The sequence below is a fragment of the Lytechinus pictus genome, chromosome 13, assembly GCF_037042905.1.
Source record: "Lytechinus pictus isolate F3 Inbred chromosome 13, Lp3.0, whole genome shotgun sequence".
NCBI classification, from domain to species: Eukaryota; Metazoa; Echinodermata; class Echinoidea; order Temnopleuroida; family Toxopneustidae; genus Lytechinus; species Lytechinus pictus.
Window position 1 is genome coordinate 4,347,088 of NC_087257.1, and position 65,510 is coordinate 4,412,597.

Here is a 65,510-nt window from a genome sequence, read left to right on the forward strand (position 1 = left end):
CAGCCTCTTCAGCAAACCAGCAATTCTGAAAGAGCATCCACTTAAAGGGGAATCCAACCCAAATAAAAACTTGTTTTTATAAGGAAAAGAAAAATCAGACAAAATGATAGGTGAAAGTTTGAACAATATTGGACAAACAACAAGAAAGTTATGATTTTTTAAAAGTTGTATATGTTGGTAATCACTATACCCATGGAGACTTCAAATTGGTCACATATGGGATGTCATAGTGATGTAAGGCAAGGACTACTCTTCCATGTACTCCAATACATATTTTGGCTAAAATGTAATTTTTCCCAAAAGTTTTATTTCAAATTATATTTTTCTTTCATGAGGACATAAAACATTATACTACCTGGGTTATATTTAGATTACTGCCCCAGGGGAATGTGTACTTAGGAGAAAACCACAAATCCCTGATAATAAAGTACATGGCCTATGGGAAAGTTGTCCTTGCCCCTTGTCATAATTTACTTACCCAGTTGCCAATTTGAAATATACATAGTATTAGAGATCTCAATTTTAAAGCAGCTATAACTTTTTATTGCTTGTCCGATTTCTTTCAAACTTTCACCATTCTATTCAATTTATTTTTCTCCTTCACAACACAGCATTTTATGGCCAAGGCTGGATTCCCCTTTAACACATCTGACCATCGGCCAGTTCTTGTATCACTTCACCCTCCTCAACAATCTGGTATAGTCTTCGCCTCATCATCCTCTGCTCCCATTGCTGAAGGAATTCAACGCATTTCCATCTCTTTTTTTTTTTTATCATATTTTATTTCTTCCTCATATCACATGTAAAAAATAAATATAAACATGACATCATTAACATAATTGCTAGAGGGTATTCATTTGTCTCGCAATCTACTATGGTCAACAAGGAAATTCGTGATCACTCTCGCAAAAAGTGTTCACTGGCTTTCTAGGAAATTCGTGATCACTCTCGCAAAAAGTGTTCACTAGCTTACGAGTTCACGAGCTTGTTGACCATAGTAGATTGCGAGACAAATGAATACCCTCTAGCGATTATTTCAATCCGCAATAATGAACCTATTTAGTATTAACATAATTGTTTCAAGTTTACGCATGAACCTTTTAACATAGTGAGAAAAGGAATATATATGATCTCTTGGCCCTCTGACTCTGCTATCATCCGATATAAATATACCATCCCTCTTGATTCCATGTCCGCCAAGACCTTTCTCAATTTAGACTCTCTGGAGCTTTCCCCCATAGACATTGACTCCATCTTCAATATCCTCCAGAAGAATATGCTTACTCTCTCTCTTGAACTTCTCCACAAAGTTAATTCAAAGAAAAGGTCTGGTAAACAAGAATGGTCACACGCTGTGAGCGAAGCATATGCCATCTCCCTCTCTACCTGGAAAGCGTGGAGGAATGCTGGCAAACCTACAGAAAACAACAACTCACTCAGATCCAAGTACCTTACCGCCAAGAAGAACTTCCGCAAATCCCTTAGGCAGTCCTCTGCTAAGGTTAAACTCAACACAAGATTGGAGATTGAAGGTGCCCAATCTCGTAATGCTCCTATTTTCTATAAGTTAGTCAACAAGCGAAAATCAAGTAATGCTCCAATTCAAAATCTAGCCTACTTAGAATATGACAACACACGCTTCACAGGAGAGCAGGTCATCGAAGGTTGGCAGAGATACTTCTCTATGCTCTCTGCCTGCCCTCTCAACCCAGCTGAAACCCCTGTAGAAGACCCGGATATCAATCATTCCCCCTCTCAGTCCTCTAGTTCCTGCCACTCCAAGGTAGCCTCCTCGTCATACCCACCCCTCCACTCTGGCACCGCCTCCAATCCTCAACAAATTACTCTTACCCTGGGAGATATAGACAATGCAATAGCCTTACTCAGACCAAAGAAAGCCCCTGGATCGGATAACATAACCTCCAATCATGTCAAGCATTCATGACCTATTACCCGCAGACTGCTTCTTCTTCTCATTCAATCTTGCATCAGAATTGGATACATCCCCTCCTCTCTGAAAGATGCCCTCATTATTCCCTTGCACAAAGGCAAAGGTAAACCCATACATCATCCATCTAGTTACCGGGGTATCTCCCTTACCTCGTGCATGTCCAAACTGCTGGAGAATGTTCTGAAGCCCCATATTGAAAAGCCTCTCTCCTCTGTCAATGTTCCGGACAAGCTTCAATTCGGGTTCCAGGCAGGAAAATCGTGTACTCTGACTTCTCTAACCCTCCAACTCTCAATCGAACTCAACATATCTGCTATGAACCCTACCTTTCTTGCCCTTCTGGATGCAAATAAAGCCTTCGACTCTGTTTCTCATAGTGGCCTCTTCTCAAAACTTCAAGACACACCAATTCCATCCTCTGTACAATCTACTTTGAACGCCCTCTACCAAGGTGCTTCAAGCCGTATCACCTGGAAAGGTTCTGTCAGTTCCTTCATCCCTCTAAACAAGGGTGTCAGACAAGGAGGAATACTCTCTCCCACGCTGTACAACGTATTCGTTGATGGCCTCATCAAGACTCTCCGGGACAAGGGGCTTGGCTGCACCTTCCAGAATAGATATGCAGGTGTAATTATCCTTGCTGATGATGTTGCCCTTCTTGCAAGTTCTCCCACTGAACTTCAGCAAATGCTGAATGTCACAGATGATTATGCCACTCATTGGGAATACTCTATCAATCCCTCAAAAAGTGCCATCCTCATCTTCAAGTCAAAGCGCAGCATCCACCCATCCTGCCAATTCTTCATTGACGGTGACAGAATCAGAGAGGTCTCTCATCATCCCCACCTTGGCATCACCAAATCAACCATCCCGTATTACCACACTCAACACATAATCACCAAGGGATACAACACCCTCTTCGCCATCATCGGTAGCAACAGCAGCAATAACCTCTTCCTCCCCCACACCCTTGCGAAGCTCTGGAAAACTTTCTGTCTACCCCGAATGACCTATGGCTCACAGCTCCTGTGTTTCACTCAATCCTCAATCCTCACTCAACAAACTTGATTCTGCCCAACACTCCCTTCTCAAGAAACTCTTGGGTCTACCGAGATCTGCCCCTAATATCTCTATCTTCCTGTTAACTGACCTACTTCACCTCTCCCGCGAGATTGAACTGAACACTTTCCTTCTGATAGGACAGCTCTTCAACATCGACCATAGTAGATTTGAATTTCGCTCATTCCTCCATGCCCTCTCAACCAAGACTCCTACTATCATCTACTGGAATAAACTGCTCTCTAAGTACAACCTTCCCTCACTCACCTCTCTCCTATCTGAAGATTTCTCATACCACCGCTGGAAAACTCTGTGCAGGAGTAAAGTGTATGATGCCCAAATGGAAGAAGCCAGAGTGTGCATTGAGAAATTCTCATCCCTCAGCCTATGGAGTAACCTCTCAATGCTCCCCAAGATATCGTCACTTTACCCCTCTTCACTACCGACCCATCTTCGATCAGCTGTGATCTTACGCGCTCAGCTGCTTACGTCCACTTATCCCACACAACGACGCCTAGTCACCATCGGGAAGAGCACAGACCCAACATGCAAGCTCTGCTCTCTAGAAGAAGAAACCACTACCCATTTTCTTGCCTCATGTCCAGTCCTTTTGACACAGCGTCTGGACCTACTACAGCATGTTGAGAACCTTGACTTGCCTGCACACATCCTAAATGATTTCACTGGAAATGACCCCCTCATCCTTGCATCCTCAATCCTCTTTCCCTCACACTCTCTGCCCTCCTCCTCCGCTTCCTCTTTGACGTGTCACTGCCTAAGATACATCTTAAAACTCCACCTATGTCGACAGCACCATCAAGAAAGGACCTGAACTTTGCGGCTTGCCGCCGATCTCCGAAGACCGGATGAAGAAAATATACAATACAATACAATACAATTAATACCTTGAGCGGATTTTTAATCTATGCATTATGTCTGGTAAAGAAAATGCATGCTGTATTAGATTCATACTGAAGAGGCAACCACAATATATGTTCATGAAGGAGTATGCTATTTTGTCATTTGCAAATGGCCGGGATCAGTCCATGATGCACGAATCCTTAACATGAGCCACCTTGGAGAGTTTCTGCAAAACAGAAGGGAAAGTGGTTACCTCTTGGGAGACAGTGGCTACCCCCTTAGACGATGGATTCAAACCCCGTTTGGTCAAGACAAAGATGACACACCTGCAAAGAAAGCCTATAACAGGTTTGTGGAATGTTATCAAGTAACCAATTTATAATGCACGATCGCCATTTATTTTTTTTTTAATATATTGACGAGTTTCTTGTTCAAGGACATCAACTTCCCAGCTAGATAACCATCCTCACAGTAATTAGTAGAACTACCCTTATAGGCTTGCCTGAATTCAGCTATTCAAATATGTGAGAAATTTTAAAGGGGAATTCAGCCCTGGTCATAAAATGTTATGTTTGAAAGGAAAATGATAAATAAAAGAGTGGTGAATGTTTGAAAGAAATCGGACAAGCAATTAGGAAATTATGGCTGCTTTGAAATTGAGATCCGTTTTGTATATTTCAACTGCCAACCATGGGCAAGTAAATTATGAAAAGGGGAAGGACTTCTTTCACATAGGCCATGTTATCAGGGATTTGTGATTTTCGCCAATCAAGTACCCATTCCCCTGGGGTACGTAGTAATCTAAATAGTATATTAAATTGTATATTGCTTAATGTCTTCACGAAATAAAAAAATATTTTACGTAAAACATTTCGAAAGAAATTACCTCATAACTAATTTACTTATTGGAGTACAGAGGAGAGTATTCATTGCCTTAATGACATCATAATATATGCGGCCAATTTGAAGTCTACATGGGTATAGTGATTACCAATTTTTACAAATTTTATAACTTCCTTATTGTTTGTCTGATATCAACTTGTCTGATTTTTCTTCTAAAAGCAAGTTATTATTTGGATTTGGCTCCCCTTTAAGTGCTGAAATGTCTTCATGAAATGTTAATCTTAATTTTTTTTTAAATGCAGGGCACATGCACGGACACGATGTTTGATTGAAATGACGTTCGGACAGCTGAAAAACAAGTTCATGTGCTTGAAGGGGCATGGAATGCATATGGAACCAAGGAGAGTCTGTGATGTTGTTGTTGCATGTGCAGTCTTGTACAACATAGCTAAGTTATTAAATGAACCACCAGACGAAGAAGAAGAAGCGGATCAACAGCCTGAAAATGAAGAGGGATGAAATGATGAAGTCAATGTGGAAGAAAATGATGCTCATGAGTACCAGGTTGGCCAAATGGTACAAATGGATATTGTTAATGATTTCTTCACATAATCTAGCTAATTTATATATATATTTTTGAAGACCCAGACCTGACCCAAAAGTAAAATTGACAAATCATATACCAATCAAAAGTTTGTGAACTACTGAATACAGCAATGTAAGCCTTTTAACCACTAAGCAGTTGAATATTTTGCATTAGAATAGCTCTAATTATTGTGCTTTTCATCGGCCTCAAAATTGTGAAGTAATGTGTTAAAAACGTTGTGATTTCATAGGTTTGTACACATAAAAACTGAAATATTGTCAGTGCATGTTTCTTCTTCAAATGAAAAGAAAGTGAATATATAAATCTCGAAATTTAAAAAAATCAACATTTTTTTCTGTGTAAGAACCTTTGTAATCGTAACACTCCTGACGTCACGTAATTCAGTCTGTTAAAAAAATCAATCAATCATGACTCCGTAGCTCAAACTCTCAATGCACAAGCTAATCTTGATTCTCTTTCTGATCCTAATGATAATACGTATCAACATACCCCCTCGCTCTATTTTACTGATAAACAGATAGCGTCGAAACAACTTGACAACAGTAACTTTCTAATGCTACATTGCAACATTCGCAGTGCCAACAAAAATTTTGAATCACTTCGTTCCCTTTTATTGAATTCTAAGCTCTTTTGTTCTGTGATAGGTTTGTCAGAAACGTGGTTTTCCCACTCTACTCAACTATCCTTTTATACGCTGCCAGGTTATAATTTGGTCACAAATAATAGAATAGGGAAATCAGGTGGAGGCGTTGCTCTTTTTGTATCCCAACAATTCGATTACAGGTTAAGGCCTGATCTTACTTTAATGAATGATGCTATTGAAACACTTTTTGTTGAAATTCTTATGCCCAACGACAAAAATATTCTGGTTGGAACGATTTACAGGCCGCCTAACTCCTCCCACGATGACTTTTTAAATACATTCCATGGGTTATTGGCACTCCATGAGATGGTCAATAAAACGTGTTTTTTACTCGGCGATTTCAATATTGACTTACTAAAATACGATACTGATACTTTTGTTCAAACTTTTTCGGATGTAATAATGACAGCAGGTTTCCTTCCTTTGATAACCAAGCCAACTCGAATCACAGGTACATCGGCTACTCTCATCGACAATATATTTACAAATACCAGAAGTACTCTCTCTACGGGAATAATTCTTTCTGATTTGTCGGACCATTTTCCCATATTTTCGCATTTTAAACTAGATACCAACGCCACTGAACACAAAGTTGATCATAATACTCGACGTGATTTTTCTGAAAATAATATGAATCTGTTCAATGAAGAGTTAGGAAATGTTGACTGGTCAGGAATTTACAGTATTCAAAATGCCGAGGATGCATTTGACGCTTTTATGAATAAATTGAATCCATTAATGAATAGCTCTTTTCCCGTAGTGCGATTCAAACGCTCTAATTACAAAAAGGTTCCAAGGTCCCCATGGATTACACCTAGCATTTTGCGCTCAATAAACAGAAAGAATAACCTTTACTTAAAAACTATTTCAAAGCCTTGCGACAGTAATAGAAAAAAGTACACTGACTACAAAAATATTCTGACAGGTATACTGAGAAAATGTAAAAAGAATTATTTTCATAATCAATTTGACCTCTATAGAAACGACGTTAAAAATACATGGAAAGTTATAAAAAACGTTATACAAGGTAACTTCAGAATGTCTACGCCCACGAAAATAAATGTTGATGGTGAATTGGTAGAGGATCCCCTTGCCTTGGCAAATGTTTTTAATGACTATTTTGCATCCGTAGGCCAAAATCTTGCCAGCACAATCCCTGCCTCTTCTAAACACTTCACATCTTTTCTTAATGTCCCTAATCCAAATTCGATATATTTCACACCAACAGACGTAAAAGAACTAGCTGATATAATTTCTGGACTAAAGAATAAAATGAGTTCAGGATGTGACGATATAAGTAACATTCTCCTGAAAAGAAACCTGATACACATTATTAAACCTTTGACTTATATCTTTAATTTGTCTCTTTCTACAGGAGTTGTACCTTCTTCATTAAAGCAAGCCCGAGTAATCCCTATTTTAAAAAAAGGCGACAACACCGTGTTGGGAAATTATCGCCCCATATCATTATTGACATGCCTTTCGAAGGTTTTGGAAAAAGTAATTTTTGTACGCACGACAAAGTTTCTTAATATACATAAATTGTTTTATCCCCTGCAGTTTGGTTTTCGCGAAAAACATAGTACTACTCATGCCCTGTTGTCAACGATTAATAAGATTGCCAATGGAATTGACAAGTATGAGCATACTGTTGGGGTGTTCCTGGACTTCTCCAAGGCTTTCGACACAATCAACCATGATATCCTTTTATACAAGCTTAATTATTATGGAATCAGAGGGATAGCCTTGGAGTGGTTCAGGAACTACCTCAGCAGTAGGCAGCAATATGTTTCCATAGCAAATGTAGATTCCCCTCCCAAATCTATCTCATGTGGAGTCCCTCAAGGCTCAATCTTGGGTCCGCTTCTTTTTTTGGTCTACATTAATGATTTTTATAAATCATCAAGTACTTTATCATTCATTCTTTTTGCCGACGACTCAAATATATTTTTTTCTCATAAGGACCCCAAACATTTACTTGACACACTTAATAAAGAATTAAAACTAGTCTCAGAGTGGATCAAAGCCAACAAATTATCGCTTAATCTCACTAAAACAAATTACATGCTCTTCAGCAATATCATTGATGAACTCCCAGGTAACATTATTTTTGATAATATTAATATTCAAAGAGTATTAAGTACGAAATTTCTAGGAGTAACTATCGACGACAGACTGTCATGGAAAGAACATATAGATAACACATGCAAAATAATCTCACGGAATATTGGAATTATAAATAAAGTTAAATTCTATTTTCCGACTCGTATATTATTAAACTTATACTCTACGCTGATACTCCCGCATTTGAACTTTTGTATTATTGCATGGGGGAGTTGTGCTGATTTTCATTTGAATAGACTTTTACTACTTCAGAAAAAAGCTTTGCGCGTTATTTGCCATTCTCATTATCGGGCACATACGAATGTTCTTTTTAAAACTCATGGAATTCTTAAGATACATGATCTTTACCATTATAATCTTGGATCTTTTATGTTCAACCTTAGTAAAGATGAACTACCAGACGTATTTTATTCTATGTTCACACGAAATATCAATGTACATCACTACCCTACAAGATCTGCTGGACTTTTCCATTTACCTAGAACGAGGACATTATTAACAAACAAACTGTTTATATCTTCTGGTATCAAACTTTGGAATTCACTTCCGCAAACTTTACGAAATAAGCCAACTATTCATAGCTTCAATAGAGCACTTAAAAAAAATCTAACCAATAACTATAACACTCCCATCATTCATCCTACTTAGGATATCTTGTGGATCTTCTGTTCTTCTGGATTCCCCCCTCCCCCACCCTGCCTTTATTTCGCTTCTTTTCCCGTCTCCTTTCTTTCGCTCTACCTGTTTTTTTTTTTGGTTTTTTTCTTTCCTTCTTCTTTCTTTCTTTCACTCGTTTTTGTCCTTTGTTTTGTTGTTGTCGTTGTCTTTTTTTTTCAATTTGTCTGTTCTTGTAATACTTCATCTGTCTTGTTTTGGTATAACTTTTTGTCATGTCTTGATCTTGTACCGTTCTGTCACGTCCTGTTTTCGTAACGTTTTGTCTTGTGTGTCCTTTTCACTTTTTCTTCATATCTTGTAAGATAATCCAGCCTTGTTTATTTTTTTACTTGGGAGAATATGTAAAAAAAAAAAAAAATACATTTAACAAGGATTTACATATAATTTTTACATATAATTTTTACAAGAAAGATATGATGACTTGTTTATTCTATCTATTTTGAACCTCAACAAGAACGATATGATTAGTATATTATATATATATATTGTTTTTTGCATTAAGTCTTATTTATTAAAGGAAACCTTCAATAACAAGCTTTGCTTTCCAGAAGGTTCCTATTTCATTTCAAAATGTTATATTATATTTTGCTTTACTTTGTAACTTTGTTGAAATTTTGGAATGAATAAATTCGTTGTCAATCAATCAATCAATCAATAAAGCCTTTTTAAGCAATATACTCAGCTGTCTAGCAGTGAATATCAGACTCACGACTTTGCACTATGTAATTCCCACTTGTAAATTTCACTTCTAGCCTCAATCTTGGTCTTTAAGTTATGTTTTCAGGTACATTGCAGACTCTCTTTGGTACATTTGATTAATGTAGAAAGTTGATAACATAATATGGTGGGTGGGGGAATATAATTAATCTCATTGAATGCATTACCTACTTTTTATCAATAGAGTATCCATATCATAGCATAATATCAATTACTAAGGGTTGGTCATTATTATTACTCCAGTAACACTTTCATTTTCTAGATGTGATTTAATTGCAAATGTCATCCATTGCGTACCGTGAATTATGTAATCCATTACTTTTGCGATAATTATTTGGAACCCTTATGATGTTTAACTGGTAGCTATTTATTGAATAAAAGTAGTCTGAAGAGAGCAAGAGTAGCATTGTGACAGCAACTTTGAATGACAGATTCATGTCACCATATTCAATAAACAGCTTCCCTATTTCAGTATATAATGAACAAAGGGTTTAGAAAAGCAACTCTTCAAAATTAAAGCACTTTATTATTCATGTCAGACTATTTATTGACAATTGAATAATTCCATCAAGGTATAACTATTTCTATTTTAAACACAAATGAACAAATGTATTCTCATAGACATAAAGAAGAATATGTACATTAAATAAATAAAATTACCAAGTAAATGTCATTTTTTTAGATAATTGTATATAACTATATTCTATATACATCATATAAATATGACTTGCCAACAGATTTGATAAATTAAAGGCACTTGAATTCAATGTATCATAAGTAATGAAATTATTGAATATATCTATAATAATTGATCTGTATATAGTTGTATAAACTTCTTCATATATTCTTAGATACATTAGCATTAATAAATACAATGGAATTTAAGAATTTAAATTGCACAGTTTCTCTCTTTTGTTAAAGTGTGTGAATACTTTTTCAAAATTTCATATTTACAGGAATTAATATTCAAAATGCACCTTTTATTCAAAACCTGTTATGACAGAAAAAGATGGAGATATGAATAACAAAAAAGTAGCTCCCCTTCCTCTTTATTCAACTGAAAATTGTTACTTTGAAAAAAAAAATTATCCCACAATGTGTTCTCACTCATGTATGACTTGATTGATCAATTTTTTTTTTCTTCAAAATATTAGCCAAAATGGTACTGCTGCAAAACGATTTGCATGAAATCAATTCATCTAAATGTTTATGTACTTTGAAAAGGGGGAGAGTTACTTTTTTGTTATATGTGAAAAGAGTAAGTCCATGTCAATTCACCTGAAATGTTCATGTTGCATTATGAATGGAACCATTTATAAAGTTGTCATTATTTAACGGCCTTGGAGATTTATCTTAGTGGATACATAAACATTCTTATTTAGACCATATGTGACAAGCCACCCAAAGATCAACGTCATTGAAGGTTCTCTTTGAATAGTATAGTATAAAATAATCATTTGGTCTTCAAAATGAAAAAAAAAGTTAATTAGAAAGGGTAGATCTTCTTCTTCATACTGTCAAAGGCTGAAGCTTTGAAGTTGGCTAGAAAACAAGATACAAAATTTTATCTAACACAATTTTTTGCAGACTGCTTTGAAGTTTCATTTAAATTGCAGAGTGTGCACATCTCATGCTTGAGTGAACCACAAACTTCAAACCTTATTTTCTCCATATTTTTTAAAGCTCTCGCTTAATTTCATCTGCTTTCAATCAAGTACTTGTAAGGGTTATTCTTGATCAATTTTGACAAGTTATATATCATATCAAAGTTTAGGCTATGCTTTTCAATCTCAATGAAAACATCAAAATTTATTCTGGGAGACTTGTTGATTTTTGGTGGCTGGTCACATATAATATTTATAGATCTAGAATTTCAAGTATTTGACCATCCTTCTAGCTGATAAATTTAATGAAATTTAAATGACAATTAGCAATTTTGTTCATTAATGAAACTATATACACCCTATGCTCAAAACACAATTCTTTATTGTTAACTTTTTCTTTGTAAACTGAAGCAAACATAATATTGCCTGGTATATTATGCCTATTGTTAGTTGATTCTTGGGGATTGATAGTTGGAGAAATTGCAAATTTGAATATCCACTGTCTTAAGCTCATTCATTGTCACTTCTTCAAGTTCTAATCCTGAATAAATCTCTGAAGAAACTTGTTTTCGTTTCACCAGGTCATTAGTGGTTCTCATTGTGAGCATAATATATATCGTTCTAATACGATAGGATTTTTAGTGGACTTTGGGCAAAGTTGAGGGATAAAGTGTCATCAGGGCTGGTATGCAATTCAAAACTTAGATTCTACAAAGATTTTATGATGTATTTTACACTGCTAAGAAATATGCTTATTTTTCATTTAGGTCAACATTGGTTTACTTTTGTAACAAAATATATAAACCAAACATGCTGAACAATGTGACATCACCAACTTTGTGCACTTAATACGTTCACCAAAAGCACTACAACCCAATTCTTCACAACTCAGGATGACTGCAAACACACACAAAAAAATTACCTGCCAATACATTCGAAATTATTTTATTTACCCTTTTTTTCAATTAAATTATTCAAAAAGACTTAAGTATTGAATTGAATACAGGCTGAGTTGAAATGACATGGGCTGACCCTAAAAAGGCAGCTTTAAATACTTAAAAATAGTAAAGAGAGAACCTGAATACAGTGGACCATTATTGTTCCTTGCCTCCCCGCTGTCTCATGACAAGATCTATTATTGTATCTAACTGACCGCTGATTCTCAACAGGTCAGCATGGATAACATCGGGGGGACAAGTAACAAGTTGTGTCACTGTGTCCAAGTTCTCAAGAACCTGAATATCCCCAATATCATCTCCCAAGTCCAAGTCTTCTTCATCATTGTCCATGTTCTGGTTCGTGTCTTCGGCTAGGGCAGCAACCTCCAAATCCTGGGAGCTTGTGCATTCCTAGTAATGATAATTTTTTTTTAAATATAAAAATACATCGTAAAATGGGAAGGATTTTTAAAAATCCGATCTTGCAACCCTAACCTAGTACTAACAGATTACAATGCGTATGCTGGTTGAGAAGAAAATATGCCCCTACATATTATTTTCAAATCCTATCAAGAAAAAATCATTTATAAAAACAAAATATAAATCAAATTATTTTTCTCAATAGTAAGATTGAAAAAGAAAATATATGAAGATATTGAAGTCACTTTAACCATCATAAATGGATATTGTCATACTAAACTCTTTGTGAAACACCCCCCCCCTGAACTGTTCCCCAACCAGGTATTAACATGATAATATTGTGTATTCTAGTTGAAAAGAAAATGATGTACTCCTGAATAAGAATTACAAAATTTTATTAAGAAAACAAAAATCATTTATAAACCACAATTACACATCTAGTTATGTTTTCTTAATATTATCCCCAATCACTCACAATGAATACGAAGTTCACACAACAGGAAAAGGTCAGTGAGATAGAGTACCCCCGAATTGTTCCTCGTCAACTTTAAAATGTAGAAAGTAATGCCTTCATGGATGTTATGTCACCTTAACCCCCCATTTTTTTAGGGCAGGGGGTAAAAACATATAATAGTTTCTGCAGACACATTTTAGTTGAAGTGAACAGCCACTTCCAAAAGTCATTATATCATAGAAATTGATATCAAATCATAGTTTTGATATGCTCTTTCACATAACATAAAATGTGTACTAATTAAAATGTGTATTCATGATCTAAAAAAAATAGCATTTTCACAGTTACGTAGCAAGTATATTATACAAATCAAACAAGGATATCTTAGGAATGGCAGACAGTCATTCTCAATATTAAGGTATAGATGTTTTTCTTAGCACACAAAATGATTATATGTAATTTGTATGATTTATATTAATTCAATTTTTTACATTATTCAAGTCTTTTTTGAAAATATTTTGGTTTTGATGAAAGAAAAATTACAATTTCGATTGTCAATCACACACAAAAAATAATAACGTACACCCAACCCAGCTTCATTCTGGGAGCCAGCCCCTCCCTCACTTCGGTTGCTACTGCTTCCAACACCTTTTCAGAAATAAAATCAATAGACTTTGGGGGTCCTCCTCCTGAATATTGAAGCATAAAAACAAATACTCAAATGATAAATAAATCCAATATGATATGATTCGTAATTGATATAAAAAATTTGATTTTCATTCAATTTCATTCAGTGGATTAGTATTCGGCCTTTGAAACAGAAGGTCGTGGGTTCGAATCCCAGCCATGGCGTAATTTCCTTCGGCAAGAAATTTATCCACATTGTGCCGCACTCGACCCAAGTGAGGTGAATGGGTACCCGGTAGGATTTACTCCTTGAACGCTTTTGCGCCTATCAATATGGCGGCTTAGCTACATCCGGGGTAATAATTATGATACCAAGTATCAAAGCGCAGTTGAGTATATGCACATAGTAACTGCGCTATATAAATGGACATTATTATTATCATTAATTTAATAATTCAAACTGACATCAATGAATGATGAAAAATAAATTGATGACCATGTATTTTGATTGATATTTGTCTAATTATAATCAACCATCAGTCTTCTTCTGCATCCTTGCAACAGTGAACAACAAATATATATTCACAGAGATAAGCTCACAGACTCTTCAGCTCCTGCCACTTCTTCTTAAGCTCTCTCCAGTCCCTTTGTGGACCCCACAGCTCCTCAATTTGGTGGCAAGTTCCTGCCAGGTATTCTGCTTTCTCTGCTCAACCTAAAAAGACAAATATCTTTATCCAGTGTGTTTTGCCCCAGAAAAAAAATGTTTTCATTGAAAAACATTCATGTACAAACACATTTTTTTTTCCTTCCAAAGTCTAACAAGCTTGGCTTAAAAATAAGAACAACCTGAGAACTCTCAATATCCCCCAATACTTTCATGTTTATGATTCTATTATAATCTGAGTCGGATCCAATGGGAGGGGGCTCCAGCCTGTGCCCCTCCCTTTTGAGAGTCACAGAATGTATTTTAATGGGTATCATTCATTTACAAGTGAGGACATTTTTTTTTGGGGGGGTCAAATTTTGCTCTGGGAAAATGTGCCCCCCCCCCCCCATTTTGAAAATCCTGGATCCACCCCTGGGCTCCGTGACACAAAGGTTTACACTCAATCGCTAAATACCAATGACCAATCAAGATCATCTTTGCATGCGCACTCTGTTTAAAATACTGACCGGGAGCCAAACTTTCATATTTGCAATTCATTGCAAACCTTTGATTTACTGGGCCCTGATTATAATTATATTGGAAGATGAGGTTCAGCAAAAATTCTCATCAATATATTTCAGGTATTAGACAGGATGTTCAGTGATACTTAATTACTCTTATGTGCATGTCAAAGTTTCATGAATTAGATCCATATACTTTAAAGGTTATGATGACCATAGTTTAAAAAAAAATCATAATGCATTTGAGTTTGACCACAAAACTTTACATTACCTTCACTCCACAATACCCTGCCTTCCCGAACAGGTCCCCTTTTCGTCTCTTTACGAATTCCACCAGCTGCACTGCTCCTCTTTGGTGTAGTTTAGCCTTCTTTTCTTCTGTAATAAAGGTAAGGTAAAAACAAATCAAAAAAGGGCATGAATGAATGAATGAAACTAAATTTATTTCCAACAATAAAACTAAAAGCATTAATATATTTTGTAAAACTTTACCAATGGAGGTATCAACTCAGAAAACATAGCTTGCGATGAGTGCACCGTGACATAGACAATACATACATAAAAAAAAAATTAAGAAAGTACATTACAAAACAATCAGGGATAAAAACAAGGGGAGAACAAAAAACAGGGCATTGAACAGTAAATAAATCGTCACACCAGTCATCCCACAAACAAAGATATAAAGCAATTCACAAAATTTTGATATTGGTCTTGCTCCAGCTTTATTTTGTTTTTGTAACTAGTTTCTATCAAGACAAGCATCTAGTAAACAGCTTTTCAAATTATGTTTAAAAATATGTTGTGATTGGGTTCTTTATGAGGCCGGCTTTAAAAAAGGATCCTCTGGCCTTTCGATAATTATATCTAAAATGTTTTGAGAATTTATGGAGTTTTTTTTCAACAATTTTTTTTCAATTTGCATACAATAGATAAACCCAGTTAAATACATTTATGCTCTTTTCTCTTAGATCTTGAAAGTGAGAACACCATTTGACTGAGATGAAAATATTCACTGCGCAAATATTTTTTTACAATCTAATATCAGGTTTAAATTGACATATTTCTTACAAACGAGAAAATCTAAAATGATCATTGTAACACATCAGGTATATTTACATGTACTTTGCATATTTTCCTATTTGATCAGTGAGCATCGATTTAAATTTGTTTATGATATACTTTGTTACATATATGTCTATATTGAAATTTTCTCCGTAGTACTATAAGTTATTTTTACCTTGTTATTGATGATTTTGTTTGAAATGTAAACTTTTGCAATTCGGCTTTTGCCGCAAAGAAAGTATTTTTGATAAACCATTTTGAATTGAATTGAATTGAATTGAATTGTGTTGTGTGTGTTTTTTGTATATATTGCCATTGTTATCACAGATTCTAACTCAATCTCCTTTTTTCTAATATGTGGTGCTGTATTTCTATTCAGTACCATCGGCATTCTTGCTTCGCTTGTTTATTTCATTCTCACAAAGAAGTTAGTGCAATATTCTTATTATTCAGATTACCTTTCAACCTTAATACCCCTTTCATAAACCCAATTATGCGGCTAATAGCAGCATAATTTGACTTTATGAACGCATTTCCAAAGTAATGCGGATAATTGCCATGGTGCGGTCACAAGGTCACCCTTTTCCAACACAACCGCATCGGAGGGGGTGTGTACGGTTGCCATGACGATTATCCGCCTTTTTCAGGACGGGCGCCCGTAAAAATAGTGCGGATTATTTTCGGAGTTTGTGAACGCAATTTTTATTGAATTATCCGCATTACTCTTAGGCGGCTAATTGGAGGATGGGTTTATGAAAGGGGTATTAGCTACCTGCAAGCACTATAGGAAAATTGTGAAGCGAATGTTGATCGCACTTACTTAGTAAAATTTGTGAACGCAAAGCGCGAGCTGATATTTTTGTAATATGAAGTTAGAACTTTTCTTGTAATCATGAAGAGTATGTGTACTACTAAATAAAGCGAAGATAATTAATATTCGAATCGCGAGCAGAATAATTTGTGCAAATTGACTAGACTTGAAAAATTAATATTTAAGGGCAATTAATATCCTCTTGAACATGTTAAACAAATTAATATCTCGCTCAAGTCAATGCGAGCGCGAAGCGTGAGCAACGTTTTTTACAATATGACTTCAACTCAGTAATCGAACTTATTTTGTTATAGTTACAAACTGATTTTTTTTAAAGTGCTCTGTATAAATTGTCATTTTTATGGTCTGAATATCACTATTTTCTTCTCGCGCTGTGTAAAATTTGATTTGTTAGGTAAGCCTACCTATATCATTTTAGGAAGGAATAGGAAGGTATTCATAATTTTCATAATGACAAAATGTCCTTATAGAATGTCACGGTCCCATGTCAAAACTCAGAGTAATAATAATGAACAATATCAGTTTTTCATTAAGTGCGATCAATATCCACCTCGCAAATTACCTACAAAGTACTTGAAACAGATAACTTAAATTGACCCATTTCAGATCAGATTTTCAAATATTTCTGCTCGCGTTTCGCGCCGCATTATTCACGTTATTAATCTAAAAAGGTCCCCAATTAACTCATCCTTTTCATGGTTTACAAAACATAAATAATGTGTCCCGTTCCCGTCCCCTCCCCACTCAGTGTTATTTAGGGTACGCCTATGCTCGTTCCCTCCCTTTGAAAGCACCCCCCTATCGAAGGTCTGCCAAAATTTCTGAACAACCCTTTCGAGGGCTTTTCGCAGGCTTTTTTGCCTTAGAGACCCCCCTAAATCCGGAACACAGCTCAATGTACCCCCTATCTCAGGCGAGCTCTCATTCCAACAAAAGGTCCGTACTTTACTTTTCAAAATGAAATAATCCTGAATTCAGGATTATTCAGGCTCATTCGAATAAGCTTTCAAAACTAGCCCAAATTTCTGAAATTTGATCCCGGGATTTGATCAATTTTTCAATGTTATTCAAAGTATTTTATAACCCCCTTTTAAAATTTCTCAGAAGTCAAAAGAGAGAGATAAAAAACACCCCCTTCTTAAAGAAATGTCCGGGTGAAAATACAAATGTATCCTCCTTTTTGCAATTCGCGGGCCTGACTTGTCCCGCGAAAAAATACCCCTTTACATTTTGGGAACACGCATGCGGTCCTTCCGACCCCGGATTGAGGGGGCCGGGGTCCCGTTTTAGTCTTTTTTTTTTTTTTTTTACGCTCGCGCTTCGCCCTCGCATCAATTGTTCAGTGATATACATATCCTGTTCACGTTTACAAAAAAGCCTAGAAAATCTCTTCTTTAGGTAGAAATGTACTTCTGTTTGTCTGATTGGTGAAACATCCCAGGTAACAATACAGCGTTGGACCAACGTTGGATCAACGTTGGGAAATTTTTTCCCAACGTTGCCTCAACGTTGGCAGGCCAACGTTGCATCATCGATAGAAGTGCACGCGCATACATCGTCAGACCAACAACATTTCCAACGTCAGTTCAACGTTGTCCAGCAACAATGTTTCAACGTTGTCTGGCAACGTTGATCCAATGTTGGCTAAATAGTCAAATACAACATTGCTACAACGTTGGTAAGCAACGTTGCATCATCGATAGAAGTGCACGTCCATACATCGTCAGACCAACAACATTTCCAACGTCAGTTCAACGTTGTCCACCATCAATGCTCCAACGTTGGTATAATGTCGGCTGAGTCATCAATAACAGCGTTGCTGCAACGTTGATGGGCAACGTTGAAGCAGCGATGGACGTGCACTTGCATACAACGTCAGTCCAACTATGTTTACAACGTTGGTTCAACGCTGTCCAGCAACAATGCTCCAACGTTGTCTGGCAACATTGCTCCAACATTGTTACAACGTTGTCACAACGTTGCTCCAACATTGCTCCAACGTTATTCCAACGTATGGCAGTAATTAACAAAACATTAATTGGTTTCAAGGTGAAGTCCACCATTACAACTCTACACTCAAATCTTTATCATCATGTCTTATCCTATCCTAAAATCCTACTTCCTAATCCTATATCCTATTCCTATCATCCTACACCTATCCACTGTATCCTGTCATTGACTCCTATATATAGAGCAACTTTGCTATACTTGGCAGAATACAGTTAATATCATTTTCCACACTTAACCTTGAATATTTCACTTAGAATAATATGTTTTGATTATAAATGATATGGTAATAGAGCCACATACTTTTCTGAAACTTTTCATGGTGGAAATATTGAATAAACATAAATACTCTAATTATTATAGCAATATTACCTAAAATTTGGGTCATTTACTGATGTAATGAATATTCATGAGTGCATAATCATTGTCCAGATGAGGCAGGTATGGCAGCGTTGGTCCAATGTTGGTCCAACGTTGGGTGACGTTGATCCAACGTTGGTATAATGTTGGTCCAATGTTGATGGAAAGTTGATTCAACTTTAGTCCAATGTTAGTCCAACGTTGGCGTAAACGTTGATTCAATGTTTGTCTGATATCGGTTAAATGTTGTTGTAACGTTGATTCTTTGTTGGTCTAATTCTAAACAAATCCAACGATGCGCCATCTCCATCAAACAATTTCAACACTGTGCCATCATCATCTGTAATCTGTTCATGATTCTATCAAAAAAACATTACAACTATTATTACAGCTATTCATTTCTTTTCATTCTTTCTGTTACAAGTCTCTTCACATAATTAAGAGGAATCAAGAGAATTACGTGTGATATTTATTGAGGCCTTTGTAGCATTCAAACTTTTTTGACATCCTCTTTTTCTCAAACAAGACTAATACCAAAAAAACATATGCATATGCATGTAATAAAAATTAAGATGTATTACATTTTCTTGCGAGTTGCAATCTCTGTTTCTGTCTACAATTGTTTAATGACTCGGTATGCAATGCCAATTGCAACGTCAGTAATCATCACAAAAACTCACATGTGTAATTGCAGTCTCTCAGTATTTACAAAATCAAAAAAGGAGGTCGCGTAACTTGGCCTCACTCAGAGTAACGTAGCTACTGCCTACTGTAACTAAAGAGTGCCTCTTTTTGATTAAGATAGAAGTCAACTGATATCTCAATATGCATGGCCATGGCCTAGTCTCGCTCGTGCCATAACTATTAAATGATATTTCAGTGTCAAGTGTAGCATGCCTCACATAGCAACTACAGGTTTGACTGCAGTTGGAAAACACTCGGTCCAGGCTAGGCCAGGCAGGACCGACCAAGTCAATTCAAGGCAGCGTATAATAAATAAGGCAGGAATGCCAGGTAGCAAGTCATTTGGGTGATTTCAAGTACGGTGTACGGTGTTGAGAGCGTGAAAGGGCTGCTGAACTGAGCTCCAACATCAAGCGTAATATTATTTTTCATTGAAATGTATTAAAACTCTAATGATTTGCTCTCATCTTAAATGTAAAAGATAATTTTACGGAGATGGTTCGTCGTGTTCGCCCCCTGTTCGTAAGCTACAGTTCATCAACACCAACACTGAACTTTAAATCACGATTCTCCCAATCCCTGGGGTACGTCGGTGTTGCTTAATGGGGAAATTGCTTGTAGATCATCAACACCATGCAGCCACAGTGCAGTGTTGGGTTCAGCAGATGACAATCAACACCAGCCTTCAACACAAACTGCCGGAAATACACCATATTTTCCGAGGTCAATCTCAACACCAGCCTGATTCAAGTACGGTGTTGTCACAACACCAACACTAACCCAGGGAGCTCCGGCCCGCTCAGCGGGCCGGAGCCCAGGGGCTTACCGTGTAATTCACCATACCCACGGTAGTAGCGTGAAGTATGGTCTAAATAATTATCCGAATAAATAGTTAAAACAGAAATTAAGCACTTACCACGATTATATGGATGAAGGTCTAACGAGTGGCAGCTTCCTGACATCGAGGCACAGACTGGAACCTCAAAAAACGAAAAGTTATGTCGCGGTAGCTCTCCTTCTTTCAGAATTCATAGCAAAATGGCCGTTCCGAGACCGGTACCGAGGGTGTAGGGCGCATGCGCGAATTTGACAAAGTCTATATGCACTAGTGCTATTAGTCTCGGTCTCAATCGGCCATTTTGTTTTGAATTCTGAAAGAGGAGAGCTACCGCGACAGAACTTTTCGTTTTTTTAGGTTCCAGTCTGTGCCTCGATGTCAGGAAGCTGCCACTCGTTAGACCTTCATCCATATAATCGTGGTAAGTGCTTAATTTCTGTTTTGACTATTTATTCGGATAATTATTTAGACCATACTTCACGCTACTACCATGGGTATGGTGAATTACACGGTAAGCCTCACACGTATTGCGAGGTTAGTATTAGTATACTAACCTCGCACCACGAACCGCGTTTGGCAGTGGATTTCTTACTAGTGGGTCGCACGTGCTGGGATCTCACTTCTTGGGTCCACAACACACGACTTCTATGGCTTGATTTTTCTGTGCGCGGCGGCATGTAATGAACCCTTGGGTGCCTGGGTTACACCAACACCAGATTTCAACACTGTACTTGAAATTTGAAAATCATCCAATGACTGTTGCCTTGCCATTGGTATCGCATACTCGTTCCCACTCACACGTATTGCGAGGTTAGTATTAGTCACTCACACAAGCTAATTACGAGGTTAGTTAGTATGTTATACTGTGCAGTGACTGGTGTTAAGTACTACTTTACTACTACTTACAGTACACGAATATACTAGCGTCGGACTGTACGCGCACAGAAGCTGACTCCGGGATCTTTCGGAGGGGATCAATGGTTGCAGTTACCGATTATCTGCAAGTGCAAAGAAAATTCCACTGTAGATTGTAGGTCCTAAATATGCAGCTTATAAGTACTGTTCCAGATCACTAGATATTCTGGAATTTAATTATCTTTATCCACTATCCAGTCCAAATTCTGCCAGATTCTTCAAGTTCAAAATTGAAGGAAGCAGACTACACAGACATGACAGAAGGAGTCCGACGTCGCGACTAATTCTGCGCATCAGAATAGTATGGTATTTTTAAATAGGCACAGTTGATGCTTGTATTTCCTTCTTCAATTTCTTCTAGTTATGTGACGGTAGGCCTATGACATATCTCGTACTTACTGTGAAAGGCCTTGCCAGCTGCAAAGGACGAGGGCGTTTCTGGAAATTCTGGTCTTGAACTACATTTTTTTTCTTGTTTTTCTCCTTTATTTTCTATATTAATCGACACATTTGCATCCCCCGGTGCATGCAGCCTCTCTATTCTACCCCATCTTTATTTTTGTTTTCCCCTTAGACTTAGTTTTAGTTCCTCTTTCCCTTCCCATTATTTTCCTTCTCTCTCGATTTCTTTTCCCCTTATTGCTGGGGGATACCAAGGGTGACATGGATAGACAAGCAAACTTACTTGATCGACCCCCCCCCCCCCTTGGCCCCATTGGAAATTATGCGAGTAGTCTTGTCTTGTCTTGGGTTAAGTCGGCATATGCAGACTTGCTGTACTCCGCCAACTTTATCAATTATCAATTCTCCAATGAACCAGTTTCTAACGTTCTCAACACTGTGTATATTATGCCGGGATATTATGTTGACTGTCAAACAAATATCCAACAAACTATAGTTTCCAACATTGTGTCAATGTTAACTGTCAACAACTCTCCAATAAACTATTCCAATTACGCTGTCCACGTTGTGCCATTGTCCGTTGTTCAACAACTCTCCATCAAACTAGTTTCCAACTTTGTCAACGTTGTGCCATTGTCGACTGTCCAACAAATCTCCAAGAAAATAGTTTCCAACGTTGTTCCTTTGTCGGTTGTTCAGCAACTCTCCATCGAACTAGTTTCCGACGTAGTCAACGCTGTGCCTTTGTTGGCTGTTCAACACCTATCCAATCAAACACGCGTTTCCAACGTTGTGACGTTGTTGGCTGTCCAACACATCTCCATGCACACTAGTTTCCAATGTTGTGCCATTGTCTGTTGTTCAACAACTTTCCAACGTTGCCAACGTTGTGTCATCGTCGACTATCCTACTGATCTCCAATCTACCAGTTTCCAACGTTGTGCCAGTGTCAGTTGTTCAACAACTTTCCATCTAACTAGTTTCCAGCTTTATCAACGTTGTGTCATTGTATACTATCTAACTAATCTCCAATCTACCAGTTTCCAACGTTGTGCCATCGTCGACTATCCAACAAATCTCCATCGAACTAGTTTCTAGCTTTGACAACGTTGTGCCATAGTTGGTTGTTCAACAACTTTCCATCGAACTAGTTTCCAACGTTGCCAACCTTGTGTCATCGTCGACTATCCAACTAATCTCCAACCTACTAATTTCCATCGTTGTGCCATTGTCGACTGTCCAACAACTCTCCAACTAACAAGTTTCCAACGTTGCCAACGTCGTGTCATTGTTGATTGTTCAACAACTTTCCAGCGAACTAATTTCCAACGTTGCCAACGTTGTGTCTTTGCTGGCTGTCAACAACTATCCAATCAAACGTGTCTCCAACGTTGTGACATTGTCGACTGTCCAACAACTCTCCAACTTACTAGTCTCCAACGTTGTGCCATTGTCGACTGTCCAACAAATCTCCAACAAACTAGTTTCCAACTTTGTCAACGTTGTGCCATTGTCGGTTGTTCAACAACTTTCCAGCGAACTAGTTTCCAACGTTGCCAACGTTGTGCCTTTGCTGGCTGTTCAACAACTATCCAATCAAACGAGTTTCCAACGTTGTGACATTGTCGACTGTCCAACAACTCTCCAACTAACAAGTTTCCAACGTTGCCAACGTCGTGTCATTGTTGATTGTCCATCATCTTTCCATCAAACTAGTTTCCAACGTCGATTCAACGTTAATCCATCAAGTTTTCCCAACGTCCAACGACTTTCAAGTTTCCAACGTGGAGCCAACGTTGGCTTGTTACCTGGGATGCAACGCATTCATGGCTAACTGCAAGACGTCCTTGACAGGTGCAAGTTCCCTTTTCGATCAGATCAAAACGTATATTTATAATTTCTGTTCACGCTTCGCAGTAATTATTTAGTTGCATACACGATTTGTTCAGGTTCACAAACATTGCCCAGAATGTTCAAATTTTAGGACAAAATACATAAAATTTCAAAAACAAAATAAGCTCGCGCTTCGAGCTCGATCTATTTATATAAGGCTTATGAGATTATTAAATTATGTTGATTTATAGGAATAAAGCGAATTGATACCCCTTCAAATAAACATACACAAATCAACTTCGAACGGTCGATTGGGGAAAATATGACTGAACCCCCCCCCCCCCCCCCCCATATCAGCGAAGTGGATCCGCCCCTGTATCCAACAATCATTTGTAAACATGCCTCTATAAAGGAGCTATATACAGTTCTTTACTTGTTTTCTGCTCAGGCTCATTAGAAAGGTGCAAATTGGAAACTTGAAACTGATCATGCATCCAGTGCCATTTGGCCAGGGTATACATGTTATAGATGAACATTTTTTTTCGTAGCAATCATGGTACAAGAACGCTTTATCAGTATAGTTTATGGCAATGTTCAGTCAATATCGAATTGGAATGAATGTGTCAGGCAAGCTCGCCAATTATAGTAAAAAGATTCAATTTTACGTTGTGAGGAAAGTTCGAAAATGGTCACTCGTTTCGTGATAGTTGTCAAGTAAGATTTGTTATTTATTGGAACGTGGAAAATGAACGTGGAACAATAAAAATGTATCATTTTGGATTTTGAAATAAAAATTGGTGGAAATAGCAAAACAGACGGGCCCATATTTTTATGGCAATTTTCGTACATTTAGCTCTATATTGTGCAAGACTCTCTTACACTGGGTAATTGAAACAGAATATATGATAAATGACTACGAATGAATGAATAAATGCATACAATTATTAAAGTAATAAATAAAAATGTAAGTCCATGAGCAATTTTCAAAACATACCTGGGGCGCCCCCAGCCTGGATCCGCAAATTTACATGTGGAAAGAAAAATTATGGGAAAACTGGCGTATACTGTATTCTCGACCGCTGCTCTTTCTCACATTCATAAAATATGTTGTGAATAAGTTTTGACTTTATAAAATAATAAAGTCAGAGATCTTTTCATTACAAGAGATTCGTGCTTTGTTTCGTTGACAAACAACAATTACACGTTTTATCATGCAGCCAAAGGCCAAATACTTGCTCAGTATTAGTCCACCTTCTGCGATTGGTGAGGTACGTGGGGGGGGGGCCTGGGATAGGGATAAGCCATGCAGTTGAACAAATAGGCCTATTCACAAGAAAGTGTGTTATTTTTTAATGAAGAAATAATATAATTTCAATGCACTATGAATTATGATTTAGGCCGATATCGCAACATGTTTGTTTTAGGTTTTTTGCTTTTCTCTCACTCATAACAGTCCGATTGACAATTATATATATCCGGATATTATAATGAGGGACGTGTATATAGTTTGTTTGTTTGTCATGTAAACGTTTGTCAAGTTAGAAACGAAAAATTGCAATAAAGTTTGTCAGACTAAACAAATTCCCATGACCCTCAGTTCTTTCTTTCTTTATATAATTTCTTTCTTTCATTGCATTTTTTCCCTTCCCGTTCTCAATTTCACCTCCTTGTGCTTATAATGACTTAAAAATCAGTGCTTGGCTTTTTTTTTGCACCTCGCCCACAGTTCAATGTTTAATAAAGGTACAAAAAAATGTTGATTTGAATCAATAGAAAAAAATCCAACAAGCATAATTTTGAAAATTTCATCAAAATCGGATGTAAAATGAGAAAATCAGTATGGCATTTCCAAATTTCCTATATTTCTCATATGCACAACGCAGTGTTATGCAAATGAGAGTTGATGACGTCCCTCGATCACCATTTCTTTTGTTTTTTATTGTTTGAATTATATTTCAATTTTAGAGATTTGAAAATAAGGACCATCTTGACTGAACCGTAGAAATAATCCACAGCGGTTATTCCTCATATTCAGGAAAAAAATAAAAATATAGGGAATTATGATCGAGGCCCTAATATCGACGTTACACCCGACCCACATTATTATTATCATTTTTTGGGGAGGCCTATTTAGTAAGTGAGATAGTGGTTATTTGAAATGGCCATCCAATTATGGAAAAATATACGATCAAACTGAATAACATTATTTACATAACTAATTGATTCAATAATTGATAACAAAAAAATTATGTTCATTACTTATTTCATAGGATTGCAAGTTTTCTGAAACTGTCTATCACTCACGCCTTAACCCACACCCACCCTAAAATACATCCTCCACGCACTCATTTGCCTGAACACACGCAAACATATTATACACACATCCAACACAAATTACGTACACCACCCTTTATCCGCGCCCACACACGCACACACACACCCACACACACCTCATTGGCAAACATCCCACGCACACCCACACTCTCTCTGTCTATACCTACACACACGCGCACTCACACACATCCATACATAACAAATACATAATAATGTAGGATTTGCTCAAGGTGCTCCTATATTACCCCTGCTAAGCTAGTTTACCGATTCTGGTGCGCACAGCTTGTTGAGGAAATACTTCCTGCCGGTACCCATTTACCTCACCGGGCTCGAGTGCAGCACAGTGCGGATAAATTTCTTGCTGAAGAAAACACGCCAAGGCTAGGATTCGAACCCACGACCCTCTTTTTGAAAGTCGAGAGTCAGAACCACTAGACCACGATGCACCCACCGATGTACATCCATAACCATGTACATAAAATTTAGAATGGCATAAATCATGAAAATAGAATTCTGTATATATTATATACAAGTACAAAAGTAATTTTAAAGTAAAAAAGCAAAAGGCAATTGCATTGTATGATATCTACACTGTAAGAAATGAAGTGCTGAATTAGCACTTCATTTTTTACAATGTAATGTGTGAAGCTTAGTAATCAAATGTGAAAACGTCTTACAGCTCTCCTGGAGAAAGCTTGGCTTCGAACCTGTTTGATTACAAGAGGGAGATCTTATTCCAAATTTGACTACCTGGATTTCCTTTATGAATTCATGTATTTTTCATTAAGGTAAGCGCAACATCATCTTTTCAGTATTTCAGTGGTTCGTATTGAGTATTCAACAATGAACATAAATCGATCGTACACAATCTCAGGGATTCTTTGTAAATGTATTTATACATTAGGCAGCATGCTGTCTTCCAGAACAGTTTATCAAGAGTGAGACAACTCACTTCATTTAAAACATCCCATGACTGAATGACCCATGGCTCATTTTAGTTTGTTGTAGGTATTGAAATTTCCCATATTTCGACGCAGGCCCGTCGGAAGAAATAATGTGAGATTCATGAACATGATACGAATCTCACTAGATTTGAGCTTTTGACCCAAGAAGGATGCACTTTTTTAGGCATATTTTGTAATAGTAAACATGTAACATTGTCCTGTGGCATATCTTGTAAAAGAAATAAAGCAAGCGTGAAGCGTGAGCTAAAATCTCTTAATATATTCACCTGCTAAGTTGACATTTTAACATGTTTAAGGGCTCATTAAATGAATAATGCGAGCGCAAAGCCGCGAGCCGAATCATATTGATCTATTGACAATGGTAGCGGAGCATTTTGAAATTATGTACATACCTCTTGAACATGTCTCATTAACCCAATTAATACACAGAAGGCCATGAATCTTAACATTAGAAAAAAATATTTACCAATTTTACCAATATTAAAATACAAGATTTTTCTGCACGACTCAAATTACACACTGTCAAACTACTTTTTTTAATCCGATATTACTGTCTTTAGTCATAGTTGTTATATTAGAAATCATATTCACAAAACCGATATACAGTGCGTCCCAGAAAAAACGAAACCGAGATTAATCGATGATTTATCATAACTTAATCACAAATATGATAGACAAATGACCTACCAATGTAAAGCTTAAAGCCTCCTCTTTCATCTGATATTACTTAGATTATTCCTCATTCATGCACGAATGAGCAAAAACAATTTGAAGAAAGGATACCAAAATCTTATTTGGCGGGGGTGTCTGAATTTCAAAAAGAAAATCACATGCCTAAAAGGTTCAATATCTGCTCTTTTATTTGATACCTAAATCACAAAAGATGGTCAAGAAGTAAAAAAGTTATCTTCCCTCGAAACAACGCTTGTATTTCCATAATTTCATTAAATAAACGTGTTTTCACCGGTTTCCCACAGAAGCTATCGCATGGTTAATAAAAGACTTAATGCATTGCCGATCGTCAACAAAACGGAGTGTCGAGTGAGTTTGAACGCTTGCCTGTAAAACCTCTTAATTTTATGAAATTCAAGCCTTATTTCAAATAGTCAGAACTTTGTTTTTTCTTGACCATTTTCTGTAATTGAGGTATCAAATCAAAGAGCAGATATTGAACTTTGTAAAAATGCGGTTTTCTTTTTTGAAACCCAGATACAGCCCGCCAAATGACTTTTTGGTATCCCCTCTTCAAATTGTTTTTGCTTACCCATGTGTGAATGAGAAATTAATTTCAGATGAAAGAGGAGATTCTAAGCTTTACAATGGTAAGTCATTTTCCTATTGTATTTGTGATTAAATTATGATAAATCATCGATAAATCTCGGTTTCGTTTTTTGTGGGACGCACTGTATACCGATATAAAATATACACATGATATTATCATAACATGTGAGACATTATATATGTATATAAGCTTTCGGAACTATTTTAATTCAAATATGTTGTGAAAAAAATAATCGAGCTATGCCTACCATTATTCCCTATATTCATTTCTTTCACAATATATATATATATATAATGTGTTTAATTAGAAGGGGGGAAAAGTACTGTTATGGAAAATACATAATGCCTATCAACATGCAGCTATTTTTATTCAATAAAAACCACAATAATATTTCAATATGCTCTATCATTCATGTTGAATATGGAACTGATTGAAATGTTTTCCTAAGAGCAATCCTAAAATTCGAATTCAAGTCCAGAGTCCGCCATTTGTTTCTTGTACAGTTCATCAAATCGTTTATTTTGGTCATCAGTGAAATAATTCTTCCAGTCTCCTACCACACCTGGTGGACAAATAAAAGGAAAGAAAGAAAAAAGGTTAAGCTAATAAAGAAGATGAGTTATTCTCATTGTTTTCTCCTTCTTTTTTTATAAAGATAATATAATCGAAGTAACAGAACAAGTGCAAGTTTAAAATAATACATACAGTTCAATGACATTTCATAACAAATACTGAAGATAAATTGATTGAACGGAGGGACTTCCCAAGAAAAGCAGTTTGTTTAAAAGGCAAGCTCCTGAGCTAAGTTTCAATACTAATTAACATAACATAATATATTGCACAAGAGAAGAACGGAAAACAAGCTTAAAATAAGTAATCTACAAAATACCAAAATTAAGCGAATAAGCGACAACAAAAGGTAGAAAGTAATTTAGATAACAATTACAATTATAACAATAACAATAATAATGAATTCAAAATAGTAATCATAAAATTATAATAAGAGGGGTAAGGGAGGCAAATGAAAGAGGAAGGGAGAGAAGGGATGTGCAAATAAAACTGAAAATGAAAAGATAGAAAGAGGAACACTGCAGGTGCACAAGTCATTAGGCATTGTAGAGACATTATTTAGAATATATAGTATTTTTCAAATTTATTGAGGGTTAAAGTTTAGATTAAAATATTTTTAGTTACAGTTAAATGTTAGTTTGAATTGTTGGTGTGGAGTATTGACAAATATATATATGACCGTTTTAGCAACACAGTACCCCTATCATTCAATTGAAAGATCACTGTCACCGTTACGTCGTCATGTCCAACCCCACCAACATGACCAAAATACCCTCTAGGCCACCCTGGTGGCTCTTACCTTTCCTCATAAATGATTTGTCTTTTGGTTTCTCCATTCCAGCCTGTTCTATATCCTTCATTAGAATAGTATCTGGGTTTGATGAAGGATTGTTTTTCATTGCTTTAAACGTCGAAGCTTCTGCGATTTTATCTATGACGTCATCGGAAAGGGTCTTCCCCATGAATTCGGCTATCTGTTGTATGGCTCCTGTAAGATCCTAAAATACGTTTGAAATAATGTTTCAATTATCTGATCTGACGTTAGTTAATCAATTAATAAAGTAATTTTAAAAAAAGCGAGCGACCGAAAAATATTCAAAAAGAAATTTAATCAATAGACTTTCCTTGCTAATAGATTTTGACATAATATTCAGAGATTAGAACCATATTTCATACGTTTCCATTTGTTCTTTCTTTTTCGTACTTTTCTTTTTAGTGGTGGAAATTATAAGAGTCCATGGCCTCTATCGTACTGGATATTGTGATTCATGATGATATTGCCAAATACCTCAGGGGTCCAATAACGGACCCTTGAAGTATTCCAATGGGTGCTCATAATAAAAATAATAATAATGATGATAATAATAATAACGGAATATTTACCCAGGGTAGCCACTTCAGTTCCGAAAACTGTTCTCCCAGCGGGCCCTGCTATTATTATTACCCGGCTAAGCTAGGCTACCGATTCAGGTGCACACAGCTTTTTAAGGAATTATTTCCTGCCGGTACCCATTTACCTCACCTGGGTCGAGTGCAGAAGACTGTGGATGAATTCCTTGCTAAAGGAAATTACGCCATGGCTGGAATTTGAACCCACGACCCTCTGCTTCAAAGTCCGGAGACTTATCAACTGGGCCACGACGCCACTAATCCATTGGGCTACTCATCCGATTTTCATTCAGGCACTGAATTACCGGTAAGGTACGACCAAACCATTGCTACGCTGTGCCAGAGACAGACAAAAACGGAGCTCAATCTTTCCAACAGAATATTGTGATCTTACTTAATCAAAAGCTGACTTTAGATCCAACAGGACAGGTACAGCACACTGTTCACTTTGAAATGCTTTATGGTAGACACACTTTAGTGCGCAACAAAGTACTTTAAGTACTATGGTTACACCTATATGCAATTTTGTTTGGCAAATCGAAACCTCTCCTTAAAAAAATCACACATTTCGAATATCAGCTGAATGGGGAACGATCTTTTCACATCTGCGTCACCCACTTCAGTACGATCTGAGAAATCAACACTTCGAGTATGATCATGATGGTTTGGCAATATCTTCCGCCTCTAGAAAGATAGCGGCCCCATGACGTCAATATATCAGTGGCGTACCTCGAAAACCTTGTCAGAGTTATGGTGCAGTCACATTTCCCCGACGGCGGCGTACGGCGAGTCAAAAACAGCCGGTTAAAATTTTGGGGTACCAGCTACATACATGTAGGTGGTTTGATTAAAAATGAATAAACGGCTGTTTTTGACTTGCCGTAGGGGACATGTGACTGCAGCATAATACCTCAGTCATATTTTCTCTTCGACGGGCGTACGGCGGCCGTAAATAGCCACCTTTCGCAAACCTCACCGACGCTAATATTAGGGTCCCCTAACACAAAAGTTAACGCTTAATCATACACTTGATTTTAAGATTGATTGTACATTATAGTCAATAGAATCAAACGTAGAAAACTGCTCTACAATCATTGCTAAGCTTTGTGTTACAGGGGGGTTACAGGCCCTACAGATCTGCTTTTCGTGTGCAAAGTTCTTTCCCGCGACACCCGCACCATACATACATGTACATTACGACTGATTGTCATCATCGTATATGCCCCCTGAGCCGGCGGCGAGCCTCGTCTATGACAGCTGGCTGGAGATATTCGAAATGCAGGGCCTGCAATAGATTATGACATGGATAAGAAAGTGGTTTTTCAAACAAATCGAGTACATATTGAGTGAGGAAAAAGTTACTGAATTAAGCCTTAGATATAGATCATTGCAGTCCATCGAATCGATATTGCATTTAATGTGGATTATTGGTGGATCACTGGCAATTGATTCCATGGGTCAGATCACCTCACCCATGTCTCCAGCCGAAACCATTTCGCATAAGTTCATATGTACACGGTATAGGCAATATCCCTAAACATGCTTACGTCTGAACACAAGCCTAATTTGCGTGTTTTTTTTATTTTGCTTACTCCTCCTACACAAACGATATGCCTGTAATGGGCACTATGTTTTACTTTCCCCAAAAATGGGGGATTAGATTCAAATTCCCGGGGGGGGGGCCACTTCCATTCATAAGTGGATACCAGGTGCGACCATGGGGTTTCGAAAAGCACCCTAAACAAGAGAAGCAAGTCTTTTCCAGATTATAAAAATGCATCTCTTAACAAGCATTTTCCTTGTGAAACCGTACAAGTATTGGAAATAATATTCCCCTTTTCAGTATTTAAACATCGTTTTTTACACCCTTATAACGTTACATAGGCCTATACGTAACGTACTTGCCCACTCTTTCCCTTTTTACGCGTGGTCGCGCCTGGTATCCACTCTCCAATGGAAGTGGACCCCCCGGGCGGCCTCTCGAGCTCTGGGAGGAACCAAATGTGGCTCTGGAAAGTCGTCCTAAATCGGATATATCGCTGTTACCATTGTAGCAACCAGAATTTTGCACACGAAACGCAGATTGAATGTTTCCGTTCCAGATGCGAAACTAAAAAAAAATCTCATGCCACACAATTTGCATTGCAGGACAGAGTTTTACGACCATGACGACGGGCCCAAAAGTCTCTTCCAAAATTAACTACCGTTGCAAATAAGCGTTCGCGTTCTCCAACGAAAGGCGGGAATACCTGAATTCGTGACATTTCAGCGGCGATGTGACTGCAGCATCACAGACCGTAGGGGTGGCCGCAGAATTATAGCGCGGAGTTATATTTATTTTATTTCTACCCTCGCCGTAGAAATCAGACCAGCCGTAGCCATGGCCTAGAATTCCATTTACATTCCATAATGTATTTGTTTTAGTTGCCGGTTTTCTGGGTCAGGCCGGCTGTGTTTAGAATGCGGTAGTGAAGGAATTTAAACTGAATGGTTGTTAGGCGTTTGGGCTGCCTGGGATCTAGAATTAGTATTTTTCGGGGCTCAATGGATTTGGAAGAGTGGAGTTGAATACTGAATTAGAATTGATGGACAGCTTAACTTAAATATTGTTCTATTCTGCTTCTGATTTCCTGTTCTCCGGCTCACTTGCATCTTTAAAGGTCAAGTCCACCATAGAAATATGTTGATTTGAGTAAATAGAGAAAAATCAAACTAACATAATGCTGAAAATTTTCATCAAAATCGGATGTAAAATAAGAAAGTTATGACAGTTTAAAGTTTCGCTTATTTTTCACAAAAAGTGGTATGCACAATTCAAGGTCATGCAAATGAGAGTTTCGATGATGTCCCTCACTATTTCTTTTGTTTTCTATTGTTTGAATTATACAATATTTCATTTTTTACAGATTTGACAATAAGGACCAACTTGACTAAACCTTGTAGTATCAAACAATGCTAATTCCACATGCATGACATGTTCATGGAAGAATTAATTATTGTTTACCTGACAGTGAGGAGAAAATTAAAATATTTCATATTTCATATAATAAAATACAAAAGAAATAGTGAGTGGATGACATCATCAGTCTCCTTCTTTGCATACTGACCAGGTATTTGTGAGGTTCTAGGACAATTACCCCCCGGACAATCAGCCCCCGGAAACTACCCCCCTGATAATTACCCCCCCCCCAAGGAAAATTACCCCCAAGGAAAATTACCCCCGGACAATTACCCCCCGGACAATTACCCCCTGAGGAAACTACCCCCCAAGGACAATTACCCCCAAGGACAAAAGCGAAACTTTAAAATGTCTTAACTTTCTTATTTTACATCCAATTTTGATGAAATTGTCAGTGTTATGCTTGTTGAATTTTTCTCTTTTATTTTAAATAAACTTTTTGTTGAGGTGGACTTGTCCTTTAAGCGACTAGAGGGGGCGAAGAGGATAGAGAGAAAAAGAGAGAGTGGGAGAGAGATAACTGAGCTGTAAGACACGGGAGTCGTAGAACGAGAGAATTGGATAGAGAGTAGATGAGAGAAATGTAGTGGGAGTGTGAGAGTCGCAGAAAGAGAAACAGTTGATCGATAGAGCAGTTGGGGGAGTGGTAAAGAGAGTTACGTAAGAGGGTAGAATAATGGAAAGCCGAGATATTTGAATTCGGAATCAGAATACGCACATTATTTAGTTCCATTTTATACACTAATATTACAGGAGGATTAATTTGGCGCATTGCACCAAAAGTGATAGGACCGATTTGGGGAAGGGTTTTCTCGCCACGTGGTGTTGAGCCAAGTAGGATAAAAAGGGCAAGTGCTATGTCGGGCGGGGTAGTTTTTTTTCGTTCACGATTTGTTTTGCTGCCGTAGGCCATGTCTTGTCGGGCTAGTTATACCCCATTGTCGGTCGTCTAGTCCAGAGATGCGATGTTATTATATGATACTAGCTTATTGATTTGACATTGATTTGAAATAAACATGTACAATGTTACTTCATCTCTTCGTTCAAACTTGTCATTTCTTGACTCCATCTTTCATTGTACGTGGGCAGGGCAAGACGGTGGGTGACCACCGGACGTCTTAATATTGCAAGGCTGTGCCGCTATATTGAAATGTAAAATATCATGATAAGCATGAGTGTGCCAAGCCACTCATTGCATACTCAATGTATAATAGTCCCCCTGCTGCCGCCGTGAGGGAGCCTGGCAGGCACCTAGCGTCTGACGTAGTATTTAAATAAAACCTACGGCAACCGTACGTCATCATTCCAAGGCCAAGGTCAGCCGCAGATTTTCTGTCTCCATAAATAAAAAAGTTTGCTGTGTGGCGACCTAAACATATTATGAGACTGCTACAATCAGTGACCGTTGAAATTATGCGACAATCGTACAATTGCTACTCGCCGTAGAAATTTTAGAATCTATGGCGGCCGAAGCAAATTCAATTCAATTTTAAAGTTACCTTTTCTCAAATTGAGTCGGTTTTTATATAAGATACAGATAATTCCTACCTTCTTCATATCTTCGTACTTGAGAAAGAGAACATTAGGATGATTTCTTCTCTTCCACCATGGTAACACGTTTTCAAACCAAGATCCATGAGGAGCTAAAATGAGAAAAGAACATAGATTTCAAGAATTTTCTCAAGCCCGTAACACTTACACTTTTTGTCCCCCAAGATGATTTTTCCTATAACCCTTCCCCTTTTGTAATTATCAAAAATGGAAATATTCGTAATCATTATAATAATGATTAAGAATATGTTCCATTTATGAATACAACGTTCTTCATAAATTCAAAGCTTGGAGGCCTGTTACACTTGGGGGTGTTTCACAAAGATTTAAGTATGACTTGGAGTCGCACTTAAGTGCAGCGTTGCGTGCATGCATTCGTCAGATCATGCAAAGAGGACGTGCACTATTGTGAATTGATCAAAGAAAGTGTTGATCAATAAGATTGCGCGTTGCAAGCCGTCTTAAATAATATTTCTTTATATCATTTATATGATTCTTAACATCAATAAATTATGAGATGTATAACAATTCCCATGGGTGGCATGAAGAGGGTCGGAAGGGGGCGTGGCCTCCCTTCCCTCCCCCCCCCCCACCATCAGATGTCGAATTGTTCCGCAGTCTATATGGACATAGTCCTCTCGCCCTCCCAACATGACAAGATTTGAAGGACCAAAAGTATTTTGTAATCACCCTCACTAGTAGTTCGTGATGTCAAGCATCTAGTAAGAAAACAAATTTAATGGAAATAAGGAACCACGTCAAAAGTCAGAGCATGGTTTCGGAACAGCCATGTTCCAAACTCAGCTCTTGGTTTTTGGAGATATCGAGATGAACCCTGGCCCAACCACCCATGAGTGGTAGAAGATTAACTTACACTGTTAGCGAACTCATGGACTTAAAATACAGCCCTCTTGCAAACAAGAAACTTCCTGAATCTACCTGGAAGAATGTGAAAGGTTTAGGGATCAACAATATACCTTTGTCACATCGGGGAAAGCGTGGGGGAATCAGAAAGCGACAACAGGTAAAATTATCCCATATTGATGCACCACATGGGTCTTTGGTGAAGGAACACACATGGTTCAAAAGGAGTGGACAAACTAGAGCTAAACAAAGGATGTCTACGACTAGGACTCTTTCAAAAATTACCTTAGATTACAAGGATAGCTAGGCAAGTTGTGAAACTGGCTGTTTGGAATGCCAGATCGATGAAGGCGAGAGGACGTGCTATGGCAATATGCGATTTGTGATTAGTGAGAAGATAGATATTCTTGCTCTAACAAAGACTTGGTTGACAGATTCCTTACATGATGACTGTGTTTTTGCAAATATAGGCGCAACACTTCCTAACTATGTATTCCATCACGTCCCGCGCTCTAAGACCTCTGGCGGTGGCGTTGGCATCCTTGCTCATCGGGGCTTCGATCTTAAGCTTCATCAGTGCTACCAAGTGAATTCCTTTCAATACATGGACATTTGTATTACGTCCCCTAACTCGCCATCTCATGTCATTCGCCTACTGGTCATATACCGCCCTCCATACAGCCGGAAGAGGACGGGAAGTGGACCAGCCGTTTTCCCAGATGATTTTACTTCCTTACTTGAAAGTCTACAAGTAACTTCACAAAAGATACTTTTGGTAGGAGACTTAAATTTCCATATGGATGTTAAAGACAATCCGGACAGTTTAGCGTTTAAAGATGTCTTAGACCTTTTCAACCTCCAGAACCATGTGACTTTCCCAACCCATTTGTCAGGCCATACATTAGACCTTGTTATATCTCATGCAGGTGATCATATCATCTCCGGACTAGAAAAACAGTCATCTGCCTTCAGATCATGAAGCGGTTACATGTACTCTACGCCTAGGTCGGCCTCAAGAGGTTAGGAAACATCTTCTCTCACGCAACATGAAAAACATTAACTTCAATCTACTCCAGCGGGATCTGTCAAAGAGACTTGAGGGGAACTATCCAGATGGTATCGATTTGTTAGTTGACCTGTATAACATGTCTCTGGAGGATGTATTGAATCAACATGCACCAGTGAAAGATAGACATGTCATTCTTCGCCCAAACGCTCCCTACTACAATGATTCTCTTCGGTTTGCAAAGCAGGAGCGACGTCGTTGTGAGCGGCGAATGCTGAAGTCTAAAACTGAGATTGATCGACAGATTTACAGGACTGAGTGTAAACGTTACTACGATAAATTAGCAGTCATGCAATCATCATACTTCCGTGATATGATAGACTCTTGCGATTTACGTAAATTATTTCAGACTGTGGAGAAGCTAATGTTTTGAAATTGATTGAGTCGTCATCATCTGCAACCTCCCCTCTAGATCCCATGCCGACTACTATTACCAAGAAGTGTGCCCTAGTATTACTACCATTGATGAAGAAGATTAATAACTAGTCTTGAAACCGAAGTTTTTCCTTCTTCATTAAAAAGAGCAGTCGTGACACCACTCACCAAGAAATCCAATGTTTCGGCCGATGATCTGTCGAACTATCGTCCAATTTCTAATCTCTGCTTCGAGGGAAAATTAATTGAGAAAGCTGTTGTCAAACAACTCCAGGAATACCTGTCCGAAAACGATCTGCACAACCACTTCAGGCAGCTTATAAGCCACACAACAGTGTTGAAACTGCTCTGCTCAGGGCACAGAATGACATATTGGTCTCTCTGGATGATAGAAATGAAGTTCTGCTGGTGCTCTTAGACTATAGTGCTGCTTTTGATTTGATTAACCATGACATGTTGATAAATCGCTTGAAACATTTGTATAGTATCGATGGGTCTGTACGGAAGTGGATATCATCCTACCTCTCACATCGTACACATATTGTAAAGGTGAAGGAAGCTGTTTCCAAACCAATCACTGACTTCTGCGGGGTGCCTCAGGGATCGATAATTGGTCCATTGCTCTACACGCTATACAGCTCTCCAATATCAGCAATTATCAAATCCCATGGCCTGGAAACAATGCTATATGCTGATGACACTCAAATGTATTTAGCATTCAAACCACATGATCTACAGAATGCTAAAAGCAGGATTAATGTTTGTCTCGCTGAAGTTCTGTCTTGGGCCCGAAGAAATAGTTTGAAAATCAACCCACAGAAGACTGAAGTGATTCATTTTTCATCTAGGTTTAATCCTGCTTTAACACCAGCTTGTATTGAAATAGATGGGGTGGATGTACATGAGACAACCAAAGCACGCAACATTGGCGTTCACATGGAACAACACCTTCAACTAAAAGAACATGTTAGGATTATGATTCAATCTGCAATGTGTTCAATGAGAAGAATTACAAAAATTCGGAATTACTTGTGTAAAAAGACCACTGAAATGTTGATTCACGCTTTTGTTTCTTCCAGAATTGACTTTTGCAATTCACTTTTATATGGCCTGCCTGAATAGGATATAAGAAAGATACAAATAGTGCAAAACAGCGCAGCCAGACTTATCATGCGTGCTAAAGGTAAACATCCCATTACGCCCTTGTTGTCGCACTTGCATTGGTTGCCTGTACAGAAGAGAATTGTTTTCAAGATAATAGCAATATGTCATAAAACATTAGTTAGTAAGTCCCCATTGTACCTGTATGATCTGATTACTGAATATGTCCCACAAAGAAATCTCCGCTCTTCTAGCCAGAATTTATTAACTGTACCAACTTCTAAAACATGTTCGTTTGGTGATCGTGCCTTTCAGTCAGCAGCACCTGTACTGTGGAATAATCTGAGGGCCATCACATGTACTTCCACCTTTCTCAAATCTTTAAAAACGTTCTCATGTTACTTGTTAGATTATTTTGTTTAGGATAGGTATGTTACAATGTTTTGTTAATCTGTCATTTAGTATTTATGTAACTTATTCTAAGTATACCTGTATTAGACTTAATTACCTCTTTTGTAAAGCGCATAGAGATTCTGTCGAATATTATTCGCTATATAAGCATCTATTATTATTATTATTTTGCCGCAGGAATGTTGCGGGCGGCTTTGAATGGCACGATACAGAGTTACAGCTTACTTCAGGTTTACTTCCAACTCATCTAATGCCAATTCGTCCAAATGCCAACTCGTCTACTATCATTCGGTCTACCATTAGTTCGTCCACTATCAACATGGTCTAATTACCAATGCGTCCACTCACCATTTCGTCTTATAACCAGTTGGTCCAATAGCCATTTAGTCCATTTACAATTTGGTCTAATTAGACTAAGTGTTAATTGTGCAAAATGAATGAAACTGAAATGGATGTTTCCAACTGGTTATGAGACAAAATGGTCATAGACAAAATGGTGATTAGAAGAAGTGATGGTATAGGAAATGTAGATGGACGGAATGGCATTAGACTAAATGAAAGTAGACCATGTGGTGAGAGGACGAGTTGGAAGTGGGCGAATAGGCAATTTACGTCGACGTTAACGGGTTAAGACGCCTGTTAGAACGCCCAGGACTCCAGGAGCGACATCCCCGTTAAAAAAGAAAAAAAAACTTACCCCTATTAGCTAAGAACTCCTCAAAAAAAACATCCCAAGATTCATATTTTGGAAGAACCGGCGTATAATGGCAGAAATGGTAGTAGGAGACAGCCGTATCCTTTGGGTTTCGGGCCACGTAAATAACCTGAAATTTAGGTTAGTAGACAGGATTCACTTTTTTTTTCATTCTTATGAGGAAATTAATGAAACACTTCAAAACCTAAAACCTTTGGAGATATTGTGGGTTTTTTTATGATGATGGCTGGATTTTATAGGAAAACTTTTAGAATTATTTCATAGGGATAATTGCTAACCTTTCAATGGCAAAATTTTGAGATGGCTCAGGGGGGGGGGGGGGCTCAGTTTGGGATGCGGCAAGAGGCAGACGAAAATAAATGTCGAAATATTAATTTTCTTGAATATAATTTGAAAGGCATGTGTTGGTGCATATAAATGCCATCACGGATTTAAAAAAAGGATCCACTGATCTGATTTTCAATATTTTGCGTCTTTTGGAAGTAATCGGTATTGTGTCAAAATGTGAATATATACAGTTCAGGCCAGAAGTTTACATACACCCAGGAAATTCAATGAATAACTCCCTGGGTTAACATGGTTAGTGGGCGAGTTGGCAGTAGACGAATGGACAATTACCATGACTCTATCATGGGCATGGTTAATCCTTGTGTGTTTATACGGTATTTAAAATATCCTCCAAACTCAGTGGCGGCACCAGGGTATTTTGCTGGGGCAGTGTGTGGGGGGGGGGGGGGGTGAGGGGGTAAGGTGACCCATTTACACATGATTGGGATGCCATTGGGATTAAAGTATATTTCAGGTGGAATTTTCTTTGAAGAAAAAAGGAATATTCATGCCAAATGTATTCTATTATTTTTTCATTATATTTTCAAACATCGTTTTATAGAAATATGTAAATGTCAAATCTATGATTTCCCTGGGTTAACTCACCACATGGTCTACTTTCATTAATAGTCTAATGCCATTCCGTCAATCAACATTTCGTCAAACAAGCATTTGGTCCAATCATCACTTCGTCTAATCACCATTTCGTCTTTGACCATTTCGTCTCATAACCAACAGTTGGTCTAATATCCATTTCATTTTCATTCATTTTGCACAATTAACTTAGTCTAATTAGCCCAAATGGTAAATGGACTAAATGGCTATTAGACCAACTGCTTATTAGATGAAATAGTGAGTGAACGCATTGGTGGATATTGAATAGATTGTAGACTAAATGATAGTAGACGAGTTGGCAATTGGACGAATTGTCATTAGACGAACTGGAAATAGACCGAGTCGTGTCAGTAGAACCGATGGCGATGGCTTGTCATTGCGAATAATGTGATAGAATGGAACGATCGGGAGTCAGTTTTTGCCGGAGTGACCCTTGCAAATTGAGGGGCTACAAGAATTACCTTTGCTTTCGGATCATCGGTTCGGATATCCAGGGGTAAGAAGGGTGGATGACAGTGAGATTTGAGCGTCCTTGGAGATGGCATCTTCTCGGGCAAATCAACAAATGCTCGTGACGTCTGAAATGTCATAAAATGCGTTGTTAAAAACGAAAACTTGTCAGAATACTTACAATAATGACTTCATACTCACTGTCTTTACTATTAAAAGCGATGGCATGTTTTCCTTCGGCAAGAAATGTATCCACACTGGGCCAAACTCGACCAAGGTGAGGTGAATGGGTACCCGGCAGGATTAATTCCTTATATGCACCGAGCGCCGGTGATGGTAGCTCGATCAAATAAAAGCCGGGGTAATAATAACAGTGCTTTGTATCCTCAGGCAAAAGCAATTTATAAACCCAGCTTATTACTTTTATCAATATTATTATTATTATTGTTATCATTATGATTAAAACGTTAAGGAAAATCTTTTGTTCATAGCCCCAGGCATAAAAAGGTTACAGTCATATTCAATAATGCCAATTGTAATATGAAAAAAAAGATTATTGTTCTGGGAGAATATACCCATGAATATCAGATTCAGATTCCAACTTTACATAACATGAAGTTAAAGGGGAATCCAACCCATATAAACACTTGTTTTTATAAGAAGAAAAAAAATCAGACAAGTTGATAGGTAAGAGTTTGAACAATATTGGACAAACAAGAAAGTTAAAAAATTTTAAAAGTTGTAAATATTGGTAATCACTATACCCATGGAGACTTCAAATTGGCTGCATATGGGATGTCATAGTGATGTATTAAGGCAAGGACTACTCTTCCATGTACTCCAATACATATTATGGCTAAAATGTCATTTTTCCCAAAAGTTTTATTTCAAATTACATATTTCTTTCATGAGGACATAAAACAATATACTACCTGGGTTATATTTAGATTACTGCCCCAGGGGAATGGGTACTTAGGAGAAAACCACAAATCCCTGATAATAAAGTACATGGCCTATGGGAAAGTTGTCCTTGCCTCTTGTCATAATTTACTTCAATACCCAGTTGCCAATTTGAAATCTACATACTATTAATGATCTCAATTTCAAAGCAGCTATAACTTTTTTATTGCTTGTCCGATTTCTTTCAAACTTTCACCATTCTGTTTAATTTATTTTTCTCCTTCCCAACACAACATTTTATGGCCAAGGCTGGATTCCCCTTTAATGACGCACCCTTTAATTTTATCTGAAAATAAATTCGCAATTTGAAAGTTAGAATTTGATATTATCATATTTATGTTTGATACACTACATATACTTACGGAAATGTTATTACGGTCCTGTAACATCTCAAGAAATGGAACCATCAACACAAGATGGACGCCTCCTAACTGGCTGGCATCACCGTCATGTTTAATTAGCATACAAAGTTGCTCCATCCAAGTTGTACCTGATGATCGGAGATATACAAATGTGCGCGAGGTTTTGGTCTCATTAAAAAAAAATTCATAAAAATCAAGTCATATATCATTTAATTTTAGTTCCACGTAAATTCACACGCCTTTGATCATGTTGATGTCTTTATACCTTTTCCTTCTCTATTGATCTTGTTAATACTTTCTAGAAATCTCAAATTAATAATCAAATCTCTTTTGAATTCTTATTTTTATACGTGAACAATACCCACATGTAAACTTAAACTATATTTAGTATATTTGCTTTTGAGGGCCGGGTTCGATCCCCGGCCGAGACATATTTCTGCCTCACCAATGTTTTGAAAAAGGGAGGATAGCTCTTGTAAATTAAAGGGGAATGAAACCTTTGGAACAAGTAGGCTTGTGTCGAAACAGAAAAAGCAAAGAATAAGAACAAAGAAAGTTTGAGAAAAATCGGACAAATAATGAGAAAGTTCATGAAGTAAGGAGCATTTGAATATTGCAATCACTAATGCTATGGAGATCCTCCCATTGGCAATGCGACAAGGATGTGTGACGTCACATGTGAACAACTTTCCCTTTGGTGGACTATGAAATACCCCCAAAATGTCTTTTTTTTGCCTTTTCTTATTGTGAAACAAACTCTTTATCCATGATGTATTCTTTAAATTTCTGTATTACATGCCCTTGTATAGAAAGAACACATGATCTAATGATAGATGTGATATGAGAGGCAGTATAAGTGAAATATATACTAAAGTAATGGGGAGAGTTGTTCACAAGTGACATCACACATCTTTGTCGCATTGCCAATGTGAGGATCTCCATAGCATTAGTGATCGCAATATTCAAATGCTCATAACTTTCTCATTATATGTCTGATTTTTCTCAAACTTTTGTTGATCTGTTTCTTTGATTTTTCTGTTTTCACACAAGCTATCTTAATTGTTCCAAATTAGGTTTCAATCTCCTTTGATGTTGATTCAAGCTCAGCTTATATCATATTCTCTATCCTCATTCTTTTCAATGGTGCTAAAAGGTAATGAACCCCAACAGAAAATGAACATATTTAAAAGTGTTAAGGCTCTGCCATCTTTTAGATTTTTAATTGTGGAGTCAGGTGATTCTCCTAGAGACGACAAGAACACACTTGTTGAAACATCGAGATTGGTTGGTCCTTTTCAGGACCAACACTTGCCCAGGAAACCGTGAAACCTACTAAACTATTCTTCTTCGCCATGGAAACTTTCAGAAATTACATGATAAAAAATTACATTAAATGAAGTTTGTTTCTCTGGGCTCGCCAGACATTGTAACGTTATCTACATTCAACACTCCGCATGAATGGGTGCATTTTCTGGTGGGATTCACTAACATTTGGGCGCAAAAATTGACCATGTTGACGTTCTTTAAAAACAAAAATTTTGATATATTGATTGGCATATTCCAAAAATAATAAATTTCACCCTTTATCCTTCCCTTTTCTTTCCTTTCCGTTTTTTTTCCCTTTTTCTTGATCGAGGAAACGTTATGGGTTGCAGCGCACGCAGGCAACACCCTGAACTTGTTGACAACATACCTGCCTTGGGATAGGTTACTATGAAGAGATCATCAGGTCGACACTCAAAGTTCCTGACGCGTTCTATTACATCCTTGCGCATTATGTTGGGTAAGATGACGCCTTCATACTCGTAGCATGTCTGGACCACGCAATCGGGAACTTTAGATGAGAATCCTGAACTCATACTGATGCTGCCTGTGATTTATGTACATTAAATAACGGTTAACGTGGTTTGTGGGAGCTTAGAATTGCCACTAACATGACTTAGATGATCAGATGGCACCCAGATCAGATTACAAGATCTTGGATCTCGTAATTCTAATATCATGTGGAAGAGATGATCAGAAACGAGGTCTTCGATCACGAAAGGTAGATACCATTCCAAAGAAATGATCAGGGTCCCGTTTCATAATGGACTTGTAACTTTGCCGTTATGGCAACTACCATGGAAACCTTGATTCTGATTGGCTGCTGAGCCCTGTTACCATGAAAGTTCCCATAATGGCAAAGTTACAACAGCTGCAAGTCCTTTATGAAAAGGGCCCCAGATGGGATATCGGATACATGTCACCATGAAAAAGAGGATGACTACGGTACATATTCGATCCCGTAATGTATATATTCTTCCGGAGAAGTCATCAGATGACAGGATCTCAGATCTAGTCATGTCCCCATCATGATAGAAGAGATGATATGACGAGATCTTAGAGCATTTCATGTCTACATCTTAAGATGACTAGATCGTTGACCTCGTCATGTCCACATCTTGGCACCTGATCATCCTCGAAAGAGAGTACACATGTTGAGAACTAAATCTTGTCATCGGATCATTTCTCCAAATGGGATGTTGTCACAATAAGATTATCGTGACATCTGGGTGGACTCTTAAGCGTTGATAACGGGGTACAACGAGTGTTTGGCGATTTAGAACATGCAGTATTTTACAAAGAACTAAGTTCGCTCATTCTCAACATCTTAATAAATGGATGCACGATAATATTTAGGTCTTTCTTGTTTCAATTTTGAGTATACCATGTATACCTTATGTTTTAATGAGTTACGTTACTTTTCTTCCTTTTTTGAGGGGGGGGGGGTAAAGATCGTTTATATAATAGGCCTAGTATACTTCTACATATCCTTTTCTCGTTTTTATTCCCACGGCATATGTTCCTGTTTACGTTTTCCCTTTATTTAATCAAAATCCAAACTAGGAAAACCAGCATACCTGGATAAGATTGGTTCCTAGATGTTTGATATGTAGGCCGACTTCAATACGCTGGTATCTCCATATTATTGTCCTTGTTTAAACGAGTATTATTTTTTTATTAGAGATTTGCTTTGTCGTTTGCATTAATAGCATTCATTAGCACATATGACTAAATTTACGTATATTATTGTCTTGAACCTCGCACGCCTAATTTTTCGAGCTCATTAAGCAGTTAAGTTCGCAATTGATGTATCCATTCACATAGGCGGATCCAGGGGGCCCTAGGGGCCCACCCCCCCTATTGGCGGAGCAAAAAAAGAAAAAAAGGAAAGAAAGAAAAAAAGGAAGGAAAAGAAAGGAGAAAAAAGAAGAGGATGAATACGAGTGAATAACGTAAGATGAGATGAAGACTTGGAAAAAAAAGATTCTTTCATGTCACAATTTTCGCTCCCGCTTCGCGCTCGCATTGCCTGTTAGGTGATTCACATATCTTGTTCAACATGAAGCTTAAATATCAAGTTTGGAAGTCAATATACAAAACATATTTCTCCTCAGAAATCGAACTTTCATTATTTTGTGTGATTTACAAATTGATTTTTAAAAAGCGCTCTGTAAAAAAGTCAGTTTTATGGTCTGAATTAACATTTTCTGCTCGCGCTGCGCGCTCGCGAATTTTGATTTATCAGGTACCTATTATTTCATGTATTCCATAAAGTTTTCAAAATATCAATCCCTTTTCAGGTCTGATTGTCAAAACGCATCAGCTAGCTCTGCCATGCTTGCATTTTGATTGGCGTGTTATGTATATCTCAATATTGATTATATAACATACTACTTAAAATCCCCTTTTCATGACATCAAAAATTTTGGCTCGCGATTTGCGCTTGCATTAATGGTTAAAAATATATCAACTGATTACTGATGCATCCTATTCATAAATAAGATATCAATTTAATAATTAAATTGTCCCTTTTGTTTAATCTCGCGCTTAGCAAGAGGAATAGGAAGATAGTCATCATATTCATATGACATGTCCTAAGGATGTCCTGGTCCTATGCCTCAAAGTAATAATAATGAAAAATATCAGCTCTTTATTAAGTGCGATTTATATCCACTTTACAATTTTCCTACAAAATGCTTGAAATATAAAAGCTGAAATTGACCCCTTTTTCAGATCGGAATATCAAATATTTTAAGCTCGCGCTTCGCACTCGCTTTTATCTTCATGATAAAAGATGTATTTAGAATGCCTAGATTCTAGGTCTAAATCTGAAACAAATTGCGCATATTCATTCATTTATCCAGTTTCAGATCACAATATCAAAAATTTTCTGCTCGCCCTTTGTGCTCGAATTATTAATGTAGGAAGACCCCCTCTTATCCTTTCAATGATTTACAAAACATGAATAGAGTGTACCGTTCAAGGTCTAAATCTCGATTTTTTTTCCCCTCGCGCTCGCATCAATTGTTTAGATATAGGCTAAAAAGTATAGCTATCCTGTTCACGATTACAAAAATTGATTGAAAACTCCATTCTTTATGTAGAAATGTCAAAAATTTTCAGCTCGCATTATTTGATTGTTGAAATATGTAACGTCTTCATGGCTAAGTGCAAGCAGTCCTTAAAAGGCACTTTTCAATCAGTTCAAGACGTATATATGGTAGGGGGTCCTAAAGCTGCGCGGGTCCTAAAGCTACGCACCACTCATCGCGCATACAGTTTTTATGGCAAATGCGCACTCTGTGTGTGGAACTGTGACTGCAGAGTGACGAACGATTCCTTTTCAATTTTTTCTACAGAGGCTGCAGTAAATCTCTAAATGCAGAGAAAACCAACAACTTTTTGGAATTTTGGAGTTATATTCGCTTAAATTTCATTTTATCCTATAATAATATGAATATATTTTTAAAAATTGAGGCACAGGAAATACTATTTTTTGCATGATGAATGGAGTGCGTAGCTTTAGGACCCCTTCTACACCGGGTGGCGAAATCAAGAGGTGTTCGGAAAACACGGCGGGATTTTCGTACGAGTGAGTTTTGCGATATTTTCTTCTTGCCTTGGTTAATGATCTTTAGAATGTTCGCCACAAATTAGTGAAAGATATTTGTTGAAATATGAAAATTGGGATAGTTTTCATTGTTTGAAAACAAAGTGCTTAGCTTTACTGGGTCCCCCCATCATAAACATTTTCTGCTCGCGCTTTGCGCTCGCATTATTAATGTATGTAGGAAGATCCCCTCTTACTCATCCTTTTCATGATTTACAAAACATGAAATAAAGTGATGAATAGTGTCCCGTTCTAGGTCTACAGTAGAGGCGCACGGCCAATATTGGAGACTGTCTCCAATGTGGGAGATTATCTCCAATATCAGAGACTTTTGTAAAGAATTTGGGTATCCAATTTCAGAGACAGTCTCCAGTTTTGGAGACTAATTTCCTTTTTTTACATTTGCTGCAAAAGGATTACCTTGGCGGCAAATAAAAATGTGATAAGCAGATTCCTCATGAAAAATTACTCCTTTTCACCGTCTACTTTAAAAATTCACCGTCTTTTGTTTTGATAAGGATTTTTGTTGTCAATCACACACAAAACAAATGGGCTTCTGACCTCAGTGAGACAAAATTTTTGGTGGAAAAAATCATGCTTTTGTTGGTGTTGTTTCTTTTGTCCTTTTGCAAAGCAAGTCTCCAATGTGGGAGATTGTCTCCCCTATTGGAGAGAGTCTCCCATATTGGCCGTGCGCCTCTACTGGTCTAAATCTCGTTTGTTTGTGTTTTTAATTATGGGCAAAATAAGCATACTAACTTAGTCTTAGGGCATAGCCAAATTCAGTTCATGCTCATGCTGCTATTGTGCTAATATAAGTGCTAATGACAATTTAGATTAATCTTAGACTTAGATATATTATTAATTACCGTACCGGGTACCGGTATATTGTAAATTAGTATTACTAATTATTCCTAGATCTAAGGCCATGTCCATGCCCTCTTGATGGTTCAAATTCCAAAACAATATATATTATAGATATTCTAGCCTAGGTGTGGGCCTAACGTCAAATAATACACGTTATAAAGTCAAAAAGGGGCCTAAGCTTTCGATCCTAGCAGAATCTTCGTCGGAGGCAAAATTTTGCCTCCGACGAAGATTCTGCTAGGATCGAAAGCTTAGGCCCCTTTTTGACTTTATAATTTACTCCATTGGCTCTCTTTTATTAGATAAGCAGTTTTCAGCAGCTTCTTTTTGCCAAATAATACACGTCTACGATTACGATAGCGGGCCGACTAGCCTTAACTTAAAGGAGAATGAAACCCTTGAAGTTGAAACCAGCTGAATCCATATCAAAGAGAAAAATCAAAGAAACATATTGTTGAAAGTTTGAGGAAGATTGAATGAATAATAAGAAAGTTATGAGCATTCGAATATTGAGATCACTAGTGCCATGTAGATCCTCCCAACGGCAATGCGACCAAGATCTGTGATATCACACACGTACAACTCCCTCATTAATTTAGTACTTATTTCACTTATATTCTCACTTTTATAGAGTCTATCACAAGGTGAGGTGTTCTCTTTATGAGATGACAAGTACAGAGGTTTCACAACATTATATCATTGATGAATCGTTTGTCATATGATTAGAACGAGCAAAATGAGATGTTTTGGGGTATATTTTCAGTGTCCAAATGGGAGAGTTGTACGTGTGTGACATCACAGATCTTGGTCGCATTGCCAATGGGAGGATCTCCATAGCATTAGTGATCTCGACATTCAAATGCTCATAACTCTTTTATTGCTAGTCCTATTTTACTCAAAGTTTTGTTGATCTTATTCTTTGATTTTTCTGCTTTCACAAAAGCTAACTTGCTCCAAGAGTTTCATTCTCCTTTAAGCTCGAGCGTGATCGTCTCCGTGATCCCGGCACCGCCGCTAGGGTTGGCGGAACTTCGCGGAAGGGTACCGTACGTTCCCTATCGACAGTCCCACCTGCTAGAAAAGAAGTTAGAATAAAATACGAGTTCGACATGGGCTAAATCTCAGCAATATTAAAAAGTATTTAAAACTATAATTCACATTTTATTTTCGATACAGTTCATCAAATTCCCTACCGGAGCTGAGGCTGATCGTGTGATTGCACGCACATACAGTAGGCAGTCCTCGGTGAGAATGAAGCAATCTACGTCAATCGAAAGTTTCGGCACTCGATCAATGTGCAGATGGTTTGCGATGCAAAATACGTCATCAACAACGTCGTTGCAGCATGCAAGGTACTATTATTAATTTTACAATTATTCAATTCAATTCAAGACTTTAATCCAGACACAGCCTGCATATGCAGAGGTCCATATCAACAAATAACATACATGTAATATACATCAAAACAAACATACAAAGATAATACTGGAATAAACGAAGAACAAGTAGTCGAAAAGGAGAAAAACAAATCACACTAATAACTATAGGAACAAACAATGAATACCTAAATCAAGTGGTTATAAGCAGTAAGTGAATAGTACAATGGAAATATTTACATATGGCAAAATGAGTAACTTGTCTATCATAACCTTATTGTAATTATCATTGAAAATTAATGAATGATAATAATCACAAAAATGATAATAATAATGATAATAATCATAATGATGATAGATTAGTAGTAGTATTTAAAGTATATAGCAGTGATTACTATAATAATTTTTGTCATATATCATCATATGATTATTTGAATCAATATTACACTACAGTTGTTCAAACGGTTAACGGTACAGGGTGGCTGGTGCGTCAGCTATATTTAGAGCGTGCAAACTTAAAAATGTGGCCCACTTTATATTCTAAAGAAAATTATCATCAATCACTTTGTAAACATGCATTTTCTGTCATAAAAACCACACCCATCATATTTGAATTTAGGATTGACGACCCCCCCCCCCCCTAAAAAATGGTTTGCTCCCTTGGCTTACTCGAAGATGAAGAATATTCTTCTACTAGTACGATATAGCCAACTTCAAACAGTATTATAAATAAGAGTCCTTATAGGCCTGTGACCCTACTTGCGATTACATCTTTCAGTTACTGTTGAAATCCCTAAAGGTCAAGACAACCCTAGCTTGAATTGAATCAACAGAAAAAATAAAACAAGCATAATGTTGAAAACGAACATCAAAATCAAAGTGTTGAATTAGAAATTTATGAAATTTAAAAATGTTCACAAAACAATTATACAACTTATATAAATATGTTCCTCAATCTCAATTTTTTTTTATAACAGTAAAATATTTTACATTTAAGACCAATCTGACTGAACCATAAAAAGTATCAAAGAAAATGCTAATGTTCAGGGGGTTCAGGGAGGTATATAAAACTTTGCTTTACAGGACAACTTTGATTAGAGAAAATAAGAATATTTCATATCTCATATAATACAAAATAAAAAGTGAGTGGTTGACATAATCAGTTCCCTCACTTGCATTTACCGACCAGAATGTGCATTTCTGTTTTGCAAAATTCAGTGAAACTTAAAAATGTCATAACTTTCATATTTTACAACAGATTTTAATGAAATTTTGAATGTTATACTTTATTTTTCTTTATATATTCAGATCAATTTTTTCGGAGTGGACTTGTCCTTTAAGATTATGAATAGCGATCATGCTTATGAATAGCATTCCTAATTGTAGGGGGGGGGCAAGGTATCGTTTTCTATTATTATCGATGTTATCTTATTTTCTCTTTTGAAACAACATTTATTACAAAAGATAATATGTACAAAGACAGAAAATCGAATTGATATTTTAAAGGAGAATCCAACTTTGGTCATAAAATGGTGTGTTGGAAGCAAGCAATAAGAAAGTAATAACTCCTTTAAAATTGAGGTCCCTATAAGACTGGGCAAATTTCAAATTGCCAACTGGGTAAGTAAATTATGACAAGCAACAAGGGCAATAGGGCATATAATTCAGGATTTTGTGGTTTCCCCTCAGTATACCTATTCCCCTGGGGCAGTAATTAAAATATTACCCAGGTAGCTTTTTTTTTATTTCCCCATGAAAGAAAAATATAATTTGAATTTAAACTTTTGACAAAAAAAAAACATTTAAGCCATGTTATATATTGGCGTATACAACATGGGTAAAATTACAACATGGCTGAAATGTTTTTTTTTTCTAAATTACCAACTTTTTAAACTTTATTTGAAAATTCATAAATTTCTTATTGTTTGTCCGATATACTGTTCAAACTTTCACATATCAATTTGTCTCATTTTTCTTTTTCTTCTACAACAGCTTTTTTATTTGTGTTGGATTCCCCTTTAAGCGAGTCTATTGTGCATTTGAATTAATCCAAAGCCTATCAAATGATTTATGTCTCCAAGAAAAAAAAATTGGATAATAAAAAAATGTAGATATTAAAGAAAGAATTAATGGGGACATCCCGATAGACCGCGGGTCCGATAGACCGCTTATTTAGTCGACATGGCAAGATAAAGTATCTCGCCATGTCGTCAAGTCAATGGCATTTGAAAGGCTCCGTACTAGGGGTAATTGGCGTCTAGAGGGTAAATTTCCGGGGGGGGGGTAACCACTAGCGTACCTACGGGGGGGGGGCAGGGGGGGCACTCTGCCCCCCCTGACGAGTCAAAACCCATGCAAAAACGTATCTTTGCCCCCCCCTGACGGGCTTGAAAAACCTTGTTTGCCCCCCTGACGAGCTTTAAGACCTTCAATGCCCCCCTGACGAGCTTGAAGACCTTTTTTTTTTTTTTTTTTGCTTGTCAAATTTTTTGGCGGACGGTTTTGCCCCCCCTGTCGAAAATCCTAGGTACGCCACTGGGGGTAACAGTCCCTGACGATAAAAATATGGGGATAATATTTTCCTTTAAAGGGGAAGTTCACCCTGAAGAAAACTTTATTGTAAAAATAGCAGAAAAAATAATAAAAAATATTGGTGAAGGTTTGAGGAAAATCCGTTAAAGATTAAGAAAGTTATTAGAATTCAAAGTTTTGGATTTGTGACGTCATATGCGAGCAGCATTCCTACATAGCAAATGGTAAAAAATCAATGAATTTCAAATTTTGTATGGTTCCTGATGACTTTATTTTGTTTTCTATTTATGATCGGGTGTGAAATGATTTGTCTATTGATATACAAAAGGCACAGTAAAAACAATTTTCAATTTTCGGAGAAAATGACATTTCATTGATTTTTTACCATTCGCTATGTAGGAATGCTGCTCGCATATGACGTCACAAATCCAAAACTTTGAATTCTAATAACTTTCTTAATCTTTGACGGATTATCCTCAAACCTTCACCAATATTTTTTATTACTTTTTCTGCTATTTTTACAATAAACTTTTCTTCAGGGTGAACTTCCCCTGTAGTTGTCAGGGGGCGATTGTCCTTTGGGTCATCGTTATAGAACCCCATGGACTCGTATCATTGACCTTTTGACCTCATGATGACATTGGATCTCGCTATATCCTGATCATAATTTTACATACACCGCGGACCCGCGGACTATCGGACCCGCGGTCTATCGGACCCGCGGACTATCGGACCCGCAGTCTATCGGGCTGTAACCGAATTAATACCTTGAGCGGATTTTTAATCTATGCATTATGTCTGGTAAAAAAAAATACATGCTATATTAGATTCATACTGAAGAGGCAACCACAATAATATGTTCATGAAGGAGTATGCTATTTTGTCATTTGCAGATGGCCGGGATCAGTCCATGATGCACGAATCCTTAACATGAGCCACCTTGCATGGAGGGTTTCTGCAAAACAGAAGGGAAAGTGGTTACCTCTTGGGAGACAGTGGCTACCCCCTTAGACGATGGATTCAAACCCCATTTGGTCAAGACAAAGATGACACACCTGCCAAGAAAGCCTATAACAGGTTTATGGAATGTTACCAAGTAACCAATTTATCATGCATGATCGCCATTTATATATAAAATAAATTGACGAGTTTCTTGTTCAAGGACATCAACTTCACAGCTAGATAACCATCCTCACAGTAATTAGTAGAACTACCCTTATAGGCTTGCCTGAATTTAGCTATTCAAATATGTGAGAATTTTTAAAGGGGAATTCAGCCCTGGTCATAAAATGTTATGTTTGAAAGGAAAATGATAAATAAAACAGAGTGGTGAATGTTTGAAAGAAATCGGACAAGCAATTAGAAAATTATGGCTGCTTTGAAATTGAGATCCGTTTTGTATATTTCAACTGCCAACCATGGGCAAGTAAATTATGAAAAGGGAAATGACTTCTTTCACGTAGGCCATGTTATCAGGGATTTTTTATTTTCGCCAATCAAGTACCCATTCCCCTGGGGTACGTGAATGTTACCAAGTAACCAATTTATCATGCATGATCGCCATTTATATATAAAATAAATTGACGAGTTTCTTGTTCAAGGACATCAACTTCACAGCTAGATAACCATCCTCACAGTAATTAGTAGAACTACCCTTATAGGCTTGCCTGAATTTAGCTATTCAAATATGTGAGAATTTTTAAAGGGGAATTCAGCCCTGGTCATAAAATGTTATGTTTGAAAGGAAAATGATAAATAAAACAGAATGGTGAATGTTTGAAAGAAATCGGACAAGCAATTAGAAAATTATGGCTGCTTTGAAATTGAGATCCGTTTTGTATATTTCAACTGCCAACCATGGGCAAGTAAATTATGAAAAGGGAAATGACTTCTTTCACGTAGGCCATGTTATCAGGGATTTTTTATTTTCGCCAATCAAGTACCCATTCCCCTGGGGTACGTAGTAATCTAAATAAAACGTATATTGCTTAATGTCTTCATGAAAGAAAAAAATATTTTAAGTAAAACATTTCAAAAGAAATTACATTATAACTAATTTACTTATTGGAGTACAGAGGAGAGTATTCACTGCCTTAATGACATCAAAATATATGCGGCCAATTTGAAGTCTACATGCTGGGTATAGTGATTACCAATTTTTACAAATTTTATAACTTTCTTGTTGTTTGTCTGATATCAACTTGTCTGATTTTTCTTCTAAAAGCAAGTTATTATTTGGATTTGGCTCCCCTTTAAGTGCTGAAATGTCTTCATGAAATGTTAATCTTTATTTTTTTTTAATGCAGGGCACATGCACGGACACGATGTTTGATTGAAATGACGTTTGGACAGCTGAAAAAAAGTTCAGGTGCTTGAAGGGGCATGGAATGCAGATGGAACCAAGGAGAGTCTGTGATGTTGTTGTTGCATGTGTAGTCTTGTACAACATAGCTAAGTTATTAAATGAACCACAAGACGAAGAAGAAGAAGCGGATCAACAGCCTGAAAATGAAGAGGGATGAAATAATGAAGTCAATGTGGAAGAAAATGATGCTCATGAGTACCAGATTGGCCAAATGGTACAAATGGATATTGTTAATGATTTCTTCACATAATCTAGCTAATTTATATATTTTTTTTGAAGACCCAGACCTGACCCAAAAGTAAAATTGACAAATCATATACCAATCAAAAGTTTATAAACTACTGAATACAGCAATGTAAGCCTTTTCACCACTAAGCAGTTGAATATTTTGCATTATAATAGCTCTAATTATTGTGCTTTTCATCGGCCTCAAAATTGTGAAGTAATGTGTTAAAAACGTTGTGATTTCATAGGTTTGTACACATAAAAACTGAAATATTGTCAGTGCCTGTTTCTTCTTCAAATGAAAAGAAAGTGAATATATAAATCTCGAAATTTAAAAAAATCAATATTTTTTTCTGTGTAAGAACCTTTGTAATCGTAACACTCCTGACGTCACGTAATTCAGTCTGTTAAAAAAATCAATAAAGCCTTTTTAAGCAATATACTCAGCTGTCTAGTAGTGAATATCAGACTCACGACTTTGCACTATGTAATTCCCACTTGTAAATTTCACTTCTAGCCTCAATCTTGGTCTTTAAGTTATGTTTTCAGGTACATTGCAGACTCTCTTTGGTACATTTGATTAATGTAGAAAGTTGATAACATAATAGGGTGGGTGGGGGAATATAATTAATCTCATTGAATGCATTACCTACTTTTTATCAATAGAGTATCCATATCATAGCATAATATCAATTACTAAGGGTTGGTCATTATTATTACTCCAGTAACACTTTCATTTTCTAGATGTGATTTAATTGCAAATGTCATCTATTGCGTACCGTGAATTATGTAATCCATTACTTTTGCGATAATTATTTGGAACCCTTATGATGTTTAACTGATAGCTATTTATTGAATAAAAGTAGTCTGAAGAGAGCAAGAGTAGCATTGTGACAGCAACTTTGAATGACAGATTCATGTCACCATATTCAATAAACAGCTTCCCTATTTCAGTATATAATGAACAAAGGGTTTAGAAAAGCAACTCTTCAAAATTAAAGCACTTTATTATTCATGTCAGACTATTTATTGACAATTGAATAATTCCATCAAGGTATAACTATTTCTATTTTAAACACAAATGAACAAATGTATTCTCATAGACATAAAGAAGAATATGTACATTAAATAAATAAAATTACCAAGTAAATGTCATTTTTTTTAGATAATTGTATATAACTATATTCTATATACATCATATAAATATGACTTGCCAACAGATTTGATAAATTAAAGGCACTTGAATTCACTGTATCATAAGTAATGAAATTATTGAATATATCTATAATAATTTATCTGTATATAGTTGTATAAACTTCTTCATATATTTTTAGATACATTAGCATTAATAAATACAATGGAATTTAAGAATTTAAATTGCACAGTTTCTCTCTTTTGTTAAAGTGTGTGAATACTTTTTCAAAATTTCATATTTACAGGAATTCATATTCAAAATGCACCTTTTATTCAAAACCTGATATGACAGAAAAAGATGGAGATATGAATAACAAAAAAGTAGCTCCCCTTCTTCTTTATTCAACTGAAAATTGTTACTTTGAAAAAAAATATTATCCCACCATGTGTTCTCACTCATGTATGACTTGATTGATCAATTGTTGTTGTTTTTCTTCAAAATATTAGCCAAAATGGTACTGCTGCAAAATGATTTGCATGAAATCAATTCATCTAAATGTTTATGTACTTTGAAAAGGGGGAGAGTTACTTTTTTGTTATGTGTGAAAAGAGTAGGTCCATGTCAATTCACCTGAAATGTTCATGTTGCATTATGAATGGAACCATTTATAAAGTTTTCATTATTTAAGGGCCCTGGAGATTTATCTTAGTGGATATATTCTTATTTAGACCATATGTGACCAGCCACCCAAAGATCAACAGTAAGTCGTCATTGAAGGTTCTCTTTGAATAGCAAAAATAATAATTTGGTCTTCAAATTTGGAAAGGGTAATTCTTCTTCTTCATACTGTCAAAGGCTGAAGCTTTGAAGTTGACTAGAAAACAAGATACAAAATTTTATCTAACACAAGTTTTTGCAGACTGCTTTGAAGTTTCATTTAATTTGCAGAGTGTGCACATCTCATGCTTGAGTGAACCACAAACTTCAAACCTTATTTTCTCCATATTTTTTTAAGCTCTCGCTTAATTTCATCTGCTTTCAATCAAGTACTTGTAAGGGTCATTCTTGATCAATTTGGACAAGTTATTTATCATATCAAAGTTTAGGCTATGCTTTTCAATCTCAATGAAAACATCAAAATTTATTCTGGGAGACTTGTTGATTTTTGGTGGCTGGTCACATATAATATTTATAAATCTAGAATTTCAAGTATTTGACCATCCTTCTAGCTGATAAATTTAATGAAATTTAAATGACAATTAGCAATTTTGTTCATTAATGAAACTATATACACCCTATGCTCAAAACACAATTCTTTATTGTTAACTTTTTCTTTGTAAACTGAAGCAAACATAATATTGCCTGGTATATTATGCCTATTGTTAGTTGATTCTTGGGGATTGATAGTTGGAGAAATTGCAAATTTGAATATCCACTGTCTTAAGCTCATTCATTGTCACTTCTTCAAGTTCTAATCCTGAATAAATCTCTGAAGAAACTTGTTTTCGTTTCACCAGGTCATTAGTGGTTCTCATTGTGAGCATAATATATATCGTTCTAATACGATAGGATTTTTAGTGGACTTTGGGCAAAGTTGAGGGATAAAGTGTCATCAGGGCTGGTATGCAATTCAAAACTTAGATTCTACAAAGATTTTATGATGTATTTTACACTGCTAAGAAATATGCTTATTTTTCATTTAGGTCAACATTGGTTTACTTTTGTAACAAAATATATAAACCAAACATGCTGAACAATGTGACATCACCAACTTTGTGCACTTAATACGTTCACCAAAAGCACTACAACCCAATTCTTCACAACTCAGGATGACTGCAAACACACACAAAAAAATTACCTGCCAATACATTCGAAATTATTTTATTTACCCTTTTTTTCAATTAAATTATTCAAAAAGACTCAAGTATTGAATTGAATACAGGCTGAGTTGAAATGACATGGGCTGACCCTAAAAAGGCAGCTTTAAATACTTATAAATAGTAAAGAGAGAACCTGAACACAGTGGACCATTATTGTTCCTTGCCTCCCCGCTGTCTCATGACAAGATCTATTATTGTATCTAACTGACCGCTGATTCTCAACAGGTCAGCATGGATAACATCGGGGGGACAAGTAACAAGTTGTGTCACTGTGTCCAAGTTCTCAAGAACCTGAATATCCCCAATATCATCTCCCAAGTCCAAGTCTTCTTCATCATTGTCCATGTTCTGGTTCGTGTCTTCGGCTAGGGCAGCAACCTCCAAATCCTGGGAGCTTGTGCATTCCTAGTAATGATAATTTTTTTTTAAATATAAAAATACATCGTAAAATGGGAAGGCCGGGTTTTTAAAAATCCGATCTTGCAACCCTAACCTAGTACTAACAGATTACAATGCGTATGCTGGTTGAGAAGAAAATATGCCCCTACATATTATTTTCAAATCCTATCAAGAAAAAATCATTTATAAAAACAAAATATAAATCAAATTATTTTTCTCAATAGTAAGATTGAAAAAGAAAATATATGAAGATATTGAAGTCACTTTAACCATCATAAATGGATATTGTCATACTAAACTCTTTGTGAAACACCCTCCCCCTGAACTGTTCCCCAACCAGGTATTAACATGATAATATTGTGTATTCTAGTTGAAAAGAAAATGATGTACTCCTGAATAAGAATTACAAAATTTTATTAAGAAAACAAAAATCATTTATAAACCCTAATTACACATCTAGTTATGTTTTCTTAATATTATCCCCAATCACTCACAATGAATACAAAGTTCACACAACAGGAAAAGGTCAGTGAGATAGAGAACCCCCGAATTGTTCCTCGTCAACTTTAAAATGTAGAAAGTAATGCCTTCATGGATGTTTTGTCACCTTAACCCCCCATTTTTTGAGGGGGGGGGGATAAAAACATATAATAGTTTCTGCAGACACATTTCATTTGTAGTGAACAGTCACTTCCAAGAGTGATTATATCATAGAAACTGATATCAAATCATAGTTTTGATATGCTCTTTCACATGACATAAAATGTGTACTAATTAAAAAATGTATTCATGATCTAAAAAAATAGCATTTTCACAGTTACATAGCAAGTATATTATACAAATCAAACAAGGATATCTTAAGAATGGCAGACAGTCATTCTCCATAAAGGTATAGATGTTTTTCTTAGCACACAAAATGATTATATGTAATTTGTATGAATTATATTAATTCAATTTTTTACATTATTCAAGTCTTTTTTGAAAATATTTTGGTTTTTGATGAAAGAAAAATTACAATTTCGATTGTCAATCACACACAAAAAAAATAACTTACACCCAACCCAGCTTCATTCTGGGAGCTCGCCAGCCCCTCCCTCACTTCGGTTGCTACTGCTTCCAACACCTTTTCAGAAATAAAATCAATAGACTTTGGGGGTCCTCCTCCTGAATATTGAAGCATAAAAACAAATACTCAAATGATAAATAAATCCAATATGATATGATTCGTAATTGATATTAAAAATGTGATTTTCATTCAATTTCATTCAGTGGATTAGTCTTCGGCCTTTGAAACAGAAGGTCGTGGGTTCGAATCCCAGCCATGGCGTAATTTCCTTCGGCAAGAAATTTATCCACATTGTGCCGCACTCGACCCAAGTGAGGTGAATGGGTACCCGATAGGATTTACTCCTTGAACGCTTTAGCGCCTATCAATATGGCGGCTTAGCTACATCCGGGGTAATAATTATGATACCAAGTATCAAAGCGCAGTTGAGTATATGCACATAGTAACTGCGCTATATAAATGGACATTATTATTATCATTAATTTAATAATTCAAACTGACATCAATGAATGATGAAAAATAAATTGATGACCATGTATTTTGATTGATATTTGTCTAATTATAATCAACCATCAGTCTTCTTCAGCATCCTTGAAACAGTGAACAACAAATATATATTCACAGAGATAAGCTCACAGGCTCTTCAGCTCCTGCCACTTCTTCTTAACCCTTTGCGTGCGGGCCCGCGAAACCGGATACTTCTCCCTGCGGCGGAGCTGTTTTTGTACATTGCTGGTATTTGGATCTGTGGCGGTGTTTTCCTAATCTATTGCTAATTGCGCCAAACTGAAGTATTTTCAGGATTTTTAGTAAATGTAAAGATGAAAGATCAGACATTTTTCTTTATAGAATTAACGGTCTCGCTTCTCAAATCAACAGAATAGTTAAGGAATTTACGAGGAAAAAGTCGTGTTATTTTGTAAAATCTTCGCTTTTTCCCAAGTCAATAGGCACTGTGTACAAAAATGCGTAAGGGCAATCAGCACGCGCGGACAAGTCGGGTTCGATCGATACCGCTTTGTTGTCTGCTCTTTTTTCATTGCTCATGAATGGTCTCTTTACCCCCTTGCAGATCTTTGCAAAGTGTATAATTACGACGATAATCCGATAATTTACTAGGTCATCCTGACGAAATACACTAATCTTCCTTTTATTCAGGGCGTTGGCTATTAGTCCCCTGCTCTTTTTTATAAGGAATTTGTTTGAGCGTCCGCCATGACTTTCTTTTGTTCATTTTTAAAAGAGCAGAGGATAAACGGTGTTCTTAATTCCTTTATTTTCTGTTTGTTTCCTTTGAAATAGAAGACAAAAATAAGAGCAATATCGGATGAGAGAACGAGAGAAAGCGGGGGGGGGGGGGGGGAGGGTTCAAAAGTTGTCCAGGGGCCCGTTTTATATAAAATTTATTTTACAAGTTTTCAATAACACTTGAAAGCTATATCATTCTATTTGACTGGCGGATGGTAAATTTGTTTAAATTATTGCGCATTTTTTAATATAACATGTGCATGTATAATGTATTTATAAAACGGTACCAATTAGGGATTTCCTCGTTTTCCCTTTCTCTGGTTTCTAACCTGTAACTGAATGTATACCGCTTTCATTCCCTTATATCTATCGTCTTTCTATATCCCCTCCCTTCTACACCTTTTTTCTCTGAGTTCTTCTCATTTGAATTATATCTGTATCGTCTTCTTTCTTCCCGATTTGGATTACGAGGTATATACCCGCCCCCATCCCCCTCAATCCTTTCTTTCTGATTTTTTTCTTCTCAGTACCTGTCATTTTACATTACATCTAACATCTCCCCCCCCCCCCTCTCTTCATCGGTAACGGTTTCGAGAGATCAATGCCTCGTTTTTGCCAACTTGTATTGATTGGAGATGGTTGCATTTGTGGGCCTCTCGTCCTATTGCATCGTGGTTATCATGTCGAAAATTTGGGGGGTTTTCCCCCTATTTCTCAAATAATGTCCCGAAAAACCTTCTAAAATTACTATTGTAACTGTCATTTCACAAAAAATTCTATATCATCTTCCATTTTCTCTATTGAAAACGTGGGTAGATATCTTTCACAAAAGACAATATGATGATGATCATCATCATCATCGTATAAAAATGCACGACTAAACTATTTTTTGTGAACCTGGGGCTTAGGGTTATGGCAAGACAGAGGCCTTAATCTTTCACTAAAAGTAATTTTCTTTTTTAGATTTTTTTATAAATTATATGTTTCATTTAATTCGATTTCCCCCGCAGATATTATAGTAATAAAATAATTTTGTTCCTGAAGTTTGCGCATCGGTATTCGATTTGTAATATCATGAAATTATTTCAAAGAGTTAAACGAATAAAAGTGACTAAAATTGTAAGTCTGAAATCATACCTCCCAACTCTCTTCTTGTCACTTTCTACGTTTCTTTATCTTACTATTCCCTCAAAAAGAGCAAAGCAATTACTGAAAGTAAAAGAAAGTATTTTTTCTTGAATAAATTATAGCATCCGCAATCATAAGTGTTGTTTTTTATTTGTTCTTTCGTTTTGTTCTATTGTCTCCTTGATTTCAGAACCGATAATAAATAACCGTCCTCACCTCTTTCAGCAAACATGTACAAAAAATCCGAAGTCTATATAACTTTCTGATTTTTTTTTCGGCCGGTCCACTCCCTCCCACATTCAGTCACGGAAACAATTTTTTTTCCTCTATGAATCTTTTCTACCACGCTATTCGCCAGTTAAAAAAATGAGAAAGAAATCGGCAAAAAGTACGAAAATCAATAAAATTTGGGTCGGTATCAACCTTTTTTTTTGGGGGGGGGGGTAGGTTGCACATGAATAAAAGTTTGTAGGATTGAGAGGATTCTGTCGGGTGACACGCCATACAAACGTGTTTTCTTTATAGGGGGTGCCTTAGCGTAATGTATCATCCTGTATTATTCTATTTCCTCCATTTCGCGCGAGGAAACTTAGTTCATTATTGGTTTTATCATTTGAAGTAATTATGTTTCCGTCAACTTTTCAATGCAGAAGTTTTCATCTGGGTGAGAAAAGGAAATAAGATGAAGAGGTTCTAAAACCTAACCTATTATAAATTCATTCTGTAAAATTACATGAATTAACAAATTGTATTTTTTTAGCCGCTTCATCCCCGTCCCACAGCTCAACACTTGCACCATAAAAAAACATTGCAGTCCATGTATAACATCTTTTTCCAAACATTTTGGTTTAGATGCTAACCATGGTAAGCGCCCAAGATGCGATTTTTTTTTTGGTCGTAACGGGGGAAAAAAGGGGCCAGGACGGTCTTTATTCTTATTTTTTCTACAGCGTTACTCGCAATTAAAAACAGAAAATCGGAGAGAGGAGACAAACAAGAAATATTAGAGTGTAGGTCAGAACATTTTTCTTCGGGTGGGGGGGGGGGGCAAACAAGAACAATGATAAAAAGTCATCAGTTTGGCAAGGGTCTTAGGACCGAGTTGCAACAAACAAACATTGTGGGATTTTTTTTAAAGTAATCTAACCAAAAAATAAAGTCATGTTGTAATTCGTTTAAGTAGATATTCATGGAATTTTAGCAAAAGCGCACTTGTCTGTTACCCCTTTTATCTCTGTATCTCATTCTCTCTCGTCCTCCCTGACATTTGAACATATTTTTTCGATAATTTCCCTAAATAATTATTCGTTCATCCTTATATGCATCATCACCCAGGGGAAGCGCCTTTTTGCAATATGAATCACTGACGGATGTCATAAGCACCTGTGTTGTCGGTAATGAGACATTTTTTTAGATACGGTATGTTGGTCGAAAAAAGATTCATAAAAGCTTTTTGTATTGCTAAGTACGAAAAGCGTTCAATGGGTCATCCTGCCGATAAACACTAATCTTCCTTTTGTTCGGGGCGTTGGCCATCTGTATCCTGCTCTTTTCGGAAGGAATTTGTTTGAGTGGCCGCCCAGACATTCTTTTGTTCGGGTAGTGCCGATATCATGAACTACATGGACGTTCCCCCTTTGAAAAGAGCAGAAGATGAATGGTGTGCTAAACTGCTTTCTTTTCTCCTTTTTTCAGAATAGTAGACAAAAATAATGAGAAGAAGAGGGATGATGGGGAGGGAAAAAGTTCAAAAAGTGCACTGAGATCAGCTCAAAGTACTAAGACATTACAAGCTTTTTGCTTTTCTGAAAATGCAATCGATCGATGAAACCAAGGAGATATCATTCTATCTAGAATGATATCTTCTTGATTAAACAAATTAGACGAAAATGGTGAATAAACGCGTAGCTTATTACGTGACGATCTTGCAGAAAAGATGTTAGCGTATGTATCTATCAGAACAACGATATGGATCAAATCACGTGATCAGAACGAATCACGTGATCAGGCCTTATGCGCGCGCGTACGTGCTCGTCACAAAATTTATCCTTCCCGTCCGACTCCAACGAAAAAATCGGGTAAAGTTGAAATGATTTCCTATTTTCGGGATTTTTCCCCACGTAGCTGTATATTTTTTTCAATCTGTTATCGAAATAGGTTTATGAAGGAAATAGTGTCAGAGGTTTTAGTACATAACAATTACGAAAAAGCTGAAAAACTTCACTGAATTAAACCAAACATTTCTCGGCTTCTGTAGAAGCCCGTCGTAGCTAAGTGAACGACTCGCTGGGCTTCTGTGGAAGCCCGTCGCACTCAAAGGGTTAAGCTCTCTCCAGTCCCTTTGTGGACCCCACAACTCCTCAATTTGGTGGCAAGTTCCTGCCAGGTATTCTGCTTTCTCTGCTCAACCTAAAAAGACAAATATCTTTATCCAGTGTGTTTTGCCCCAGAAAAAAAATGTTTTCATTGAAAATCAGAATATCAAAAACATTCATGTACAAACACAAATTTTTTTCCTTCCAAAGTCTAACAAGCTTGGCTTAAAAATAAGAACAACCTGAGAACTCTCAATATCCCCCAATACTTTCATGTTTATGATTCTATTATAATCTGAGTCGGATCCAATGGGAGGGGGGCTCCAGCCTGTGCCCCTCCCTTTTGAGAGTCACAGAATGTATTTTAATGGGTATCATTCATTTACAAGTGAGGACATTTTTTGGGGGGCGGGGTCAAATTTTGCTCGGGGAATATGTCCCCCCCCCCCATTTTGAAAATCCTGGATCCACCCCTGGGCTCCGTGACACAAAGGTTTACACTCAATCGCTAAATACCAATGACCAATCAAGATCATCTTTGCATGCGCACTCTGTTTAAAATACTGACCGGGAGACAAACTTTCATATTTGCAATTCATTGCAAACCTTTGATTTACTGGGCCCTGATTATAATTATATTGGAAGATGAGGTACAGCAAAAATTCTCATCAATATATTTCAGGTATTAGACAGGATGTTCAGTGATACTTAATTACTCTTATGTGCATGTCAAAGTTTCATGAATTAGATCCATATACTTTAAAGGTTATGATGACCATAGTTAAAAAAAAAAATCATAATGCATTTGAGTTTGACCACAAAACTTTACATTACCTTCACTCCACAATACCCTGCCTTCCCGAACAGGTCCCCTTTTCGTCTCTTTACGAATTCCACCAGCTGCACTGCTCCTCTTTGGTGTAGTTTAGCCTTCTTTTCTTCTGTAATAAAGGTAAGGTAAAAACAAATAAAAAAAAGGGCATGAATGAATGAATGAAACTAAATTTATTTCCAACAATAAAACTAAAAGCATTAATATATTTTGTAAAACTTTACCAATGGAGGTATCAACTCAGAAAACATAGCTTGTGATGAGTGCACCGTGACATAGACAATACATACATTAAAAAAAAATTAAAAAAGTACATTACAAAACAATCAGGGATAAAAACAAGGGGAGAACAAAAAACAGGGCATTGAACAGTAAATAAATCGTCACACCAGTCATCCCACAAACAAAGCTATAGAGCAATTCACAAAATTTAGATCTTGGTCTTGCTCCAGCTTTATATTGTTTTTGTAACTAGTTTCTATCAAGACAAGCATCTTGTAAACAGCTTTTCAAGTTGTGTTTAAAAATCTGTTGTGATTGGGGTTCTTTATGAGGCCGGCTTTAAAAAAGGATCCTCTGGCCTCTCGATAATTATATCTATTAAAGGGTCATTCTCAGAAAAATGCTACAATTGATGGGGGAAAAAATCGTAAAAATTAAGTCTACAGAATGGGTTGAAAAATAGATATTGTGAAAGTACAATGTATGAGAAAGTGGCAACAGAAAAGGGGCAATTTCGCTGTTGCGTCAATTTGAAGTACTGACCGGATTAACTCGAGCACTGTATATCAATGTTACGGAGGTTAATCGTTTGCATTGCTCACTTATGTTACTCAATTAAATCACTTTTGAAATGATTAAATAGAAATGCGCACCATTTAGATTCAGTGTGGTATCAACAATTTTATTTACTGAAGCCAAAATGTTTGCAAGATAGAAAAAATATTCAATATTGTTTTTCAGAAGCAGGATTTTACCAAATAACATTTAACTAAAAGTACCATAAAAAATATTGCAATCTTTCGTTCAGTTTATTGTTCATAATTTGAATGAGGCAACCTTAAAATAACTTTCATCTATCCCTTACAAAAAATTCCTGCAGTACTTTAGTGGTACTCTGTTGTACCTGTGTGATACTTCTGTCATACACGACGGTACCTCAGAATTACCACAGGACTTCTGTGGTATCACTCTGTGATAGTTCTGTCATACTTCTGTGGTACAGGAAAATATGAAAATTTCCTGCAATACCTTAATGGTACTCTGTCGTACCTGTGTGATACT

General features: G+C 36.8%; 1 protein-coding gene and 2 long non-coding RNA genes across 5 annotated transcripts; 1 reads left to right on the forward strand and 2 right to left on the reverse strand.

Moving 5' to 3' along the window:
• Window positions 1–10,014: 10,014 nt before the first annotated feature.
• Window positions 10,015–21,664, reverse strand: LOC135156300 (uncharacterized). Of its 2 annotated transcripts, none has more exons than XR_010295416.1 (5): window positions 21,386–21,664; window positions 14,968–15,074; window positions 14,113–14,241; window positions 13,483–13,588; window positions 10,015–12,436 (listed from the first exon to the last, which is right to left on the reverse strand). It is a non-coding gene; the product is annotated as an uncharacterized LOC135156300 (long non-coding RNA). The 2 variants fall into 2 exon arrangements; XR_010295415.1 differs by having other exon boundaries at window positions 14,127–14,241; window positions 21,386–21,655.
• Window positions 21,665–26,833: 5,169 nt separating this feature from the next.
• Window positions 26,834–49,056, reverse strand: LOC129274387 (sulfotransferase 1C4-like). 2 transcript variants are annotated; one of them, XM_064108247.1, is made up of 8 exons: window positions 48,919–49,056; window positions 43,619–43,795; window positions 41,926–42,053; window positions 40,615–40,731; window positions 39,194–39,320; window positions 34,677–34,771; window positions 29,580–29,778; window positions 26,834–28,772 (listed from the first exon to the last, which is right to left on the reverse strand). In XM_064108247.1, exons 2-8 carry the CDS (start codon window positions 43,782–43,784, stop codon window positions 28,666–28,668), a joined length of 939 nt encoding a protein of 312 aa, XP_063964317.1. In that variant the 5' UTR covers window positions 43,785–43,795; window positions 48,919–49,056; the 3' UTR covers window positions 26,834–28,665. The 2 variants fall into 2 exon arrangements, with proteins under 2 accessions (XP_063964317.1, XP_063964318.1); XM_064108248.1 differs by having other exon boundaries at window positions 28,567–28,772; window positions 48,884–49,020.
• On the forward strand, window positions 48,803–55,597 carry LOC135156301 (uncharacterized). The gene is made up of 3 exons (XR_010295417.1): window positions 48,803–49,077; window positions 52,527–52,710; window positions 53,940–55,597. It is a non-coding gene; the product is annotated as an uncharacterized LOC135156301 (long non-coding RNA).
• Window positions 55,598–65,510: the final 9,913 nt, after the last annotated feature.

Bases quoted from the DNA above. Each gene is read 5' to 3' on its own strand.
- LOC129274387 (XM_064108247.1), bottom strand. From the start codon at position 43,784: ATGAGTTCAGGATTCTCATCTAAAGTTCCCGATTGCGTGGTCCAGACA. The intron at 29,779-34,676 runs GTAGGAATTATC...AACGTATTTTAG, and splicing joins AGTACGAAGATATGAAGAAG to GATCTTACAGGAGCCATACA. The intron at 28,773-29,579 runs GTAAGAGCCACC...TTTGTCCACCAG, and splicing joins CAAATCATTTATGAGGAAAG to GTGTGGTAGGAGACTGGAAG.